The sequence below is a fragment of the Corvus cornix genome, chromosome 17 (genome assembly GCF_000738735.6).
Source record: "Corvus cornix cornix isolate S_Up_H32 chromosome 17, ASM73873v5, whole genome shotgun sequence".
In the NCBI taxonomy this organism is placed as follows: domain Eukaryota; kingdom Metazoa; phylum Chordata; class Aves; order Passeriformes; family Corvidae; genus Corvus; species Corvus cornix.
Genome location: NC_046346.1, coordinates 2,963,913 through 3,029,415, shown reverse-complemented (window position 1 = coordinate 3,029,415; position 65,503 = coordinate 2,963,913). Strand labels below are relative to the sequence as shown.

Genomic DNA, 65,503 nt, shown 5'->3' with positions numbered 1-65,503 from the left:
TCCAGGAACTGTTTAACATCAGTGCCTACGGATGAGCAGTGGGGGCTGGTCCTAGGGCAGGAGATTCCTGGGTGGATGTTGTACCCTGCTCTGGTTGGGACATCTGCCTCCTCCCCAGCTGTTCAATAACCTGGGGGGTGGCCCAGAACCAGCCCACCCCGATGCCCACGAGGGAAAGGGACTTATCCAGGGATGGAATGGCAAAGCCAGGAATTCTTCAGTGCAGGGCTGTGAAATGGAGAGGCCGTTGCCTCTCGGGACAGATGGAGAGGAAAGGGAGACAGCAGGAAAAACCCACAGTTCCAGCCAAGCCATATGTCCAGTTACCCAGGCTCTTTCCCTTCAATATTAACGCAATAACAGCCGAGCTTGGAGCATTCTGTGGAGCTGAGAAACCCCTCTGGGCTGGGATTTCATCCTGTGCAGTCTGAAGGGTGAGTGACACACCAAGATACGTCCCTGTGCGTTTGGGAGCCGGTGACAGACGGCAGAGCCCGTCCCCATCATCCCAGAGCTGCGGGGAACACTCACAGCAACCTGTCTCTCTCTACCTTCTTCTTGCCTCTTCTTCTTTTTTTAATAACTAAAAATATCCCCATTAGCCTTCTGTGAGTGCCTCCAAAGGCGGGCTGAGGCCGGGCTTCACAAATTTCCACGGGAATCTCTCGGGAGCAGCGAGACCTCTGAAGAAGCGATATTTGGATGGGAAATTTGTCCTCCAAGCTGGCGAGTCACAGCACTGACACACATTTCCTTGTAGCTGCAAAGCTCTCTGGAGAAAGGGTGGAAAGTCCCTCCTGCCTTCTCCTCCTTCTGCCCCCGTTGTTATTTAACAACTGGCTATGATTTACATGGTTCATTAATGCAATGGCAACACTGCCACAGCCATTCCCAAACAAGCCAGGAGGTTTGTATTTGACCTGGGCCCTCTGCTCGCTGCAGACGCCCCAGAGGATTTGAAAAACAGTGATTTGAAGTGATTGCATTGGATAAGGACATTACTCAGTGCAAATACAACTGGATGCAAGCATTTAAATTTTAAAAAACACGGCTATTGCAGTGCCTCTGAGCCAGTGAAAACAACAGTTTAGCTCCCTTCATGGCCTTGGCTCTTTATTCTCCCTGAGGACAGGGAAGGGAACCAGGCCCAGCGTCAGACTGGAGAGGTTTTGGCAGGTGGCTTGGCTGGGATTGCTCTGAAATGACCTTCAGAGCTTTTCAGGTCCCACCTGGGGGTCCTGGCACCCCGGGCAGGGTGGCAGCAGAGGTTTGGGGCGTCCCTGGGCTGCTCCCCCTCCTCAGGCAGTGCAGAAAAGCTGTGATGCTCCCATGCAGCTTTCCACCAGCAGGAGACCAGGCCCAGGGATAAACTTTAAAGGGAATTATTTGTCCCCCTCAGGCTGGATTTTTATGGCTCCATTTGGGTTATAAGGGAGCGAGGGGAAGAGGAAAAGGAGAGGGTTTGAAGCGATCATTGCACAATAAACAGCAGCACCCTCGTTACTGTGCTCAGTGCCCACAAACTGCTCCCAGCCAAACGCCCGAAAGCTTGGCTTTGATGAGGGACATAACCTTCCCCTTCCTGCCTTAACTCCATCCCTGCCCCTTTCCAGGCAGGCAAGGAAAATTCAGGGAGCTGGAGCACCGAAACCACAAACCTTGGGACAGCAGGTGGGGAGGGAGGGATGCCCAGGGAGCGATGCGATTCCCTGAGCTCCCTCCCTGCCGTGGAGCCCAGCAGGCTCAGGGATGGGGATGGAGTGAAAGAAATCCTGTACAAACAGCAGGAACAGGAGACAGGATTGCTGAACACACAAGGGAACAGTGGGAACATTCCCAAATTCTCCTGGGCCAAAGATTCCCCAGCGCACCTTGGGTGGCTCTGAGGAAACGTTTCCCTCTGCAAAGTTTATTAAAGAGGCTCCCAAAAGCACCAGGAGAGGGACAGATCCTTTAGTGACATAAACAGGTCTGGTTCCACCTATTATCTTTGCCTTTTTCACCCCAAATGAGAGCTGGACCCCAACAATTTGAATCCCCCAAAAGCCAGAACAGGTTTCTCTGCATCCTACAGCCATTCCCACAGCAATCTTTCCTACACCCACTAAATCCTTTAGTGATCCACACAGCTCTTCCCATCTGGGCATCTCCCGATTATTTCCACACAAAAATCATCATTGTGGTTTGTCTTTGTGGCTCCCCAGGCTGCAGGAACCATCGCTGGCTGCTTTGGCAGGCAGGAGTTTCCTGGGGAAGCAAGGACAAGCAGCCGCCTCGCCTCTGTGCCAGCTCCACCCCCAGGAACCCTGGCACCATCCAAACTGGAGAGAAGGAGAGGGATTTTAAGGTTATTTCCTTAAAAAAAAAACCCTAGGGGTTGGGTTGAAAGACCCAAGTGAAAGGCTCCAGCCTTTGAGCACCTATAGGTTGTGCACCAAGGGATTTTCAGTCGGGGCTTGGGATGGCAAAAGGCTTCTCTGAGTTGGTGTCTCCACGAGGAAATGAGATGGGAAGAGTGGAGCCAGCTGTCCCTGCTTCCCCTTGCAACCCCTCAAGCAGTCAGCAGTCCTGGGAGGACGTTAACAGGAGGAGAAAGGCAGATCCTGGTGGGCCTCCACGGGGAGCGAGCTTGGGAAGCGCAGGGGTTATCCCCAGCAGCTCTTGGCTGGGTCTGAAAGGCGGCACTGAACCCATTACACAGGGCTGGAGACACTGGAACACTCCTCAAAACACCCCAGTGGACCTATTAATTGCAATATTGGATCTTCCTCCTTTTCCAGCAGGTTCCCAGCAGCGGGCACGCAGCCAGCTTGGCTGTGGGTTTGTTTATTTTCCAGCTAATGGAGCAGCAGGAGCAGTTCCAGAGAACGAAACTGGGAACGTCTGGAAAGTGCTGTCCAGTTTCCACAGATAATTTGTGACAGGCACCTGGTAGACACTCGTTAGCACTGTAATTAATCCGGCACTGTGGCACAGGAGCAGCAGATCGTGCAAAACCTCGTCACCAGGAAAGCCCTAAAAGAACATTTGCCCCCTTGACTATCCCTGGCCACTGGCTGGATGGGAAAATTGCACTTGGAAAGAGGGCAGAACACACAAAACCTCAGCTGCAAAGCGAGGGCTGGAGGTGGCATCCGAGCAGTGCCCGTCTGGTGTCCCTGAGTTCAGAGTGTGACAATCCAAACGGAGCCACCAGCGTTTGCCACCAGCCCCATCAAGCTGTGACCAGCTCTGGAGCCTTGCTCCCTGCTCATCCCTGGCTGTTCCACATGTGGGCTCGGGCACACAGGGTGCAGATAAAGCAGGAGCTGCCAAAATCCCACCGCTCACACCTGCAGCCCCAGCCCTGCTGCGCGCTCCTGGAGGAAAAACCACAGAAATCGTGAGGGGAAAAAAAGAAAAAAGGGGCAGGAGTAGGCCAAGAATGAACAAAAATGGATTAAAAGTTCACAGATTTTGTTTTTTCCTGTAGTTTGGATGTGATTTCAGCAGGTGCTCCCTTTCTGGGGTCTGCAGGGCAGCCCTTGCCTTGCACCAGCTCCTCCCTTTCAGCTCCTCGCCTCCCTCTTATTTTTAAATATGCAAATACATCAGAGGAGCGTTTCAAACTCCTGCCTGCAAAGAGATCTGAAGGGCTTCTGAGAGACTCCTGACTTACCCTAACCAAACAAACAGCCAGAAATTCATGGATGTTGTGCATTCCCTGTGCCGCACCTCCACTCGGATCTGCTGTGAGTCCAGCCCCGGCTCCCAGCAGCTCCTGCCTTTGTCCTACCAGTCCCAGCATCACCTGCTCACTTTGTGGGGAATTTTCTGGGGTGCAGAGGAACAGAGTTCCACTTTTTATCCCTGTCCAGGGTGGGATCAGCTCTGTTTCAGGCAGAGGTTTTGAGGAAGAAAGCGCTGGGATGCTGAGCAGAGGGAATGCGAGGCTTTAAGTCAACAACACTGTGCGTGAGTCATAATTCTCCCAAAAAAATGGAACAAATAACAACTCCACGCCAGCTGGGAAGCACAGGGGCTCTGAAAATCTCTGATTGGCTCTGATTGAAGCATTCAACAGCACTGGGGCTGCTGGAAAATCCTGAATGAAGGCGCTGAGACCTGGATTTGGCTGAGCACACCCGGCTGTGTTTTATGGGACAAACCCACAGCAGCAGAACTGGCTGGAGGAAACCCCAAAACCAAGTGATTCCTGTTATCACTGATACTTCATTTTTCTCTGCATTTACCACCTTTTGTTCATTTCTCCTGTTGCTGTTTTTCACTCTGCTTTAGATGCTGCAAAATCGAGGCTCACGGGGAATTTGTGCCTTGGGAGTCCCAGCCCTGTGCTCAGCCTTGCGCCCCCCTCCTTTCCCTGCCTGAAGTCCCTATTTATGGCACTCTGTTTACCACTAGAAACCTTAAAAGTGCTAAATGCTTCCAGGGTTTCAGCTCGGATTTGATCCCTAGGCAACCTGTGGTGTAGAGTTAAATAAGGCTGGTTTATGTATGCTGCACCCTAAATCTAAAGGTCAAGGGTTTGGTGGCCATAAATATTCAAACCTCACAGGCTGGGTCTTTTCAACCTCCTTTTAAATATTTATGATGGTGCTTCCATGGATGCAGGAGAATGTTATAATAGTATTAAGAGGAAAAAAAACCACTTCTCCATCTAAAAGCTCAGCATGAGCCATTTTCATATATTATGCATCACTAAGTGCTGTTCATGGCCATTTTTGGCACTGGATCCCAGCAGAGTTTGTGAATCTGGGACTGTCCAGGGCTCGGGGATGTTGGCATCATCCTGGGCATGGGCTCTGCTGGGGTGGGCACAGCTGAGCTCCTGCAGGGTCCTTCTTGTCCTGCCACAGACCCACTCGTGGTATTGGCCCACAAAAATATTCCCTAAACTTTGCCTTAAGCTCTGGAGATCCGTGGAGTGAAGATGCCACCATGGCTGGTCCCTTAAAAAAGGGCCAAGCTCCAGTTTGTGCCAGCTGGAGGGTGGGTGATGCTTTTTCTTTTGAGATGTTTGGCTGTGAAGCACCAGGGGAGTGCAGAGCCCCAGCATCAGCATCAGCTGCAGGAATTCTGCTCCCGGTGCTCCCAGCGTTTGTCGCAGACACAGCTGTGCCCTGCTGGCTCCTGGCAGAGCTCTGCTGATTCCCTGGAAATCAGCTGCAAACGGGAGCGGGTGCAATCAGCAGGGGGGGTTAAATAACAAATCCCAGGATTTAGGTTTGCCTGGGAGCAGCATCCTCACTGCTGGAAGGGGAACTGGTGTCTGTGGAATGAACTGGGAAGCAGAGGATGAGCCAGCAGGGAGGTCAGCAAAGCTGAAATCCCTTCCAGACTTTAATCAGCTCCTAACTAAAACTGAGCTGGGCTTTTGGCCTTGGGTTGAGCAGAATTCAGCCTGACTGATGCATCTTGGGTGCTTCCTACCCTTATCTCGTTCATTTCCAGGGGTGGTTTAGGGGAAAGTGCTGGGTCAGCTCAGTTTCCCCGGACTCACGAACCTCTACTGTAAACCTAATCTCCCACATGAAGTCATTTTGGGAGAGAAGCAAACTGGATTTTCCCCTATTCCATTGAAACAGGCCCTGGAGCACTGAAAAAAACCAGGAGAATGATGGCCAAGCAAATGGACCCAAGGCATCCACGGGCGTGCATCCAGAGTGGGATGCCACAGGCTTCATTTCCTCAGGAAATCAGGTTTCAAATTAAGGCTAATCAGAGTTAGAAAACACTGCAGTTCCCCCGGCCCAAACGATGCTATAATGCACTCAGTACATCACAGCCTCAACAGCAAAGCAGCATCTGCTCCATAAAATGAAATGTGTGTGTCACCATATGCAGGCAGCATAATGTGGGCTCAAATTAAATAAAAACATTTTGGGGTATATGCAATCTGGGCCCTGGGAAAGGATGAGGTTTACTCCAAAGTTCTCGGCAGTTGGCTGAAAAGCTGATCCCAAACCAGGGTGAACTTGGGGTTTTAGCAACAGAAGCTGCTCTCTGCACTTTCCTCCCTTTGAGCTTTGAACTTCTGGAAATTCGGGAATTATTGGTCATATTTTTAATTTTTTAATTTTCTTTTCTTTGTAATCTGTGGCTTTTTGCACCTTTCCACTACTCAGGAAACCTCTGAGAAGGCAGAACCTCGAGTGGCACCAAATCCTGCTCTCCACCCAAGAGCTGCCCTCCAGAAATACCATGGAAACTCAGAGAGCACAGCGAGCACTCAGCCTCTCATCTGTGCACCACAAATAAAGAGGTAAACTCTGCTAAATCACTCGAGCCTCACCTTTCCCACAGAAATCTCTCCCAAGCAAGGGGTTCCCCTTTAATGCTGTCTTAGAAGAGATCACCCTGGGTGACTCGAGCTCTCTGAGGCTCTGCTGTCAGTTCTGATCCTCCTTGACCCCATTTGTTGATACAAAAATGTGTGGATTCCCTCCAGGTGCCAAAAAAATCTGGGAATTCGCTGGTGGTGCTGCTTGAGCAGCAGAGTTTGTTATGGTGATGATGATCCTTGTGTGCGTTCAGGGCTGCTGGGAGGCTGCAAACCCTTTAAAAGCTGCTAGTGTGGAATTCATTTGCTTTCCAAGGTGCAAAAACAACTTTAAAGTGCCAGGCAGGGAGGGGATGTTTGCAGAGGAACTGCCTCAGACCGCTCAGGTCTGCCTGATGTGGGGTTTCATCTCCTTTGCTTAGGTCCTTGAATTATTTGGATAATGAAAAGCCCAGGAAAAGCAGCATTCTGCTCTTCAGAAGCAGCAAAAACAAAATTTCCAGCTGTGAGGCTCGGACTGAAGCACTTGATGAGGAGAGAAAAGTACAAGAGTAGCAGAGAGCAAAGGAAAGCACAGCGGTGCTAATGGAATTGGCTGTGAAACCATCTGGAAAGCCGGGATACACCTGGGAAGGGCTGGGAAGTCACTGGGACAAAAGGAAGGATCTGTTTGCATCGGGAAAAGGGGGAATTCCAGGTGAATGACAGGGAGAGGAGTGTGACAGATCTGTCCCTGCCCGGGGCAGGGGTGCTGAGAGCAGGGGGTTGCTGAGGCTTCCTGTGGCAAAGGGAAAGGATTCAGCAGCTCCCAGAAATCAGAGCCTGGATGTCACCAAGGCTGGATGTCACCAAGGCTGCCTCCCACATCCCCCCATCCTCCCCACCAGCCACGCTCTGATTCAGTGCAGCAAACAGAGACAACTCCTCAAAAAAACCCAGCCTGGACGAGGTTTGGTTTTTCTCTCGCCTTTAGTTCTGCCTTTTCCAGTTCCCTTCCTGCCCTTTGCCTCCTGCTCCTCCCCGTTTCCTGTGTTATTCCTTTTGCCATTCCTTGTGCACACTCCTGCATCCTGACCTGTTCTCCCTCGCTCTCCCTGAAGCTTTGGTGGATAAATTGAAGTCTGGCAGTGTCTGCTCCTCAGCCCACTCCTGAGCAGGGAGGTGAAGAGCTGCACAGAATGAGAGATGTTGGCTTTAAAAATAAACCCCCATGCCATGATTTCAGAGCTGGGTATGCTCCTTGCTTTTCATTCCCATCCCCACTGCCCCTTTTGGGGGCAGTTTGAATCCCCAGTGCTGAGGGACCAAGTGAAAATGCATGGAAGTGGCTTTGTCTAACCCCAAACCAAGAGATCAGGTCCAAGAGAAGGTGATAAATCTGTGGAATTTGCCTGAAATCAGCTGAAATTGCTGAGCTCCAGGGTATGGGTGGATCCTGAGCTTTACCTCAGCTCCTTCCCTCCTAACAACTCTCTTCAGGACCTGGAGGTGTTGTCACCTTCCTGCCTTGGCTAATCCATGACTTTTCCATGCCATCCTCATGCTCTGTGCATGTCCAGAGGCTCTCCTGTGGTGGTGAAGGTGAGGAGGGACAACCCCAGGCACCGGAGGCTCTGGCAGGAGGATCCTGTGGGTGAAAACAGCCCCCAGGAGCAGAGAGAGAGCTCAGCACAGGGAGCTCTGCCAGGAGCCACGGCCTGTGCCCATCCCTGAGCCCACCTGCATGGAATGGGCTGTTGGGGGGATCACACAGCTCTGAATTCCTCAGGGATGCATTTCCCAGTCCCCCAGGGTCAGATTGTGCCAAACCATCCCCATGTGTGGAATGAGAGCTCCCAGAGGGCTCCTTGCAGCGAGTCCTCCTGTCACATACCCTGAGGCCCCATGACATTGATGCTCCTGCCTGGCAGCCCTGACATGTTTCTGACAAAGGGATCGATGCTTTGGGTCTGTTTGGAAAATCAATTCAGCACTGGGCAGCCCTTGAAGGAGCTCCATCAGAATATCAGGAGAGCCAGCAGACCTGGGAGGGGACAAACTCCATCCAGGAGTGATGAGCAGGGGAAGGCTCTGCAGGTTCCCAGCACAGAGGAAGGGGCTGCCTGCTGTCCCCTGCCATCTCCCGATGTCCCCTGCTGTCCCCTGCCCTCCCCTGCTATCCCCTGATGTCCCCTGCTGTCCCATTCTGTGTCCTGGCAGCTGCTCCAGAGGACAGCAGGATCCGGAGAGCAAAGCTCCTCATCCTATCCATCAAGAAGAGAAAGCAGCTGTGCTTTTCTCTCCTCTCCTCCATCACACAGCGAGAGTTTCATGGGAGGAACCTCTCCCTTCATTTCTGGAGGAGCAGGGATGCAGCTCCTGGCTCTGGTTTAACTGGTGCAGAGGGCACTGTGCCTTCAGCTGAGTTATTTCACAGCCTGATTTTCCTCCCCTGAGGGAAAGAAAAAAAACCCAGGCCCTATTTCTACTCCAAACTGTGGACTCTCGCTTTGCCTTTTTCTTTCTTTTTTTTTTTTTTTTAAGGAGATAAAAGAGCCTTCATGTACAGAAAGCTTCCCCCAGGCAGCCTCCTCCCAGCCCTCCCTTTTCCCGGGGAAAAAGCCGGAGCCTCTTTAGTCGCACTCCATGGGCAGAGGTTCTCCAGACCTTGAACTCCTTCCAAATTTCGAGGAGGTACTTTTCAAAGTCTGGGGAAGACACTGTGGGAATCAAAAGATCTGAGCTGTGCTCCCACTGGGCAATTTTTTTTTTGCCGTTTATTTCTCTTGGTTTCTCTGATTTCTGTCCTGGGAGCGGAGCTCCCTGGGGCAGGGCTCTTCCCTGGAGGAAGGACCAGGCAGGGCCTCACCCTCTGGAGCTCCAGTTCGATCATGAGGCTGTTGACACAAATTCAGAAATACTTCAAAAGATGAATAAATTAAACAAATTGCAGGGCTGATGCTTCTGCCCGAGTGCAAGCCATGAAGGTCAATAAAACTGGATATGTACAAAACCAAAGGAGGGGGGAAAAAAGGGATTCCCCTTTGGGAATATGCAGTTGGTGCCTTGGAAAAAGTTCATTTCAGAGCCTTGTCTGTGGAAAACAAGGTGGGGTTTCTTCTTTGAGGTCTAAACCACCCAAATTGAAAGCACCCTCCATGGGCACAACAATTTCAGGTGAAGTTGAGCTCGTTTGTTGAACATTTTTGTGTGAAGGGAGCTCTCATTGCTGCCTTCTGCCTCTCCCTGATCTATTTTCAGCCCTGGGAGCTCCAGCTGCACCTGGAGCCTCTGGAGCTGCATCAGCCCCGTGCTGCCTCTGCCTCGTGGGTTAATGAGAAGCTGCTCAGGTGGGTTTTGAAGGCACTTTAAACAGAGAAATCCCCACAGAGGCACGTGGAACTCGCTACTCCTCCTCCTTCCTCTGAATTTTGGGGATTTTTTTTGCCCTCCTGTGATCCCTGCCTGTGGTAATCAAACACCTCCCGAGGTGCCAGGGGAGGAGGTGTTCAAACCCTGTCGCTCCACTGATGCTTTTGGCCTCGTTGTGCTGCTCTTCATAAAGTCAAGAGGAGTTTAATGCTTTTTTTAAAAGCCCTCAGCTTTTATGGGCTCTAGAGGATCAACCTTAAAGGCAGGTGCTGAGGGGAGTGTCTCAGGGGGGATCTCTGTGGGATAGTCAGACATTCCAGCTCCCCATAGCTGCTCCCTGGGCTGCCTGTTCCAAGCTCACTGTAAAGGGATGGGATGATTTCCCATCTGGAGCTGCTAGGACCCTCCTAGGAGGGCTGGGACAACTTTCCCTTGGATATTTGCTCATGGGAACATGCAGAAAGCTTTTTCCAGTTTGTTTTCAGCCATTTGTCCCCACAGAGGCTCAGTCACAATGCTGCAAATTTCCTGGTCCCTGCTGAATTCTGTGATCCCAGGATTAGGAAAGGGCCCCGTGTCAGCTCATCCCTACAGAGATCCCATGTCCTGCTCCAGTCCCAAGGGCTCCAGGTGAAGAAACCCTGGAGTAATCAACGGGGGAAATCCTCTTGTGGGGCCTCTGCTAATTGTGGGCAAGGAATTTCTGTTGTGTTATTAAATAATCACTGAGAGACGATCTCTGGAGCAGGGGGGTGATGCTTTTCACCTGCAGCACTGCACACAAGAAGATTTCATAACATTTATGAGCTCCTGGAAGAAACTGGGGTTTGGAAAGCACGCAGAGGGGTGTGAGAGAGAGAGAAATGAGGGAGAAGCAGCCCCTTGGGGAGGGGAAGAACCCAGTGTGGGGTGGGCACTGCCCGCAGCCCCTGGGGCACCCACCTGCAGGTGAGGATGCTCTGTGACAAAGGATCCTCACATCCTCCCGCTGCCTGAAATTCCTCTGGAGCTGAGCCTGGCAGAGGATGGAGCTCGGAGCCTCCCCGGGGGGTTGGTTTGGGAGTTTGGGGTTGGTATTTTGGGGGGGATCAGATCCCTGGGCACCCTCCCGCTGCTCTGAGGGATCCCCGGAGATCGGGGGGAGGGCGGGGAGGGGGTTAGAGAGGGAATTAAAAACGGGGCTAAAGATGGAATTAAGGAGGGGGTTAAGGATGGGGTTAAGGATGGGTTTAACCCCCTGCTCCCCGCGGGGTCCCCGCAGCCTCACCGGTGCTCCCGCGGCTGCTTTTCCCCCTCTCCCTTTGCCGTGTTTAGTTAAATTTCCCCCGCCTTACTTGATGTCACATCCTGTTCCACAGCCATCCCCTGCTAGTAGCCAGCCCTACCAATTCCTTTCTTTTTTCCTTTTTTTTTTTTTTTTTTTTAAATCCCTGTCCTCTCCCCATCACCCCCCTTTTCCAGGCAAACTTTTGGCAATAGCAGAGATAATCATTGCGTGCTCCGCTGAATTTCTCTTCGCAAATGTCTTTGGAGCAGGGGAGCCATTAAAAAAAAAAAAATTAAATAAATTACCAGACAGTCAGCACCGAGAGCAGAGGAGAGAAACTGGGATCCCAATAAATATGCAAAGTGAAGGCTCTGCTGAGCAGATTTCTGGCATCGCTTCCCGAGGGTGCTGAGAGCCACCCGCAAAATCAGGCTGATTTTTTGGGTTTTAGGGCTTTTTTTTTTTTTAATCGCGTTTTGTTGTCTATATTTTTTTTTAAATTTTTTTTAAATTAAAATATTAATAAGAATAAAGGAGTGAGGAGGCAGCGAGGCTCGGGGACGGCGCAGGGGAGGCTCGCCCGGAGGTGATCTGTATGCGAGGTGCCTAGAACGGGGTGCGAGAGATGCAACCGGCAAGCAAGCTGCTGACCCTCTGCTTCCTCATCCTGATGGGCACAGAACTCACCCAAGTAGGTCCATCTCTTCCTTTCCCCACTCCCCCTCCTCCTCTCCCTTTCTCCCCAACGCCATTTTCTGCTAAACCTCGAGAGCACGGAAGAAAGCTGCCGGGAGAATGCTGCACCTGCCGTGCCGCCCCTTCCCCCGGGCATCACCTGTGCCCAGCCCGCCGCGCTCGGGGACCCTCGGCGCCGGGGTGGGGGCACAGGGCGAGGGGGGGGCTCGGGCTGTGGGACCCCCGAGATGGGCAGAGAAGGGGCTGCCCCATGGCGGGGTGGCGGGGACCGCCTTCCCCGGCCCCACTTGCGGGAACGTGGCGGGGCCGGAGGGGCTGCGGGACCCCTGCGCCGGGCTCGGGCTCGGCCAAGTTGGGAGCTGCTGTCCCGGGTGGCCACGGGGACGAGGTGGCGGTGCTGGGTGGCTGTCCCTGCTCGGCACCCCCACCCCTCACCCCGCCGGCTCCTCGTGTGGGGGTAGCTGTGCTGGTTTTAGGTGACATTTAAATGTCCCTTGATGTTTCCATCTGTGACAGCTTTGTGGGAGACGGGAGCAGCTTATTAGTCCCCCTCTCCCCGCTCCTCCTGCTTTTTTTTTTGCCTGGATTTTCGTGCTTTTCTTCCCTGTCCCGGCCCCTGGACTGAGTGAGGCGTGGGGTTGTGGGGGGAGGAAAGGAGGCACCCAAAAGCCATCCCTTGCAAGTGGAATTAAAACTCCATTTGACTTCTTGAGGCTGACTGGGGAGAGGCAGGCAGGGTGATTGTCTTTTGGGTTTGTGGTTTTTTTCACCAGTCGCTGAGGAAAGGAAGAAAAAAGTAATTGCAAGAGGATGCTCTAGATTGTGGGGTTAATCGTGGTGCTGCCTGGAAGCGAAGAAAAAAAAAAGAAAGAAAGAAAGAAAAAGCAGCTATAAATAGGAGGGGAATGGAGGCTTCTTAATGTAGGAGCAATTAGCAGCTGGGCTCTCATCCTGGATGCTTTATGGAGATTATTTTTCCCTTTCTCCCAGTGACAAAGCTCTCCCTGTCCCTGCCCTACTGCTGAAGTTTGAGCCGCCGAAGCCTTTTGGCTTCGCACCCTCCGAGGATTTCTGCTGCCCCCAGCAAGGAGAGCACAGAGCTGCCTTAATTGCACGGAGCCCTCCGGAGAAAGGCTGAGCAGCCCGGAATGTGGGGCGGGCAAGTGGGGGGGAAGCCGAGAAAGCCAGGGGCTGTGTGGATGAGGAGGGTGGGGAGGAAGCAGAGCTCTGAGGGAGAAGCCCATTGTGTGTGAGGAAGCCGGGGCCGTGCGCATGCGCCGCGCTGGACAAAGAGCCAGGACCACCAGCACAGCGGCTCCTGGCCACCAGGGCATGGCCAGTGGTGGCCACAGTGCCAAGGGGGTGACAGGGCTGTCACTTGCCTCGCTGCCCCTCCAGCTTCCCCAGGGCTCACCCGCACGGCCTGGGCAGCCGGGTGGTGTCACCCCCTTATCGGCCTTGTCAGCGTGGCTGTGCTCTTGCGGGGGGGGGGGGTGTTTTTCCAAAGAAAATCCAAGGATGCCGCCCTGCCCGGCTGCTTTCTCCTTTCCCTGCTTCCTCTGTGACTGCAGCACCGCAACTTTGGCAGCAACTTTCAGCCGGGGTGGGCACGGGGAACCCAACCCAACCCAGCCCAGCCCGCCCTGGGCTGGGGCTGAGCGCCCTGCCCTGATGGAGGCAGGAGGTTTGAGCCCCTGCTAAAGCCTGGCTTTGCTGAGCCGTCCTGCTGGGGCCGGGTTCAGCTCTGCAGTGCCCACCTGGGCAGGTGACCGTGTCCTGCCAGGCCGTGCGGAGCTCCCCCGCCCCGCTGCCTGCTGGCTCGCCTGGCACTGCAGAGCCCTGCCGGAGTTTCAGCGGCTCCTTGCTGTGGCACAGCTGCCAGATGCAATCCCCAAAAACGCCTTTCAGCCCGGGCACCGCCCAGCTCTGTGTCCTCCGGGGTTAATTCCGTGCCAGGCTCAGTCTCCATCACGCGTGGGGTTCCCTCCCGTGCCCTACAGAGATTCCACGGCCGGGGAGGAAGGGTGGAGGGTCGGGGCAGAGAGGTTGCTGATGGAGGCAGCTTTCCCTGCTGATACAGAAAGTGCTGCTGTCCCCTCCTGTCCCTCCCTGCAGTGACAGTGACAGGCCAGCTCGCAAGGGAGAAGAAATGGCTCTTAAACGGGGCTGGAGGGGTGAGCACGGGCCTGTCCTTCCAGTGGGGTGCTGGGGAAGCTCTCCTGGAGGGAAGGGAGTTGTCTGCAAGGTGTGAGTGCTGCCATCGCCTCGGGTGGTCCCCCAGATGGGAGGAAGGATGCTGAGGGCTGCACCCCCACTTTGGTGGGGGCTTGGAGGCCTTGCTGAGGTGGGTGTGTGAAACGAGGGGGGAGCTGCCCCTAAACCCCCCCAGTTCTTTGTCCTGTCCCTCAATCCCCTCCTGGGCAGGGCTGAGGGCATGCCAGGAACTCAGAGTGAGACCTGCACAAGGCTCTGGGATTTCAGAGGTCTCCTGAGTTGCTTTGTGCCTTGCCTCACCTCTCCACGGGTCAGAATCAAATCCTGAAATGACCCATTTTGGCTGGGCAGAGGGGCTGGATTCGGGGTGCTGTCATTCATGGGGCGCGGAGGTGCTTTGGGCACCCTGGGGTGCAGCCCCTGGCTCTGGCCATGCCCACAACCATGGGCAGGGCCTTCCTGGGCAAAGTGTGGGGTTTCCTCTCCTCGTCCTCTTCTTGGGGACACCCAGGGCTTCTTGGGGACACTCCTGGTGTCCATGAAGGAGCAGAGCCAACTTCTGCTCTCCAAGGATCTGCCTGTGGTGTGCTGCCAGGAGGGCAGAGCTTGGGGCTGCTGTGGATGATCAGCAGAGGGGGGCTGGGATGCCAGCAGCTGTCTGTCTGTCTGTCTGACCTGTCCTTCTGCCCTTTTGCTGGGATATTTCACTGAGAACCTCCTGGCATTCCTCAAAGTTTCCTCCGGTGCTCCCAGATCCCCCACCCCAGTAATTATGGGAGCCACACAGGAAGCAACACCTTCCTGGAGCAGGCAGGTATGAAACATTTAGGGCTTATGCAAGGGGAAAAAAAAATCCATAAAAATATTAATTATATTAATTTAGCCATTGATTTTCATAAAAGCACCTCAGGTCCCTCTCAGAGCTGTTTGCAGGGGAAGGGAGAGCCGTGCCAGGGCTCAGCAATGCCCAGCCCAGCTCCCTTCTGCCCATGGAGAACTTCCCAGTGCCCAGTTTGGTGCCCAGGCTCTCTGGTGCCAGTCTCTCAGGGAGACACGTGGAAAGGGGGTAGGATTAAGCTGCAAATCTGCAGCCTGGAACAGGAGGCAGCTGCCTCGTCTCATAAACCAATTTGTGTCTCGTCTCGCTAACTTCAGCTCAAACCAATAAAAACGAGAGGTAATTTCCAGCCCTGGGTTGTATTTATTGCTCGAGTTATCAGTCCTTGTAATCAGTATTAGCATCATACGTAATACAAAACTAATTACTATCAGAGGGAATTAAGCAGAGGAGGGCTGCACACGGTGCTGGCAGCGGGGAAAGCTCCTTCTGGAGTTGGGAGGGAGAAGCGTTGTCTTGGCTCTGCTCTGGTGGAGCTACCAACAAAAGGGAACAAGGCAGGGACAGCCCAGGAGTGCCCAGCTGGGATTTGTGGCCTGTCAGGCTTTTTGGGATACCTGTGAGGATGGCCCAGTTAGGCAGGGGACCAGTCAGGCACCAGCAAATCCCAAACGGGGGGGAAGAGCAGCTGCAAGTCCTGATTTTCCTGCTTTTGTAGGCTGTAGCTGTTGGTTGTTCCTGCTCTCCTGGAGCTGAGCCCTGCTCCCAGTCTCCAGACTGACTTTAGTCAGAGTCTTGACCCTTTTTCTGTTCTCAGGGCCCCTTTTTCTCTGCTCAGAACCCCTTTTCTCTGCTCAGAACCCAAGTCCTGATTCCCAGCCCGCCCTTATGCTGGAAGGATAACAGTGGGACAATACCAGGATTCAGCCCTGGGCCAGGAGCAGAGCTGTGCTTTCTAGAAAGCGAGACCCAGAGCAATTCTTCCCTGGGAAGTCACTCTGTGACTGGAGGCGCGTGCCTGACCCAGGGAAATGTGCCAGAAACATCCTCCTCCCCAACCACAGCATCCAAAACCAGGAACCTGGGAAAGCTGGGCTGGCTTTGATGGCTCTGCTCTGCCCCAGAGGCTCTGACAGGTCTTGGCACCTGCTGGGAGATCCTGGGCTTAAAGTCAACAGCAGCTTTAGCTAAACGCAGGTTTAGTGACATGAAGCCCTGTGAAGGGGATGTTTCCTTCCAGAGTTCTTTCTCCCAAAGGAAAGGAGATGTTTTGGAGTGTTTTTCATGCAGGGGTAGGGAGTGTCCAGAGCTGGGAGTTCACTTTGCTGCCTGATCCCAAAATGTGGCTGCTCCTGGAGTCAGCCACAGTTTTCACTTGGAGCTCTACCAGGAGTGATCCCCTTCATCGTAGTCACTCTCTGGCATCTTAAATTACCACTTTCTTTCCTTCTTCACTTTTATTTTCTGTCCATTTCTACCCTCCCATGATGAGAGGAAAAGCCCCCTCTGCGATGTGACAGCGTCCAGTGAGGTTTGTGCGAGTGGTGGTGGCACAAGAGTGACAAAAACCAGGCAAAAAAAACCCAGGATGTTTGGAAGTGCGACCCAAAAATGAGGGAAACCCGATGCCATTTATAGCTGTGGCAGCTGAGACCTGCTGGGGTACAGGTGCCCCATGGCAGACACAGCAGAGGTTGTGCTGTGCCCCAGAGGGGAGGGGTACAAAGGGTTTGTTCCCTCAGGAGGGTGTGGCTTCCCAGCTGCCCCCCAGGACAGGCTGGAGGCATTTTGGATACCTCCTCCAAAAGGGAATGAGGGATGAAAGGGTTATTAAGAGATGAGAAACATCCTCCTTCTGCCCAGAGCAGAGTCCAGGCCTGTCCCCATATGGGCAGAAAGCAGAGGGCACAGAGACCCCCAGGGCAGGGCCAGGCTTAGGGTTAGAGGTTTTTTTTCCCCCTTGCAGAAGCCCTAAATGTTCCATACCTGCCTGCTCCAGGAAGGTGTTGCTTCCTGTGTGGATCCCATAATTACCGGGGTGGTGGATGTGGCAGCACCACACTGCTCTTGAGGAAACTTTGAGGAATGCCAGGAGGTTCTCAGTGAAATATCCCAGCAAAAGGGCAGAAGGACAGGTCAGACAGACAGACAGCAGTTGGCCAGGCTGGCATCTCTGTCTCCTCAGCATTGAGCCCCTGCCCAGCATCCCTCAGCACCCCGCAGCCCTCAGCAGCTCTGTGGTGCCAGAGGGCACAGCCCCTCAGCCTAGTTTTTGGGGTTTTTTTGGGTTCTCTCCACCCCACAGCTCGCCTGCCCCCTGCACACCCCTTGGGGTGCAGAAGCTCCTGGCACAGGGGCAGGCTGGCATCGATCAGGAATCCAGGAGGGATGGAAAGGGTCAGTGGAGGCAGAAAATTCTCCAAAGGGATGGTTCAGAGCCGCTCCAGCAGCTGCAGGAGGGAGGAAAATCTCAATCCAAGCATTTAATGAGGATCCCAGAAGTTCCACAGCCAGGTCCTCCCAGAGAGGACAGACCCCAGAGTGCCCAGCCCACCCCACAGGTGTCCAGGATGGAGAGGAGGAGCTGGAAAGAGCAGGAGCTGGGCTGTACCACACACCACAGAGCGACCCTTACAGTGCCCGGCCAAACTCCCGAGTCCTGTGCTGCCAGGACAGGAGCTGCCAGCCCTGGGAAGGGCACTGCCCTCATGGGGCAGCCAGCTCAGCTGGCCTCATCCTCCTGGGGCGTCACCTGAGGTGTCCCCAAGGCTCCCCGAGCCAGCTGGGAGCACCAGCAAGGTTTGGGGTGCGTTTTAGAGCAGCTCCCTTCCTCCCACCGTGCAGGCAACAGGAATTCTCTGCTCGGGGTGCCTGGATACCATCCCCAGCAGAACTTGGGAGCAACAGGAGCTTCGGCACCTCTTCTCTGAACCAGCCAGGAGAGGGAGACAGCGACCGCCGTGTCCCGCACGCTGCCAGCCGGGGATTGTCCCCGCTCGCACACCTTGACCCTCGCAGGGCTGCTGTGGGCACAGAGCCGCGCTCTGCGTTATCCCTTCCCGGCAGCGGAATTTTCCACCAGGCAGCTGTTTTGGAAAACCCTGTTCCCCGCTTTTATCTCCCGTCGCTGTTCTTTCTCTGCTCGGAATATATGAATGCCAAAAGGATCTTTTGTTCCTCGAGCAGTTCTTTTCTTTCCCTGCTGTTTGCTCTCTGCTGGCAGCAGGAGAGGGGTGGAGGGGGCAGTCCTGGAGCCCCTCTTTTTTTGGGGGGCGCTCGTGGGAGGGGACGCAGAGCCAGTGCACGGGGACAACAAAAACAGTGACAGCAGAAGGGTTTTCTCGTGCAAAAACCCCGAAGTGCCCAGGAGAAAGGTGAGCTCCACCAGCTCAGCAGGAGTGGGGCTGGAGGGGTTCCTGCAGCTGTGGTGATGGGAAGTTGCTTTTTAAGGATCGATATCCAGCTGTGCTCTGCAAAGCCCCATCAGGTCAAACAGGGTCACCTGAGTTTCTTCCTTCTTGGTTTCGTCCTTGTTTCTGCTGTTGTGCTTCAGCATGAGGAGAGGCAGGTCTCCCACATCAAATTCATTGGATTTTTGGTCAGTTTATTAATTTTTTTGCCATGCTGGGCTTTTAAAACCAGGCCGATGATTGGGGTGAGGCAGAGTCTCTGTGCTTGCACATCACCTGTGTCAGGCACTGAGTGACAAAGGTCATTGTCATGCTTGATGCACCTCATCACACACCAGCAACCACCAATTCCTCCCTCTGCACAGCCCTTCATCCCTGAAAAAGGGAAACAGCAGCGTTCCTGGGAGCCTTTTTCCATCTTGGAGCAGCTGGAGTTGGCTCAGCTTCCATGGTCATGCCTTGGGGAAGGGTGGTGGCTCTCTGCCCCATGGGCTCAGGACCATCCTGCTCCTGGCAGGTTACTGATCCACTAAGAACTTCCTGAAAAGGTCTGGAAGAACATTTTGATGTCCCTTCCTTAACTCCCTTAATCTTGGCAGCAACAACAAAAAAAATTCCCCCCAAAGTGCTGCTTTTGATTCTTTCATTAACACTGAAAGCAGGAGAAAGAAAGAAAATCCCCTGGATTTCTCTCTCCCCCCATTATTACAGGTACAGCTCCTCTTTCAACTGACATGAAGGGCTTTTCTCCAGGGAAGCAGAGCAGCTCTGCCTCCCTCCACCTGCACGATCCATGGGAAAAGATTCCCAGTAATGGGCCCCCTCCTTAGCAGGGCCTTGTGGCTGCTGCTCCTCTCTCGGTGCTTTTCTGCCTGTTTGGGAGAGCTTTAATCATGGCAAAGCATTTGAAGGGAATGTGAATGAAATCACCTGCATGCACTGCTGGGAAATGAGGTTGCAGCCCAGGTGGGATCCAGGGCGAGGCACAGGAGTGATTCTTACCCCCACTGAATCCAGAACAGGGCACAGCAGTGCCTTTATTTAATATAATTTAATATAATGCCTTTATTTAATATAATTTAAATATTAAAGTGTCCATAGGACTAATTCCTTTGCATGTGTCTGGAGCAGACAAATACGAGGGATAAACTTCACTGACAAACTCTTTTCCTGAATGAACTCTGGGATGATTTAAGTGCAGCACTCGAGCGTTTGATATGATGGGAGATCAGAGAAGCAATCAGGGCCTGGGCTGCCACAGTGCTGAGCACAGCAGAAGCACCTGGGAGAGCAGCACAGGCTGAGCTGGAGCCAAGCTGGGATTCCTTCTAAAAGGTGCAATCCATCCAAGGGTTTTTTTGCCTAAGGAACTTGTTGCTGCACCCCTTGAAGCAGCTGCTGCGTGCTGACCCCACAGGTACCACACTGCACACCCAGCAGCAGTTTTGCTGTGCGATGCTGATGGTTGGGCTGCGAGAAGCTGATTCCATGGGGTGGAGGCAGTTTGTGTATTCCCAACACAGGACTGTGGGATTCGAAGGGCAGGAGGGTTTCCTTCGGGATTCCAGCAGCTTGCTGGCTCACCTGGATTGGAGCTGGGCAGGGTGAAAGGTAACAGGGATGGAGGGTGCTGGAAAGCGAGGGAAGGGATGGGATTTCAGCTGCTGCAGCCTGACACAAACCGGCTGCCAGTGCCCTGCTGTGCCACGGGCTTGTCACAGAGACAGGATCCGAGCTGGCATCAGCGCTCCTGCTCGAACTCATCTCGTGTTCTCCACCTGGTGGAATTGCTCAATGTGCTTTATTTCAGTGTGTTCCAGGAGCTCCCAGCTCTTCCTGCAGGAACAGCTCCACTGGGCTGTCCTGGTCCTGCTCCCTCTGCCCAGCCTGGCTGTGCTGGGATGATCCCACACCAAGGGCCACATCCCCAGTGAGGGATGAGGTCCTGGTGAGGTGGGACAGGCCAGCTCAGCAGGGATTGCATTTCGGGGCTTCCTGCTTCCCTGCTGGGGTGTGCTCTGTACATCACCTGGGTGCTGAGGAAGTACCAGTGGGTCAGGGCTTCGGGGTGCCCCTCAGATGTACCCCAGCCAGCTCCTGGGGAAGGGCTGTGAAGACACAGACCTCCAGGAATCCTTGCCCTTGGAAAAGCAGCTCTGGATGTGTCAGGTTTGGGGCTGGGCTGATCAGACTCCTGTGGGAATGTGGTGGCTCCTGGGACCAGCCAGGCTGGGGGTGCTGGGGTCATGGAACAGTTCAGGGTCTCCTGCACCCATGTCAAGGTTGGGGCTGTGCCAGCAAAGTGAGGGGTGTCACTCCTGCCCTCTGGAGAGAGACAGGGGATTCATTTCTGTGTTGCTTTGCCCAGGGAGTGTCAAGGTTCTCTCAGGGAAGGATGCACAGGAACTGCGGAGTTCTTGGTCAGAGATTTTGGTTCTGAAGTCACCAGGGCAGCTCTGGGACACCTGAGTGGTGACCAAGCCCAGGTGACATTCCAGGCTGGCCAGACAGGCTGTGTGCCCTTGGCATCCTTGGGTAGGGAATTCCTGTTCTGGGAATGAGGCGGGAGCAGGGACAGGGCAGGCAGGGCAGGCAGTGCGGTTTGGTTTCTCCTTCGTGCTGAGGACGTGCTGTCGTGGCAGGAGGTGACAATCGGGGGCGTGGGGGATGCTCTGACAGCCCACGGGGCTGGGGACAACAGGGGACCCGCAGGGGTCCCCCAGCCCGCGGGCCTGTGCGGGAGGGGTGCGGCCCTTGCGGGTGGCACCGCAGGGAACTGCTCCGGCTCCTCGTCCCCGCTGTGTCCCCGCTGTGTCCCCGCTGGGTCCCCGCTGTGTCCCCGCTGGGTCCCCGCGACCACCGAGGACCCCGGCCCGCAGCGCCGCCCGCAGCCGCCAGGGGGAGCCACAGCGCCGCCAGCGGGGGAGCCGCGCCCCCCCCAAACCCCTTCCACCTCCCCAAACCCCTTCCACCTCCCCAAACCCCCTTCCACCTCCCCAAAATCCCTTCCACCTCCCCAAACCCCTTCCACCTCCCCCAAACCCTTCCACCTCCCCAAAATCCCTTCCACCTCCCCCAAACCCCTTCCACCTCCCCAAAATCCCTTCCACCTCCCCAAACCCCTTCCACCTCCCCAAAATCCCTTCCACCTCCCCTAAATCCCTTCCACCTCCCCCAAATCCCTTCCACCTCCCCCAAATCCCTTCCACCTCCCCAAACCCCTTCCACCTCCCCAAAACCCCTTCCACCTCCTCCCCAAAACCCCTTCCACCTCCTCCCCAAAACCCTTCCACCTCCCCAAACCCCTTCCACCTCCCCAAATCCCTTCCACCTCCCCAAATCCCTTCCACCTCCCCCAAATCCCTTCCACCTCCTCCCCAAACCCCTTCCACCTCCTCCCCAAAATCCTTTCTGCCTCCTCTCCAATTCTTTCCCTCTCTCCTCATTCCTTTCCCCCCACCCCATTTATCCATCTCTTCAAATCTTCTTCTCTCTCCCCAGTTTTTCCCCCTTTCCCAAATCTTTTCCCCTCTCCCCAAACCTCTCTCCCTTCCCCAGGCCCGTTTGCCTCTGCTCAGTCCCCAATTCTTTCTCCTCAAACATTTTCTCTCCAAACCTTTCCTTCCCAATTCTTTTCCCTCTCTGCAAACCTTCTCTCCCAATTCTTCTCCCCAAATCTTTTCTCCCCATATCTTTTTTTTTCTCCTTCCCTCCACTCCCTGGTTCCCAAATCTTTTCTCCCAATTTTTCTTGTCTTCTTCCCTTCTCTCCCCTTTCCCCAGATCTCTTCTCCCCAAATTTTTTATCCCCAGATCTCTTATCTTCTCATCTTTTCTCCCCATATCCTTTCCTCCCTCCATCCTTCCACACCCCTTCCCCCAAACCTCTTCTCCCACTCTCTTCTCCCCAACCCTTTTCTCCCCTCCCTCCCTGCGCTCCCCCATCCCCAAACCTCCCTCCCTGTCCCCTCCCTCTCCCTCCCTCGCCCACCGCAGTGTCCTCGGCTGGTTGGGCGCTCCCTCCCGGTGCCGGCCCGCCCCGGTCCCGCCTCCTGCAGCCGCTCGCTCCGGCTGGGGCGCGCCCGGCGGCGGCGGGCGCAGGGAGCCAGCCCCGCTCGGTCCGGCTGCGGGCACAGCGGGCACAGCAGCGGCAGCAGCAGCAGCAGCAGCGCCGGGCAGGGCGGCGGGGCGGCGGAGGAGGACGATGGGCCGGCGGCGAGCGGCGGCGGCGGCCGGGGCGGCTGGCGCAGCCCGAACCCAGCGGCATGGAGCCCGGCGCCGGTGCAGAATGAAGGGTGCCTGCCGCCCCCCCCCGCAGACATGTCTGTGCCTTTACTCAAGATTGGAGTCGTCCTCAGCACCATGGCCATGATCACCAACTGGATGTCGCAGACGCTGCCCTCCCTCGTGGGGCTCAACACCACCAAACTCACGGCGGCCACGGGCGGCACCTTGGACCGCAGCACCGGAGTAAGTGCGGGGGGCGGCGGGGCACGGGAGGGCTGCCCCGGAGCGTCCCCGCATCCCGGAGCATCCCCGCATCCCGGAGCGTCCCCGCATCCCGGAGCGTCCCTGCGGCTGCTCCCCGCCGCCGCCCAGTCCCTCCCCGCCTGGGTGTCCCCCGGGCTGTCACATCTCTCCTTTCCCAGGTGTCCCAGTGGCCGTGGGGGTCCCTCCCTGCAGGAGCCGCAGCGCCCCGGGGAGGGGCAGGATCGCCGCCCCTCGGGGACATCGCCGCAAAGTGTCCCCCGCGGTGGTGCAGGAGCGGGGACGGGGCGGTGAGGGGCCGGGAGTGCTGGCAGGAGATGGAGTGGCGGTGCAGGGAGCATCTCTCCCCTCCTCTCCTCCGGTTCAGCCATCCCTCGTTCACGGCTGGGGGCGACCCGGCTGCCCCCTCCCGCATCGTCCCTGCAGCCAAAGAGATGCAAAGTTTCCCTCGTCGCCGCTGCGAAAGCCGCCGGGACAGCGGGTGCGAGTCCCGGGAGGCTCCTCCGCCTGCCTCCCTCCCCAGTCCGTCCTCGGTGCGACGGAGATGCAGCCGGGAAGTTGCCGTGTGTGGCGGTGGGGCTGGGCGTCCCCTGTCCCTGCTCTGCTGGAGGGCTGGGGCTGTGCCTGAGCTTCCCACTTTGGGAATGGCTGGGAAAACCATTCCCGTCTGTGTGTCTGTCTTCCCTGAGCAGGGAAAATCGGGCACCTTCCTCCTGCAGGCTGCACGCTCGTGCCTTCTGACGGAGCTCTGCTGTTGCAGCTCTGCTGTTCCCGGAGTATTTCGTGCCGTGGTTGTGCTGCTGAGTGAATGAAGCTGGGAATTTTTTTTCTTTTTCCATGTTACCAGGGTTTATGAGATCCATTTATTATTTCCACCCCCCCCGGTTGTTTGAAGCCAGGGAATCCAATTGTGCATCTGCCTGGGCATGTCTGTCACCGTGGGCATTTGCACGGTGATTTGTTCCGTAGTGAAACGGTGCAAAGAACATTCCCCCTCTGGCTGGGGACACTGTGACACCTTCAAAGTGCTCCGAGGCTGGGCTGGGATTAAATCATGGATCGTGCCGCGAGATCAAAGGAAAATTAAGATGGGAGAGGTTTGGGGAGCACGAGGGGCTGGGAATGCGCCGTGTTTGGGGCTGGGCTCCCTTCCCTGGCGTGTCCTGGAAGCTCAGGCACTGCTGGTTCCTCCAAACTGCATCCCATCCCTGCTGGAATTGTGCACGGGGCACGGCTCCGGGCTTTCCCTGCCTGGAATGGAGGGAAGTGTTGTCTGGTGAAGCTCCTCATCGCCGGGGGAGTCTGGCAGAGAAAAGGGGGGATCGGAACTCGCGGTGTCCGTGCGCTCGGGAGAGCTGCCGGATCCGGGAGGGCTCTGCAGCGGGGAGAGCAGTGCTCAGCCCTCAGCAGGACACTGTGCCCTCCCTGGTGCCTCGGGCACGTCCCTCTCCCGGTGTTAAGGACACGCCAAGTGCTCTGTCACCACAGCGGGGCCCGGGGTCCCCACCCCGATGAGCCCAGCGATGTCCAGCACCCGGAATTCTCGCTGCTGGCCGGCTTTCCGTGTGTCCACGCTTTCCCACTTGGTGTTTCAGCTCTTGCTCTCCTTTTCAGCCCCTTCTTTGATTTGTCCCCAATCCATATTTTTGCATTCCAAGTGAATGTTGCCAGCTGGGCCCTCGGAGGAGCCTCCAGCACAGCTCCGCTCTCTGCCACGGCCGTCCTGCTTCCTTCTCTCATTCCCCTTCACCTCCCACAGCCCTGCCAGGCCTCCCCTGCTTCATTAACCCACCTTTCCCTGTGTTAATTAGGTGTTGCCTACCAACCCAGAGGAAAGCTGGCAGGTGTACAGCTCTGCCCAGGACAGCGAGGGACGTTGTATATGCACAGTGGTGGCACCTCAGCAGACGATGTGCTCGCGTGACGCCAGGACAAAGCAGCTGAGACAACTCCTAGAAAAGGTAATGCTTGGCCTCTTCTGGCAAAAGTGGTTTGGTTTGGTGAGGTAAAAACCTGAGCTGAGCCTTGGTTTCCAGGGAAGGCCCCTTGGGATGGGTTTTCCGTGCTGTAGTTGTCCCTGTGCGTGTAGTGGGGAATAATCAGCTGCAGGCAGGAGGAGAAATCTCTCAAGTGTTTTCTGAGAGGAAAGCCTGGCCTAAGGTCGAGGTAAAACTGCTGAGATCAAAGCACCAATATTGAACTGTATCTCTAAAAAAAAAATAAAAAAATAAAAAAATTCCCCTTTTTTCATTCCGTTGGCACAAGCAGTGTCAAAGCAGCCTCAACAACAGGAGAGGAGAGAGAATTAAAAGCCCAAAGCCAAGCTTTGCTAGGCAAGGTGGAATTTAAAAGGTCAAGTAAAACCCTGCAAGCTGTTGCCATCAGGTAGCACAGAGATGACACTTAGTGCTTTTCTTCCTAATGCTGACATCCTCTTGATTAGTTTTTAATAGTCTGCTGTCCAAAGAGAGCAAAGAATCTCATTAGGGAAACATCTCCAATAACAAGAAATTTTCCAGATAACAGATTTCAGTGAGGAAATGCTGTTTCATGTGAAATTGTGCTCTTCTCTTGCAAAGCTGAGCTGGCTCCTGTGCTGGGTACAGAATTAAACCCCGTGCCCTAATGCTATATTGGCCTGTGCCGTGCATGACAAAAGAGTTTCCATCCTGCTGCTTTGGGGGAAGCTGCTGTTTTAATTCCCTATCACAATATTAAAGCTCCACTTAACTGATTGCCCCATGTGCTGAGGGCAATAAAGCCAGCCAGGAAACATTCAGCCCTAAAACAATTCTTTGGGTTGTCAGAGGCTGCTAAAAATAATCCCACTCAAGCTTTTCTTCCTCGCAGCAATAACGCCCTGGGTGCATCTGCCTGAGAGGCAGCAGGATTTATCAACAGCTCACAGGGGTGTCCAAGAGTCACTGTGTTCCCAGAACTCCTCTAAACGAGCAGGATTTGACCCAATGCCATCTGCTGATGGGCAGGAGTTGGGAATGGGAGACCTGGGATAACATCAGGAGAGGGTGGAAGTGCTCGGTGGGGCTTTTTTTTAATGCAGCTTTCTGGCTGCCAATGGATAAAAAGTGAGGGAGGAGCAGGATTTCTGGGCATGTGTTCTGGGGTATGTTACCTGCCTGCTAATCTGTCTGCATCTCACTCCCACGCTAACCTATATGAAAAACCCCAAAATAAGGAGTAGGCTCTTAGTGCCAGACAGCTGATCTTGATGGAGGCTGAACTGATAATCCCTGTAGGAAAAAACAGCTGCAGAGCAGGGCTTCCAGCTTCCCAGGAAGGATTTTAATCCTGGGAACTCCTTCCCTCAGCTGATATTCTAACCCTAGCTTTGTGAGGGGGGAAAATTGCAGCTCCTGGTTTCTCCCTGGCAGCAGAGGAAGCAGCACAAGGAGTTAATTCTGCTTGGATTTTCCAAGGAGCAGGCCTGAAGTCACCTGTGGAAATGATGAGGTGTTGCAAGGAATCAGCTGCATTTGTGTGTGTGCACAAAGCAATTACAGCATCTGCAGGCGAAATCTCCATGCAGAATCTTTTGGAATTTTGAAGTTCAGAGCTGCCATCTGTCCATGCTCAGTTCACAGGGATGAGGATCTGTGCAGGAACCGCAGTTCCTGTGGCTGGGAACGAGTCTTGGGCATCCTGACAGGTTAAAGAGGGGAGGGGAGGGCAGCCAGGGCTGCTCACACTGCACAGAGTGTTCAGCCCATGGTTTGACACTCGAGGTGTCTGAGCTCATCCTTGGCTGGAGTACACGGAGTCCTTCCAGCCTTACATGTGTCAGGTGCTGAGCCCAGGCCTTGGACTGCGCCCAAACCAAGACATCACCTCAGTCCTGCTCATCAACAGATTAAGTTTGAGCTCCAAGTGGATATTTATTTTTGTTTGTTTGTTTATTTATTTATTTATTTATTCTGGCCCTCTTAGCAGGCAGGACTTCCTCCTCTGATGGTGAAACCATTTCTGGTTCTGCTTCTTCCTCTTTGCCAGTGCTGATTCCCAGATTTAACAGTTCTTTTTGTTCCTCTGATAGTCGCTCCCAGGTGTGTACAGGGGGACAAGTGGCATCTGAGCCATCACTCTGCCTTCCACAGACCTTATAAGATGAACTTTTCATATCCTGGGCCATCAGCTGAGTCCATTTCTCTGCTGATTTTTTCCCTAGACCTTGAAAATCTCCCTCAAGATTCCTCTTGCTCTTGCTCCACCAGTTTATGCAGCTCCCCAAGGCTAAAGGTTCATCCCAGCTGAAACCCCAAAGCTGGGCTCAGAACAGCCCTTTTGGAGCTGGCCTGAAAGGCTGATCCACAGGGAAGCTTGAGCAGGGTTTAAACCATGGATTTGACCTTACAAACCTCACTGAGGTCACCAGGCCAATATTGACTCTCTGTTAACTCTGGTTTAACTGTGAAACAGCTCCTTGTCAAACAGGATGACAAGAGCAGCACTGGAAGCTTCATTTGTATTAATTTCCTATTTCAACTGCTAAAAATAACTCTTTTCCCCCAGACAGCCACAGGTATCTGTCTCACATTATCTTGGTGAAAATGAGCTTTCAGGCTGAGAGAGGAGGCAAAAAGCATTTCAGGCCATGTTTGAGGACTGCAACTGATGGATGGAGCTGAGGGAATTTAAGAGGCAGCATCCTTAGGCCTGAGTTCATTAGAGCACTTCTGTGCACGCCTCAGCCTGAGCTCCAACAGGCTCATTGAAACCTAATCATGTGCCAAAGCACTTTGCTGGATCAAGGGCATAATATGCTAATGAGGGAAAACAAGCAGCTCCTCAGCTGCTGGAGCACACGAGGCTGTCAGGGATCAGGAGTGAGGGAGACTCGTTCCCTACAAATCTGGGCCGGATCTTGCCTGATGGAAAACAACACGGGCAACAAATACCCACTCTGGGCTTGTAAAATCCACCCCAGAATAGCACAGCTGCTAATTTTAGGCATCTCTGTGTAGGGGCACGTGAGGACGTTATTTTCCTCTGCTTCAGGCTGGAGCAGGAACATTCCAGAGGTGTTTGAGGGCAGCAGCTTGAGCGAGATGCTCTAAGAGCAGAGTCTCTCTCCCTTCCCACCACCTGAGAAAAAGCATAAGGAGCCCCCCAAAATCTTGCTCAGCAGACTCAGATATTGGTCTGTCATTAGAGAAATGCTCTTTTCTGATTATTTCCAGCTGGGGTTAGGCACTGGTGGAATAAATGAGATTAATTTTGTATGAGCCCTACAAGTCATCCCTGCCTCTGGTCCTTGGAACAATCCTGCTGGGTAGATACAGCTCAACTCGAAGGATAGGCTGGATAACTGGGAATAAAAGTAGCTTGCCAGCCTAGCCACGCTTGTCTGAGGCTTCCCTTCTCCTGCCTCAGGGCACAGAGAGGTCTTCAAACTCCTCCACATCCAGCCCAGGTGAATTAACACCCACTGAGAGCTCACATTCCCTGGGGGAGGCACAGCTTAATGGGAGCTGACCAGCCTGGGGCTGAGCTCAGGTTTGCTCTTTTCTCCTCCAAACCTGCCTTGCTCTGCTCTTCCCTGCTCCTCACACCTCCCTGAGCAGGTCCTGGGGGGGTCAGGATGGTGCTGGTTCATCTCTGAGGCTCCGAGACTGAAAATAGCTTCACCTTTGCTGAGGAACACTCTGGTCCCCGGAGCAGTTGTACAGAACACTCCAAAGGCTGTTGGCCTTTGCCACACAGGTCATCCATACATTTTTAAAAGATCCCTGTAATAGTTTCGGTGTCATCCTGCATGAGCAGCGGGCATTTTGATGGTTTTTCCAAGCTGGAGGTACCACAGTTGGCATTTGTCCTGCCGTGCCCTCGCTCTGCCACTCGAGGTAAGTTCCAGCCCCCCCCAGCAGGATTTGCCAGCACTTGCACCACTCCTTCCTTCCCCATGCCAACCCAAACGCGCTTGGCTGTGGCACCGAGCAGGATGTGGCACCCGGGGAGCGGATCCGCGGGGACAGGGCTGGCTCCCACTCGGGTTTGGCTCAGCCACCCACAGCTGAGCAGATTGGAAGCAGGCTGGCTCTAAAGCCAGGCCCTGACGCAAGCAGCAGCAGCAGCAGCAGGCTGGGTGCCTGATTCACTTTCCCACGGGCGTCATCGCGGCGGTGGCACTGCTGGGGGTGACGTGGCGGGTGGCAGGAGCAGCGCCCGTGGGCTGAGCCCCCAGCACGTCCCCGCCGTGGGACAAACGCATCCGGCCCCGCCGCAGAGCCCTTAAATATGGCTCAGTGCTCGATGCTAAAGAGGCGCTGACGTCAGAGCTCTGTTCCCCCTCTCCCAGCCTGCAAAACAGGAGGGAATATCTTAATAAATCAGATGGCAGCCAACCTTCAAAATCAGGTCAGCCTCGCTGGCGTTTCCCTCCCCTCCTCACACCTCCAGCTCGTTTTCTCACAGTGAGCCCAGCCAAGCTCCTTGCATCATTCCCTTGGCGAGGCCAGATGGGCTCCAAGCGGGAGCCGCGGGAATGCGGCACCGCGCGGCTCCGGAAGCCGAAGCTCCCGAGCGGGAGGGCACCAGTGGGGTACCAAACGTGCCCCGGTGCTTCCCGCCTTCAGGATGCCCTCGCTGCCGCTGGGCTTGTTGTGGCAGATGCTGTGTGAGCAGGCTGCTTGGGTAATGAAGTTCTGCTGGCTGGCAGTGAGGTTTGCACTCACGAGGAGATGGAAATGAGCACCTGGGCAGGAGCTTTGCCTCGCAGCCAGGTGTGCTGCCGTCACCTCTGAGCTCTCCTCAGGTGCCTCTCAGAGAGGCCAGCCTGAGTAATGCATTTTAACCTCAACTACACCCCTCATTTCCATGTGGGATTGCTGAATTCTTCTCGGCAGGAAAAAAAATGTTTATGAAAAGGGTTTTGCTGTGTTTTGGAGCACGGGGTCGTAATCTGGAAGCTGCTGTTGATGAAGCAGTAAATAATGCATGGGCTGATTGCCCTTTAGCTGTGCTGAGAGTGTGGAAAAGGTCAGCGTTGGGATGCAAGGGGGGCTGCCTCGCTGCTGGCAGCACCTTCTTAATGAGTCCCTTCTCATCTGACAGGTGCAAAACATGTCCCAGTCGATAGAGGTGTTGGACAGGAGGACTCAGAGAGACCTACAGTACGTGGAGAAGATGGAAAACCAGATGAGGGGACTGGAATCCAAATTTAAGCAAGTGGAAGAAAGCCACAAGCAGCACCTGGCAAGGCAGTTTAAGGTAGGTCTGGTTTCCAAACTGCTACCGGAGCTGTGGCCAGGGAATTGTCGGGATGGGCACGGGACTGTGGCTCTGGCTCCCATGAGGGGACCAGCTGTGGGGTCCTTCCTGTCCAGAGCACAGCCAGATCCAGGTTGTGGCATCACATCCTCAGCCCTGCACATTCCTATAGGGTAAAAGGACAAACTCCATGTTCCCACACCCACTTGGGTGCCCCGAATAGGGCAGTGCAGGGTGAATCCATCAGGGGGGTCTGCAGGGAGACACCCAAGCCCTGGGTGAGCTCTGGGTGAGGTGGGTTCCCCTCTGTGGCCACACCCAGCACCCATTTCTTGGGGAAGCCCTGGGGCTCCCTTTCCATCCCTGCAGCAGGTGGCAAACCACAGCGGGCTGTCCCCAAACCACAGCTCCCCTCGGGGTGGCTGGAGACAGGAGTTCCTCAATCAAACATCACCCCCACCTGAAAAAAACCCCAAAAATACAATTATTACAGCTGTCCTCAGGCTGGCAAGCTGCACATCTCCAGGAGTTTGTCCAGTTTTGAGCTAAAGGTGTTGGCAGCAGAGACAGCACCTCGTGATGGGTTCTGTGTGGTGTCCTGGTGCTGGGCAGAGGGGTAGCGGAGCTGCCAGCCTCTGGAATGCAGCTGGCACTGGGAGCAGTGGCCAAACCCTCAGGAAGTTGCTTGAGAACGAATGAAATTGCCAAAAAGATGTTCTGGGCAATATTGGAATCGTACATTTTAGCTGTGCTGTGGGTTAATAGATACGAAAAATCAAATGGAGAAGATTTCGGGTGGAATTTGGGGACTTTTCTGATCAGCCACCCAGCTGATTCCCACCCTCATTTGCAGGCAGCTGGCTGGTATTTTAAAGCAGATTTTTTTAATGCTAAATACTGAAATACCACAATTATCTCATAAAAAGCTGGGAAGATGGTTCTTAAAACTTTTCACCAACTCCACCTCCTCCGCTCCCCATCTCCAGTTACTGCAGGACCCTAAATTTAGCTCTGCAGTCTGGATGGAAAGACTTGAGCATGAGTTCCTTTTATTTAATTATTTCTTTGTTTCAGTTATTATTGTTTTTCCCCCCCCTCCCCGCCATCCTGATGAGTTTAACCCTCCCCATTGCCTGCCAGGGAAGTTAAAATGAAATAAAATTAAAGCATTCCCCACATGCAAAGTGCAGGAGGAAAAAACCTTGTGGCTTAAATAGGAGGGGATGGATGGGAAGGAAGGCAATGAGGCTGAGGAGCAGTTCCTGATCCTGTTCAGCCCCAAAAAGCTTCAGGACACAGGCAGATGTCACAGCCCTGGGTGCTGGGAGCATGGCCACTGTAATTTGAGCAGCACCAGGGATTTTGGGTGTTCTAACACGCTTCATTAACGGGTAGGTGCATGCATATTAATGTCTACTCATTAGCTGCTGGAGCAGAGCATCTGCAACAAAATGCTGCATTCTGAGCCTTTAAATGAGAAAAAAAAAAAAAAACAACCAAAAAAACCACCCAAAAAAAAGGAAAAAATTAATTTCTGCAAAATCCATCTGATAATGACTTTTGTTTTTCTGTTCCCCGCTCGAAACCAGCGAGGAATTTTTGTCTAATTTGCTGCCAAAGCAGCATTTGAAAGAACAGCCACAGCATTTTGTTCCTGCTAATGCCAGCATTAAACTGTGAGTGCTTTGGAGCTCTTGTGTTGGTTTTTTTTCTCTCTTTAGTGCCATAAGAGTATTTGTCTATGAATGGCTATCTATATAAAGGCAGGTTAGTGAGCTAGATCCTCAACAGTATTTCATTTTCTTGCTTACAGGGCTAACTAAAAAGCAAGTTTTTTCAATGCTGCAGTGACTGAAGAAGCAGTTCACTCCCATGTAACCATGAAAAGAGGGCCACAGAGCATTTTGCACCATGCATTGATTTTTTTGATTATTTTCCAAATTAGCACCATATCTCACTAAGGAACCTTGAACCACACAACCGAGATCTTCCTTTGCATGCAATTGTAGATGCATTTCATGAATAGTTTGAAACCCTTGTCAATGCATATATATCTTATTTTCTTTTATTTTTTGGAAAGAAAAAAAGAAAAAAAAACAACAACTCTTTGTGTATGTGATCTGAAGCATGTAACCCTAAGATGTTGCATTCTAAAAATGACAAATAAAGGCCTTTCCCAAATATTTTGGTGTTCTGCAGCCTGTTTAATATGTTCTTGCCAAGACATCATTCGGACCAAAAATAATAATTGAACTAATTTTAATGCTAATAATTGTGGGATATGTGAACATTTCGCTCCCATAGGAAGCACCCAGGTCAAGGCAGAGTGTTGCAGATTTTTGCACGCATAGCACTGAACCGAGCTTATTTTAACCTTGCAGGCAATAAAAGCGAAAATGGAGGAACTTAGGCCTTTGATACCAGTGTTGGAAGAGTACAAAGCCGATGCCAAATTGGTATTGCAGTTTAAAGAGGAGGTCCAGAATCTGACGTCAGTTCTAAACGAACTCCAGGAGGAGATTGGCGCCTATGACTACGAAGAGCTTCAGAACAGAGTGTCAAATCTTGAAGAAAGGCTTCGTGCATGCATGCAAAAATTAGGTAGGCTCAGAACCACCATGGTGGCCCTGGCTCCAACACCACCGGTGCCAACGCACGCATCCCGGCCGGAGGCAGAGATGCCCCGCTGGACATCTGGTGCCGTGCCCGGCCGCGAGGGATGAGCTCCACACAGCCAGGGGCGATCCTGCCAAGAGTTACGCCACCAGGAGCATTCCTCCTGGGAGTAGTCCTGCCCAGGATTACTGGCAGGAGCAATGCTGCTCGTGGTGTGAGCGCTTCAGGATCCTGCCCCGGGAGCGGGCGTGTGGGCGGCACTTGCATAAGTGGCAGCTCACACTTATGCAAAGCCAACACTTGCACCCCTTTTGCTTCTGCATCCCTGGACCTGGCCCGCCAGCAAAGGGCTCTGCTCGTGGTGGGGGGTGTGGGGCTGTGCAGGCTGTGCCTCGGTTTCCCTCGTTTCCCTTTCTTTTTTTTGCATCTTGACAGTCCCCCCGGAGCAGAGCATGACGGAGCTGGCGCGGGGGCGCGGTGCGGTCCTGCCCCTGTGCGGGATGCGAATCCTCCCTCTCCCGTTCCCTGAGGGAGCAGGGAGCCATTTCCATCAGGCTGCTGCTAAACCACCAGGGATTCATCTCCAACCTCATTCAGAGGGTTTTAATTGACTGAAAGCCGTGGGTCAGTTGTGGGGAGACTCAAACCAAAGCACGTGTTGCCAAACCCAGTGTGTGACCCCAAACACAGGGGCAAGGAGGAGGGCACCGCCTTCCACAGCTGCAAGGACTCTCTGCACCATTTGTTGGGCCAGCTCTGACTTGATTTAATTTCTCCTTCCATTATTGACTTTCTTGCTACGCCATTTAGATAATCCAAACACATTAACTGCTCTGCAGTCTATTTTGGTAGCACATACGAAATTACACTCTCAGGTAACTTCGTGGAAGATCAGATCTCTTCTGAGCACTTTATATCCTTGGCAAGGTAACGCTTTGTTTCTCTCTCGGCTCTGCTGCTGGGGTTGCTTTTGCTTGTTTCTAGGTGCCTCCACACCTCTGTGAGCAGCCACCTCCCCTCTATTCCCCCTGCATTTCCATCCTGTGATTCCACGTAGGGATCCATCCCTTGTAGGCTCCATCTCACTCAGAGAGTAAAATTCCCACTTAAATCTGGATTTGAACTACAAATCAGGCACCAAGATACCCCTGGGACAGGTAAAACCCCCTGCCAAGAGAGAGATCAGCGTTTGATTTCTCATTAATTAACAAGCACAGGTGCCCCAGGTTTGGGATGAGAGCAGGACAGGCTGGGCTTTTCTGCCTCGTTCTGTTGTCCCTCCCCTCACCCCACAATGGTCCCAGGGAGGGCAGCAGGGTTGGGGATGGAGGGAAATTCTGACCTTGCCCTCACCCACTTGAATTTCCCCATGAAGGCTCAGGGGGGACAGGAATGAGCAGGGCTGCCATGACTTGGTCCCTAATTCCTGGAGCTTTATCAGGTGGGCACCGTGCAGGAATGAGAGAACTGCAGTGAGAAAGATAAGGAAGGATGAACAGATAAGGGAGAAAGATAAGAAAGGAGAACAGGCCCAGGAGGGTGGGGTGGGACTAAGGGCACACAGAGACCTCCTGGCAGCCCCACAGCCCCAGCAAGGGCAGCTCTGCCCTGCAAATGGATCCTCTCATCCTGCCCCTGCTGAAGGCAGAGGTGAAGGAGGAGAAGCTGCCCAAAGAGGGATCCCCTTGCTGTACCCAGAGCCTTCAGCCCATCCCTTGAAGATGAGGAGGAGCTGTGGGTCATAGAGAGAAGGAGCAGCAGCAGGAACAGGGATTTGAGACTTTAAACTCAGGGACAGCTCTTTAAACAAAGCCACCCTGGCCCCCACAGCCCCTGTGCAGCCAGGGAAGCTGGGACAATCCCCCCACAGACCCTGGGCAGGCTTTAAGGAGTAGCTCCCAAACCATTCAGGGCTCTGAAAAAATAGAATTTGCTCTTGGACCATTAACCCTTTCTACTCATCCCATCCTCTCATGCTCAGGTCCAGCTGGGACCAGTAGCCCAGATGAGGATGAGGCAGGTAGGGATGCTGAGCTCTTGCAGGCAGCCTTGTCTAGCAACTTTTGGGTGTTTTTTTTAATCTTTTTAAGTCTTTAGCTGGGCTTTTTGGCTTCTCCCTACCCTTGCTCTCTGTCTGTGACCGTGGGGTCAGGGCAGCTGTCTCGCAGCAGCCCTGGATGCTCACAGAGGTGGGTTCTGTGCCTCACAAAGGTTCATCCCAGAGGATTTGCTGCTCACTAAGGAGGCTGATTTATTTGGTCACTTAAAAGCAACAGCACGGATTGAATTTCCAATGCTGTTTATCTCTGTGGCATGTAAACCACTGGAAATGGTTGTTAATTGAGTTAAATTCAGATAACAGCCTTACAAATGCTTTGCTGCCACACAGTGAAGCCCTGATTGCTGAGGATTTTACTTTGCTGCAGGTTTTCTGCTCAGCTGGGCTCACTGATGTCTCAAGGAGCACATTTTAGCTGGGATTTGCTGCTGCCCTGGAGTGTGTGTGCCTCAAACAGGGTGAGGGAGCTGCTGCAACAAGCACAGGCCAAGGACAGGGGAGGGATGTGCCACATTCCCATCCAGTTCACCTCTCCCAGGAAGCTCTGACAGAGCAGCAGCCTTTTCCTTAGCCAAGGTCCTGTTCTGCATTTTGGGTTTCCTAAGCATTATTGATGGATCAATAGTGAAAACACTTTCCTGACCCTGGCATGTGTGTGGAGGGAAAAAAGAAAATCAATAATGGCAGCTTCAATCTGTGTTTCTGTTTACACTCCTGAAGATCCCTATTGATACAGGGATTTTAGCCTTTCCATTAATGTTCCTAAGAGGAAGTGTAGGGGTTGTCACTCCTTGGATCAAGGGGGAATTTCACTCAGGCAGCACAAGCTTTCCTTGAGTCTTGGGAAAAATCCTGGTGTGGGAATGGGGATGGAGCCCCATCCCTGATGGTTTTGGGCTGGAGTGCTCCTGGCCAGGCAACAGAGAGGCAAGATCCAGGCACAGCTCAGCTGCCACAGCCCCATCCCTGCTGTGGAGGGATTGGATTGGGATGGGGGGATCAGTCCTTGGCTTCCTGGGAAGCCAGAGCAGGGAAAGATCCCAGCTGTAGCAGCAGAGCCACGGAGCCCAGAAGGAGCTGGTGCTGGTGTCTGTGCGTTGGTGGAGGAGTTGCTGTGAGCTGCCAAGCAGGATTTGTGGGCAGGATTCGAGATCTGGAGCGGAGGTGTTGGCATCCTGGGAGGAGGGGAGCGCCCGCTTCACTGCGGGAGGGAGCAGCACCCGATCCTGCTGGAAAATTCCTGAAGGAACTCTGGGACATTTTGGCAGGCCCAGCGGGGCAGGACAGAGGCAGAGGGACACTAGAAAGGTGATTGTCCTGGAAAAAGGACCTGAATAGTGCTGGGCAAAGAGGACTGAAAGCAGCTCCTCTGTGAGGCCCTAAAAGTGGCTCCTCAACAGGTTTCCCGTGTCCTGGACTCCTGGGTGAGCACCAGGACATGCTTTTCTGTGGCACATTTGTCCCTGAGTGACCTGGAATACCCATAGCATCCCATCCTCCTGGATCCCACCAGGAGGCTGGGTTTGCAAGAGGCTCAGCTGCTGATATTCCGAGTGTGGTGTGGATCTCCTCAGGTGGGTGAGGATCCCAGGGGCTGGAACTGGCCACACCTGGGTGGCAAACCCAGGAAAGCTAAGCAGGGATCTTGAATCCATGTTAAATTCCCTCCCAGCAGCTTGGGATAGGTTTACACCAGGAGAGAGAACACGCTGCCCTGTGTAAGAACAACCCCCTTGCGCTGCTGAGGAGCTGGGGTGTGTGTGCCTCTAGCTAAACGTGTAGGAGATGTTGCAAACAACACTGCTTTACCCTTATCAGCTGCTGCTGCTTTTTTTCTTTTTAAACTATTTTTTTTTTAAATCAATGGGCTTTTATACAACGCTCCTCTCCAGGGAAATGGGAGGAAGAGATAAAAGTGACAGCAATGTAGGGCTGCGATAATGGAAGGCAGCGCTGAGCAGATCTGGGATTAGGGGAAGGCTGGACCCCTGTGAGACATTAAAATCTGTTATTTTAACCCATTGCATCCTTTCTCCAGTACTTTGCTCTCCCTCTGAGCTGAGAGGTTTGGAGTGCAGCAGGAGGGCAAATTCCTGTGCCTCGTGTGTTAGGAAATCTCTGCTTTTTGGTGGCGTCTCTCGTTATCTGCCTGGGTCTGGAGGCTGTGGGAACACTGATGGTCCCCTTGGTCATGACCTGCTGGTGCACATCAGGAGTATCTTCATCTGTTTTCTGCCCTGGGCTAAGGGGATCCCTTTGGCCACAGCTCAGAGCTGGAGCAGGTGGATGTGTCTGATCAGCAATTAAAATGCAGGTGAGAACAGGTTAAGGAGAGAGGCAGCTGAGAGAGATTGCAGAGTTCTGGAAACACTCAAGGTCTCAAATCCATGATTCTATGAAGGTCAGGTTGGACAGAGCTCTGAGCAACCTGATCTGCTTGAAGACATCCCTGCTCATTGCAGGGGGTTGGACTAAACGACCTTTAGTGGTCCCTCATAACAAACCATCCTATGATTTTAATTGGTAATTTGGAGCAGGCTGACCTTGTCCTGAGCTGGCAGAGCTCTCCCTGTGTTCCAGCAGCACCTGCAGGGGCTCCCACCTGCAGCCCAGCCCTGGGTACCGCTGAGCAAGTACCGCAGTGCCGCCCGCCACAGCACCCAGAGCAGCTTCTTCACCCCAGCACTGCCACCTTCCCCTTCCCCAGCCTGCCAGAGGCTCCCACATCAAAAAGGAGAAGTTAGGAAACACCTCCTGAACTTCAGGTGGTGGCTGTCCCCCGTTGCCTCTGCCCTGAGCTTGTCTTGCTCAGGACCAGCTCTGCCCTGGGTGTGTCTGGGTTTTAAATGAGCTCTCCCTGCCCAACAGGACATCCCCCACCAGCCCCAGTCCCTCCTGAGGTGTTTTCATCTCCTCACCTGTCCCTCCTCACTGCACACGCGTTCAAAAGTTGGTGAGGCAGGGAACCAGAGTGGCAGCTTTGCTGAAACTTGGGGATGGTGTTGGGAAAAGGAACTTGGATGTGGCTGCACCTTCCGAGCTGAGGCTGCAGCATTGCAGAGCAGGCTCCCATCCATGCTCAGCCCCAGAGGGGGGCTGGGGACAGAGCCAGGGGTGGGAAACAGCTGGAGGAGAGGTGCTGCTGTTTCCCCTCTTATTTAGGGCTTGAAAACGCAGCGAGGCGCTGAGCTGGCTCCCTGAATTCAGCAGACGTGGAGCACCTGAGCGTGCCTCAAACCTGGCTCGCAGCGCTCTGCCGGTGCCCATCCCTGTGGTGGTGAGGCTGAGTCTGGCAGGATTCCCGGGGCAGCTGCTGAGGGATCCTCGGGACGCTCCCACCTTCACCCTGCTGCGCTGGGGTTCCTGTCCCAGAGCTGGCTGCTGGATCCATCAGCGTTTGCTAAGTGTGCAACCCGAGAGGGAGCAGGGAAAGCGGCTGCTAAATGACCTTTGCAGGGAGGAGATTTTTATTGTGTGCCGTTTTCCACCTTTCTCTTTTCTCTCCTCTGCATAACCTGTAACAAACGCACGTTTCCAGCAGGGCTGGAATAGGCACGGCTGCCTTTTTCTCTTGGCGAGCAGCTCTTGAGCTCGTTCCTCCGCCGGGCTGCTCGGCCCTGGCTCGCTGCTCTCATTCTCAATTCTGTGACATTCGCAGCTCCGGCTGCTTCAGCAAAGCTCCTTTTCTTGGGGACAGCGATAAGGACAATTGTCACCAAGAGGCGTGAAACAAACAAAAACATCCCACACTTGTTCCTGACCTAATTCCCTGTAATTAAACCAACCCTCAGCAGGGCAGAGCCGTGGGCAGAGCGGGGTGGGTGGGACTGGCTCCCGTGCCCCTCACGGGGCTGATGTGCTCACCAGCCTTCCCCTCTTTTCCAGCCTGTGGGAAGCTGACGGGAATAAGTGACCCGATCACAATTAAAACCTCGGGCTCCCGGTTTGGATCGTGGATGACGGATCCTCTGGCTCCCGAGGGAGAGAACAAGGTAAGGGTGTGACAGCGTCATGCCTGTGTCCCAGCAGTGTGGCTGAGGACAGTGAACACTCCTCACAGCCCAGATCGTGCCCTGGGAAACCTGGGGAATGTCCTCATTCATCCCACAGGGCTCTGCTGGCAGCGGGAGGGGGCTGAGCATCCCCAGGGAGGGAGGATGAGGAGAAGTTGAGCAGCCCCTGCAGTGGTCCGGTTCCTGGGCAGGTGAAACTCATTGCAGTGATGAGAGTTCACGGGCTCAGAATTGTCACCACAAGGTCTGCATGGGAAAAAAATCAAGTATTGGGTTTCTAATCCGTGTTTAGCAGCCAGAAGGGAGCTGGGGCCGAGCAGAGGGACCCGTGGTCCTGGTCCCTGCTGCTCTTCTGCTGGCAGCGCCTCTGATAATGTCATCTGCCTGCATTTGCCCTCCATCCTCCACCCTCATTGTTCTGAGGAATTAACTGACTGCAGCCAGAGAGAGAGATTTGTTTTGCTTTGTTTTGGTCTCTTTTTTTTTCCATTCAGACCATTCAATTTTGATCCCAAGGAGGTAGGAGGCCAATAACTGGCTGAAAATCAATCCTGGCTCCCCATGACTGATGGAATGGAAAATATCTCGAGTGTTTGCCGAGGATTTGCAGGCAGCAAAACAAAACAAAAAGCACAAAGCTTGGCTGCCTGTAATTCCCTCCTGCATGCAGCATCCCTCAAAGGATAAAGGCACCGGCAAGGGCTGGATCAGGGCACCTATTCTGGGAGCTGTGCCCTGGCATCAGCTCTGTAGCTAAGAGAGGACGAGGGATGCTCTGGAGAAGTCACCCCTGGGTGGTTTCTTTGAAGGTGACTTGAGTTGTCCCCTCCAGCAGCCAACTGGCTGGCACTGGTTCCCCAATTCAACACCTCCATATTTTACGGTTATTAAGCAAAATTTCACTTCCAGCCCAAATAAAACCCTGCTTAGAGGTGAGGCGGGGAGGTTTTACCCACATCACGTCTCATTTTGCTCGAGAGAGGGGACAGAATTGTCCCCTTCAGGCTGTGTTTGCTGCTTCCCCTGGCACTAAGATAATTTTCAGCTGAAGCTGGTGGTTCACATCCTCCCGAGTCTTCAGAGGTTTTTGTCTCAAACCACTGTTTTTTGATATGTTTTTAGCCATGCCTTTTTCTGCCGTGCATTTTTGTTGTACGAGTAGGCTGCGAGCTGGAGCTGAAGCTTCCCAAGCCTCTCTGTGTATTTAATATACAAAACCTGCTGGGAATTTCATTAGGAACACACCATTAAGGGAACTTCATTGGCTGCTCAGCAGAGTGGCAAAGTGGGGATGGGCAGAGGTGGGCAGTTTATCATCCCCAGCTTCTGGCCCCGAGCCCCAGGAGGTGTTTGGTGCTCGTGTGATCATTTGTTCATGTCACGGAACCACGGAATACAACTGGGGGAGGTTTGTGAGCCCCGGGGGAGCAGCAGGTGGATGCTGAGAGCTGGGATTGCTGTGTGTGGACAGGAGGAGGCTGCTCAGAGCCAGCTGCTGTGATGGGACATGGCTCATCCATCAATCGCTGCTTTTCCAGACCTCGGAATGCTGTTGGGTCCTGCAGCCCCTGCGTGGTGACACAGGGCTCTGCTGGGCTTTAAAAACAGAGCACAACATGTTTGCTTGTCAAATTCTTCATACCAGATCATGAAGTGGGAACAGCAAAGAGACAGCCTGGTTTTGGATATTTTTCCCCTTCTAATTTCCCAAGCTGGTTCAGTTGAAGGCAGGAGTTTCATTTCCAGCTCTGGGTGTTCTCTGGTGCTTTGCAGCCACCCCCAAACCCACCAAGGTTTGGGGCTGGGGGTCAGAACCATTTGCCACACCCTCATTCCCCACCTCTGCAGGTTTTCCAGGGAGGTAATGCTGGAAGGCTGAAATTCCCTACAAAGTTTTTGGAGACCCCATTTGACTTCCCAAAGGCAGCAGCCAAATGTTGGGCTGTCCTTCTCAGAGACTGATGATCACACTCCAGACACGGAGCTGTCACATTTTGCAAGGGGTTTGCAGAAGAAATCTGCACTACATCACCCAAATCTGCAGCCTTAAAGGCTTCCCTCTTGCTAAATTTACCTTTTCTCCTTCCTAAATTTACCTTTTCTCCTTCCTAAATTTACTTTTTCTCCTTCCTAAATTTACCTTTTCTCCTTCCTAAATGGCTCTTACAGAAAGCAGCTCTCTCATTTTCAGGCAGCAACTGCATCCAGAATGTCAGTGGCTGGCTGGATATTTCTCGTGGATATTAACTGCACAGCTTGGTCATTTGCCTCGGAATTGGTTTCATATAACAAAAGCTTTTTTTTTTTTTAAGGAGTCTAGACAGTGTCCCCAGTGAACTGGCACTTAAATGATAATCTAAAATCTCCCCCCAATCTACCCAGAGCAAGATTTAGATGTCTTTGTCTCTTATATTTCAGCAGCCTCGCTTTAAGCTTTTTGATGCAGCAGTGTATGATTTTTAAACCAATATGGACTTTTTGCCTGAATTTGCCTGACAATGAGTGATTGCATCCCTCGCTCCCGCATTCCAAATTAATGGAGTTGTGCACAGCAGCTGCTGGAATTTACTGAGTGCCACCTCGGGAAACAAAAGCAGCAGTGACAGAAAATGTGGGTTTAGCCAGGGAAATGTTGCTAATTGCCCTCAGGAAGGAAGGATGGTGGCAGTGGTTCAGCATTCCCAGGGGAGCACTTAAGCCAAGGAGATACCAGGTTATCCCCCAGGGAAAGCTTTGCTGTTCGGTTGATTTCTTAGCTGATTTCGGGGGTCCAGAAATTGGGGTTATTTCTGGGTGTAGGTGACAGATGTTGGCTGGATTCAAGGCCAGATTGGACGGGATTTGGAGCAGCCTGGGCTGGTGGAAGGAGTCCCTGGCAAGGGTGGGACTGGATGAGTTTTAAGCTCCCTTCCAAACCATTTTATGACAATTCCATGATTCCTGGCTGTGGATTTCTCTCCCAGCCCAGTTTTTGGGGTGATTCCTAACCCCCCCGTGTTTGTGTTGTCCAGGTGTGGTACATGGACAGCTACCACAACAACCGCTTCGTCCGGGAGTACAAATCCATGGCGGATTTCATGAACACCGACAACTTCACCTCCCACCGCCTCCCCCACCCGTGGTCAGGCACGGGCCAGGTGGTCTACAACGGCTCCATTTACTTCAACAAATACCAAAGCCACATCATCATCAGGTTCGACTTGAAAACGGAGACCATCCTCAAGACGCGCAGCCTGGACTACGCCGGCTACAACAACATGTACCACTACGCCTGGGGCGGCCACTCGGACATCGACCTCATGGTGGACGAGAACGGGCTCTGGGCCGTCTACGCCACCAACCAGAACGCCGGGAACATCGTCATCAGCAAGTTGGACCCCAACACCCTGCAGAGCCTGCAGACCTGGAACACCAGCTACCCGAAGCGCAGCGCCGGCGAGGCCTTCATCATCTGCGGCACCCTCTACGTCACCAACGGCTACTCGGGTGGCACCAAGGTGCACTACGCCTACCAGACCAACGCCTCCACCTACGAGTACATCGACATCCCCTTCCAGAACAAGTATTCCCACATCTCCATGTTGGACTACAACCCCAAGGATCGGGCTCTCTACGCCTGGAACAACGGGCACCAAATCCTGTACAACGTCACCCTCTTCCACGTCATCCGCTCCGACGAGTTGTAGCCCGGCCTTGGTTAGAAACTGGGTTTAGGGAAAAAAATAAATAAATAGAATAAGAGTGAAAATTTAAAAGGGAAAAAATAAATAAAAAGGGAAAAAAAGGGAGAAACTAATTTAAGAAAAAAAAAAAGCTCATAAGGAAACATACTTCAGATAAGTAAATATATAAACAGCTGCCAAAATTAAGACCAACGTCATGGAGGATTACCCAGCATAAACCTGACAGATCAGCATTACCTCTACATTTCTAGAAGTCTGGCCCTGTGTTATAGACTCACGAGTAACCATGTACTTGCAGCTGGAACTGCACTCAGAGAACCACTTCAGTTTGGGGTTTTGTTTTGTTTCTGTTCCGATAGCAAACCTAGAGTACATCCTCAAGCAGTAAGGCAATGACTGTTGGAAGTTCACCCTCGGGAGCCTCGCTCTCCTCCGTGTGTGGGTTGCATGGACATTCCCCCGGCGTCACGGGCAGCTGTGATGGATGTGTGGAAAGGAAAAGCAGGAAAAGCTGACCCGTGAGGAGCTCTGGCTGTCTCAACAAGACCTATCACAGGTTAGTTTTCTTCGCCTTCCATTGCAGCTACTGTCTCTCTCAACTGTGTTCTTGTCACTTAGATTAACTGTGCTGAGACCCGAAGTAGCTCATGGATCTGTGTCTTAGTAACTTATTAAACACGATGGTTTAAGTATGTATTATGAACAAGTTGTTGTACCCATATTGTTTGAACTTATGTATTCAGCAGCTATATTGTATAATGTATGTCTGTTATTTACCAGAGGTGGCAAAACTTTGTATGTCCAGTTTATGCAATGAATGTTGTAAATGCAATGATGTAGTTTGGATTTAATAAATGATGGTTCTTTCGTTTCTAAAAAGGCAAAAAAAAATAAAAATAAAAAAAAAAGATATCAGTGTTCACCCTTATACACAGGTAACCAATTTCATGTTGATAATTACAAGAATATTCTCTTACTGTTATACTATCTGCATAGCATTATGGTGGTTGGAAATCGCTTCCGTGGAGATTCTGTGGCAGCAGATTCCCATGGGAAGCTTTGTTTATGGAAGTGTGAAGGTAATTAATTTTTTTTAAGAGGAAAACTTTGTACTATCCACAGTTATCTAAGGAACAATAAAACTATTAGGAGACTTCCCTGCTTTGTTTGTTGTCTTCTCTGTGTGAGTGAGCGAGGGAGGGAGAACAGGAATTTTTTGGGGTAAATGCTGAGCAGCCATCCTGAGTTTCCTTCCAGGGAATATTTCCTGATGTGTAGCTGGGGCTGGGGGTTGGGAAGATGGAGGGTTGGCTTTCTGCTCTGTAGGGATTCCCTTCCCATTTTCATCTGGAGCAGGCCCTGCTTCAAGGAGATAAAATCCTGTGGCTGCTCCTGCTGTGGGCAGGGTCCGGCCACCCCCTCAGGGACTGACAGTGTCTGGTGTTGCTGCCACAACAGGAGGAAATCTCATCATCTGTCACCTTCATCGGAGCTGGAGACACCACTTTGGACTGCTGAGTGCAGCTGGATCCCATTCCTTCTTGGATTCTTGGAGTGCTCCCCACCCTGAGTTTGCTACAGGCTTGTGCAGGTACAAATCTCCTTCATTTAACTTATTCTAAAGAGTGACTGTCACTGCTGGGGGCTGGGTGCCCAGCACGATCAGCCCTCCTGCTTCTGCCAAAGCAGGGCCCTCGCAGGGCTGCAGGATGCTCATCTCCCTCTGGTGTGAGATGTGGGCTCTTCTCTCTCTCTGCTGCGAGATGTGGGGTCCCATCTCTCCCCTGCACCCTCAGGAGAACAATATTTAGCAATTCCCACTCCAACCAGCTCCAGGTGAAGGAACAGCACCTTTCCTGCCCTCCCAGGGAGCCCCCTGAGCTGGATCTCGAGGGCAGCAGGGGCATGGTCCCTGTGCCAGCTGCAAAGGCCTCGCTGGGCTGGTGTGAGATCCCTGTTGCCTCTTCCCCCACAGAAGTGACCATGTTTAGCACCACCAGGAATGACAATTTTTCAGCCAAGTGGCCCAATGAGGCTCAGCCTTTGGACTCAGCAGATGGATGGTTTAGGGCCCTGGGAAGGAGCAGGGATCACCAAGGTCAGGAAATTGAATATCAGCAATCGGTGTTTGCTGCAAGCTGCACATATGGATTTCAACCTCTTGGCCTTTGCAGCAGTTCCCTGCTGGGCTCTTCAACAGGAGGAGGGAAAGGGGAAAGAAAACCAGTCTAATGTGGTTTCTCAGAGCTGGATTAAACCACAAGCACTGAGCAATCCTCGTGGTGAAGGTGTTCCAGGCAGTTCCACAGGGCTGAGAGGCTGCCCTGTGTCAGCACTGCTGCTCTCACTGAAGCCGTGGCTGGATGCAGAATGGGGACAGCTCTCTGAGGACTCATTCCTCTGCTACACTGTGTAATTCCAGCACTTTGGACTGCCAGGTTTGGGGAGAACTTCACTATTTAGCAGTGGTTTTCCCCCCAAGAAGCTCAAAAAGAGGGGCTGGAGACCCATTGTGCAATTGGCAGCAGTATTGATCCTCGACAGGCAGGAGAAATCTGTTAAGCCAAAAAGCAGGAAGGCACCTGCAGTCATTTCTATTTAATTAATGTATTTCTTCAGTGCAAACTCACTGAAGGGCAGCACACTGGTTTTGTAAGGGTTAGAGCTGGATCCAGGGATGCTGCAATCGATGGGACAGAGGCTGATGATGGCATGAGGGCTGGGCTTTGCATTGGAGCTGCTCCTGCCCAGCTCCTCGAGGGCTTCAGGGTGGAAAAGCAGCTGGGAATCCTGGCTGTACCACGTGCTGGATTGCTTTTTGGTGTGGTTTATTGTCCCACAGCCAGGCTTGGCGTCCTCCATTCTAGGAGGTGTTCTAACGAGGAGATGGTTCCTCTCCAAGACCTCTGCAGGTATTCACAGAGTTTGCCCCAGCCAATGTGTCCAGTTTTGGGGAGAGGTTTCAGGCAGAAGCACAGCACATGGCAGGGCACCACCGAAACCTGCACAGCCCACCCAGGCACCCTGCCACAGCAACAGCACCCCGTGCCAAATTCCCCACAGCCGGCGTGGTCATTAGACAGGAGTCGAGGACAAAAGAAGACGCCTGCTTCACAACATCGATCTGCAGAAATAAATCGAGTTACAGAAAGGCAAAATAATGCTGTTTGCTTTAGGGCACAGCTACATTTAGATTCTAATTTTCCCTGTGCAATTCATTTAAGACAAAGGCTCCGCAGCACAAAATGTCCTTGAACGCAGCAGAGCCGGAGCAGCTCCTGTGTAACATGGACCCAAAGTTAATGAGATGAGAGGAGTGCTTTGAGGGGTGTACCTTTGTCCTATTTGCCTGCAGTGCGATATTCTATAAATGGATGCCATATGGCCGTACACTTAATGGTATGGATTAGACTGGGAGTGGATGAGCCACTCAAAGGCAAGAACGTCCCAGAGGATTGCTTTCTATAGCCTGTGACTTAATGATTTGATGCACGAGGCTTGTTGGTCCAAATTTAGTCCTGGGAGTCAGTGAGCTGCTTCAGAGGAACATCTGACCATAGTTCTGTGTGTTTATGTGTCGTTCATGTTTGCCAAGGTATTCCTTGGGAAGCCCTGCTCCAGGGGTTTGGGAGGCCTTGCTGCAGAACCCAAGCTGCTCCCAGCCCCACCAGCCGAGTCCCAGCTCCATAGCTGGGATGGATTGGATGGAGAAGGGATTTTTATGAATGACAAGGCAAGGGGGAATGGCTTAAAACGGAAATAGGGGAGATGTACATGAGATACTAGGGAGAAATTTCCCCCTGTGAGGGTGGGGAGACCCTGGCACAGGGTGCCCAGAGAAGCTTTGGCTGCCCCTGGATCCCTGGAAGTGTCCAAGGCCAGGTTGGATGGGGCTTGGAGCAACCTGGGGCAGTGGAAAGTGTCATCCTGGCACAGGATGATCTTTGTGGTCCCTTCCAACCCAAACCATTCCATTATTTAATTTTGCCTTCGTCCTGAGTCAGAGGGACCAGTGCCCTCCAGCTGGGTGACACCTGCCTTGGGATGAAGGGGGCACCTGATGGGATCTGCTCTCGTTCCTACACTTCACCAAGCCATGGTCCTTCCCTACCCTTGGCTCTGATCCATCCCCCTTCCCTGGAGCCCTCAGCCCATCCCAGGGGATCTTGCCTGGCTCAGGGCTGTGAAGTGCAGGTTTGGGCCTTGAAATGCAGCTCTGGGCCATGAAAAGCAGCTCTGGGCTGTGAAGTGCAGCCCAGAGCTGCTGGAACACTTCCCCAGCCTGTCCCAGGAGTTAAATGAAGCTCACTCAGCACCTGGCCTAGAAGCCAGGCACAAACCCTGGCCGTTGCTTAGCATCATCACAACTCTGAGAGCTAAACATTTCCCTTTCTTCCTTTGCTGTTACTTCCCTGACCTTCATTAGTTCTGCAAGCACTGAGTGCTGAGCCCATATGGAGACAGTTATCATAAAATACTGAATCCTGGCCCCTTAATTAGCTCCTCATTATCTGAGAGCTCCATATTGAAGCATTAAGAACTTGCGAAGCAATTTGTTGAGTTTCCAATTAAAACTTTTTCAAATGTTGAGCCCCTTTAATACTTCGTGTTTACAAATTGCCTTGGACCCACACCAACGCACACATTTCCTTCACTGGGGAAATACAGCCCAGGAGCTGAGGGTTATTAGCATAAAACCCTGGGTTTCAATAAAGTCATAAACCGTGTCAGGGAGGCTGCTCTTTTTATACCTGATACAATAGAGATGCTTCTGAATGAGTGCAGAGGAGTTAGAATCATTAAGAGGGCAATTAGAGGCTGATTTCCTAATGACTCCACTCTCACAGCACTGTAACAACAAATGTACCCATCCCTCGTTATATTAATTGACCTTGGATGTGCTTCTGCCTGTTGACAGCTCCTGAGACCCTCTGTTCCAGCACATTGCAGGCTCAGGACCATCCGGAAGAAGTAAAAGCCAGATGGGCATGGATTATATTCCGTGGATCACACAAGCTGGGAGCTGGAGGAGTGCAGCTGCAAACACAGGAGGGAAATTGGGTCTTCTGTGAAGCACAGATGGGTCCATGGCCGGATTTACCGTGGTGGCCAAAAATCTGAGGAGGTGAGTGACCACTTGACAAGCCCAGGGTCTTCCTAAAATCTGCAGAGAAGGGGAGCAGCTGTGGTTCTGCCGACCTGAAGAGGGATTAAGGGATGTGCTGAAAACCTCTCAAACGTGGTTCCTCAGACTTTCGGAAGGGATGGTGGCACTCCCATCACATCCATGAGGATAAAGGAGGGATGCAGCAGAACAGGCACCAGCCCTCACCCCAAACTGCATCTTCCTCCTGAAAAACAGTGCTGGGAAGAAGAAATTCATGGCTGGTAGGAGTCTGCTGTGTAACCACCACGGGAGGACAGAGAGAAGTGGCTTTGGGGTGTGGCAGAGCTGTGCCAATACCCCACGAGCTACAACCTGAGCTGGGCTTTTGTTCTCAGCCCAAGCGGAGCACTTGTGATAATACAGCGCTGATCTTCTCTGGGACGCTGTAAAGCCGGGAGCTGATCTGGATTGAACGTGTCATTTGTATTCCCACGCTGGTTTTGAACAAATCTGTCAAATCAAAGCAAAAAAAGGAACAAAAAGAGGAGCAATTGCATAAGGAACTGCCTGGGCCGGCAGCCGCGGTCACCGATGGCTCCGTGAGTTTGGTGTCCTCAGGGACAGGTCTGGGACAGGGAGCAGCATCCCAGACCAGCAGCTGGGACCTCTCCATAGGTTTGTCCAGAGTCTGCTGCTTCCTGCTGGTCCTCAGCATCCTGCCAGCTTCGAGAGTGAATCAGCTCCATCTCTCCAGGCAAGGGCTGAGCTTTTTCTCACCCTCCTCCTGCCTTTTTGATCTGGCTTTTAGAGAACCTCCTCACTCTGAGGAGAATCTTTCCATTTATCCCATTTTGGCGCTTTCTGAGCTACCAGAAAAGGCGTCTGCAGGCAGAGCAGCACCGTGGGCCCTTCCTCAAACGCTCACAGAGGCGAGGGGCCTTGGGGAGAGGAAACACAGATCTGCCATCTGTGGCAACTCAGCGCTTACCAGTCATTCTGCACCGGGGCACTGTCACTCGGAATTGAATGTTGCTTCCTCTCCGTGGCCTGAGCAGCCTCCAATTCCCATCAAATTGGCCCTGGCATTCCCTAATAAAACAGACACCCTGTGGCTGCACGAGTCACTCAGAGGGGCCAGGGAGGTCCCCTCTGGAGGGAGGTGTTCAGTTAATTCAAGTTTTATTGCGGTTCTGCAGCGCGGAGCCACGCGGAGGAGGCTCGGTGGCTGTGCTGGGGTTTTAAAGGAGCAGCTGGGCAGGAATTTGCCAGGGATCCTGGCCGGGAGGAGCTGTGCTCTGCTGAGGGAGCAAAGTCCAGGGAAATACAGGGATGAGCAAGGAATAGCGTGGGATCACCTGGCAGCAAACGCTGGAGGAGGAAAGGACAGATCTGCCGTGGTGAGAGGGACACGGGGTGGCTCTGGGCGCTTTGGGAAGTGAGATTTGGGTGAGTCCTGCAATCCAAGAGGAGTGTTCCTGGAGAAAAGGTGTTAGGTGAGGCCCACTGTCTTCAAGCACAAATATTTGTGCTCTCAAATAAAATTTTCTCTTGCAAACCCCACCTGAGGGCTGGCAGCAGCAGAGAAACTCTTCCAGACACCCACATTCCTTCTTTCCTGGCATTTCTGGCATTTCCCCTGAAACACCCGGAGCAGTGGATGCAGCAGTGGCCAAAGGTATTTGGGATTTGCAGGGGATGGAGCCAAACAGGGCTGGGATCCTCTGGGACAGCTGTGGTGGCAGCAGTGATGATGATGATGATGATGATGATGATGATGATGATGATGGTGACACCAGGCCAGGTGTACACCTCTGTCTCCTCACTGGCTCTCCTCTGGGGATTTTAGGATCTCTTATCCCTGGGAAGAAAACCAGCCCTTGCAAACAGAGGATGTTGTGCAGGAGGAGATCCCAAATTCCTGCTGAGCATTCCCCAGTCTGCGACAGAGGCCAGGTGCCGGTGTTTGCAGGTGTTTCAGGGGTCTGGGGTGTGTTTGCAGGTGTTTGGGCTGTGTTTGCAGGTGTTTGGTGTGTTTGGGGTGGTTTTGGAGGTGTTTGGGGTGTGTTTGAAGGTGTTTCCAAGTGTTTGGGGTGTGTTTGGGGTGTGTTTGGGGTGTGTTTGCAGGTGTTGGGTGTGTTTGCAGGTGTTTGGTGTGTTTGGGGTGTTTTTGGAGGTGTTTGGGGTGTGTTTGAAGGTGTTTGCAGGTGTGTCTGGGGTGTGTTTAGAGGTGTTTGGGGTGTGTTTGCAGCTGTTTGCAGCTGTTTGCAGCTGTTTGCTGCGTTCCCAGAGCAGCCCTTGCTGCAGCAGCAGCAGCAGCAGAGGAAGCTGAAGCGCTGTAAACCACCAGGGCTCCGTGCCCAGATTCCAGCCACAACACTTGCTTTGGGAAACTCGATAAACCGGGGGTTTTTTGCACAGGAAAAAGCCGCCAGCCGTTTAATTACCAGCCCTCGTTACCGCGTTACCGTAACGGGAGCGAATCGCGCTGCTCTGCCGCTGCCAGATGTTCCCATCCCCGCTCCCTCCAGCAGCCACGGGCTCCCCGCTGCCCGGTCCAGCCCCGGGCACGCACAAAGCCGGGATAAAGAGCTGGAAAATGTTCCAGCCCTCGGCGTAAAAATAGCCCCGCGCAGCTCGAGCAGATGGGAGAAAACCTGCGGCAGGGCAATCAGCGAAGGGTCAGCAGGAAATTTGTCCTGGGGGTGATGGTGTCTAATGGACTGTGTGAGGAGCTGAAATGCTCTGCTGAAAGCTGGAAAGAGGCCACCAGAGCTGGCAGTGCTTGGCGATGCTCTAATGCGGTTTATTTAAATAATAAATAGAGTGTTAATGCCGGGATTGCCGGCTGTTAAGGCAGGATTTTTGGGGGTGCTGCGGGAGGTGTAGCAGGGAGGTGTGGTAGGTGCTCTACACCCACCTCGAGCCTCACAGGAGTGCTCGAGCACTGCAGGAAGTCCTGGTTTGAGCTGTTTTAGGGTTCATGGTCTCCCAGACCAGTTTGGGTTGGAAGGAATCTCAAATCTCATCTCCTTCCACCCCGGGGATTTTCCCCAGCCCAGGTTGCTCCAAGCCCTGTCCAGCCTGGGCCTCAGCCCAGCTGCAGCTGAAACTCTGTGAGGACATTGAACTCAGTGGGTCATTAATTCCCTGGAAGCATTAACGAGGGGAAGGAGGGACACCCCATGGGAACACCCCCAAAAATACCCTTCAGTGGGGACCTGAGTGTAAGTGGAAGGGAGAAGAAGAACAAGCCCAAGGAACTTGGAGCACTTCATCCCATAGCAACAAGCCCGTTCAACAGGAGGAGCATGTTCACAGCAGAGCCCTAAAAAAGGAGCTGTTAAAATAAACATTGGCATATCTCACACCTCCCTGTTCCCTGAAGGACGCTCCCTGGAAACACATGTGGACAAACAAGGGAAGGGAAGGGAAGGGAAGGGAAGGGAAGGGAAGGGAAGGGAAGGGAAGGGAAGGGAAGGGAAGGGAAGGGAAACAGGGATGAAGAGGGAGATGAGAGGGACTCTAATTAAGTGCTGAAATTAATCTCTGCTGTCTTTCAGTATCCGGCAAGTTGAACCATTCGGTGTCTCTGTTGTTCACTGACGAATCCAGAGAGCATCTGGTCATGTTCTCCCTTTGCTTTTTATATCCTAAAATACTCCATGAGTTTCTGTGGAGTTTTTGCCCTAAATATCCCACTTCAGGCAGGTGACAGAGGCCCCGTAACCTCTCTGCGAGCACCCTTCGAGCTTTCAAGTTCCAGGAGGTTTTCCCTGCTTTATGTGTGGTGCTGTGCTACATGGAGAGATAAAAAAAAATCCCATTTTTCTTTTATGAACCGGAATAAAACTCCTGGAGCCTTTACAGGACTGTTCTGGGCCTGCTTAGGATGTCCTGGGGTAGATGATTTGAGCAGCAAAGTTCTGTGCTCTGGGAAATCCATCTCTCTTCTGGGAACTCCATCTCCCCTCACTCTGGGCACACAGCCCCTTGCAGGCGCAGCTGGGAGGTCACAGATGCTTTTTGGAAATCCCCAAATTCCCTACCTGCCTGCAGATATCACACATGGTGCCCGGCGACACCCCAGACAAGCAGAGTCACGTTTGCACATGCTCATCTCCCAGGAAAAGCCGGGATAATGGGATTTTGGAGTGAACATCACACTTGCACTTCCATCCCATCCTCTTTCCCCTCTTTTTGTTTGTATCTTGGCATCAGGGCAGGCCCAAACACCAACATGTCACCATCACCACGGAGCAGCTGGAAGAGTGATGAGATCAGAGAGCAGGGCAGGAGTGAGGGAGTTCATCTTCCCTCCACACACAGCACTGGGGAAACCACTGGGAAATAAAAAACGCTCCAATAAATCAAATTGTGCCTGCTGTGGATGCAATAACAGCAGCAGGTGGAGGGGGAAGTTTGCTCTGATGCCCGTGCCTGGGATGCCATGGCTGGGAGCTGGGCAAATTCCATGCACGATTCCAACAGCAGGGCTTGGGAATGTGGGAGACACCCAGAGCTGTGCAAAGGCCTGGGAGGCCTCACTCCTGCTGAATTCCCTCCTGTGCTGAAGTTATCCACACTTTCAGGGTATTTCCCTCTCACCCTGGGAATGGGTTTAACTCCGAAATGGGGTTGTTGAGGAAAGCTCGTTAAGGGGGATTCAGCAGGCAGCAAGAACAGCCAGCTTCTCCTTGCTAATCCACCATTTCCCATGGAAAACACAGGTGCAAGGAGACTTTCTGCAAGCCCTCAATCCAACTGCTTTTGGAGGAGCAACAAGCAAGGCTTGAACGAGGAGGTGGGAGCAGGGTGGGTTGTCACCTCCTCCCTGTGCTAGGGAGAAGTCTCCGGGGGTGGAAGGAGATGAGATTTAAGATTCCTTCCAACTCACACCAGTCTGGGATTCCACGAACCCAAAACCAACCCAAACCAGGACTTTCTGCAAGGCTGCGGGTTGGACACCCCACCTCCTGTTGCATAATCGCTGGGCTGAGGAGAAAGCGCCTGATAACGACTTCCCACTCACACGTCCAAAGCCCACAAATGGCTCCTCGCCCCGGTGGAACAGAAGATTGTGAGACTGCCAGGAATAGGTGGCAATGAAATAATGAATGCTGCAGCCCACTCCCATCTGCCAGAGAAAAATCCTGCCCGAGTGAAAGCCGGGAGGAATCGCCTCATTCTACATCCTCCCCTGGGCATCAGCACCTGCTCCATTCTCCCCATTCCAGTATTCCAGCAGGGTGGGCAGCGCTTTTCCCGAGGCAGGAGGAATTGCTGGTTGCAAATGGAAGTGCTGGAATGCAGACATCTGGCTGACACAGCCACGCGTTCGCCTCACAATACAATGTTGGCAATGTTGCATGAAAACATTGATGAAAAATGAAGCCAGACACTGAGAGGGGGGAAAAAAAAGTGTAAAACTTTGGCATTCAGTCTTGCGTTGCTTTGAACGTGGCCGAGTGGGTTTGGAGGATAAAACAGCAAGGGACCGGGTCTGCTGGCGGAAAAAAATCAGCAAAAATCAATGTATAAATCAGGGCCCCTTTGCAGCAGCTGCGCTGACACGGCTGTGGCTGCTCCAGTGGGTGTGGAACCACCCTCGAATCCTGTTTTGGGGCAGATCAACACCTCTCAGGACTCAAATGTCCCCAGGCTGCCTCATGCCCAGGTCCTTTGGGTGGCTTTGCTGTGAGCTGGGCGGGTTTGGGGCTCAGCAAGGCGGTGATGTCCCCACCACACCCCCGGGTTCGCAGGTGCTTGTGTGCGTTTGTTAATTGGATAAATTACTTCAGCTCTGCAGCTTTTCCACAGCCTTCTCAGAGGACACCTGGCTTGGGCTGGAAGGCGAGAGCGCTCCCGTGGGGTTTGGGATGGTGTGCAGGTCTGGGGGGGCACTGCTCTCTCCTGGGATAACCCCCAAAGGTAGGAAAAGAAATAGTTAATGGTAAAAATCCTTTTCATCAGCTTGTGTTTGTCTCCTGTGCCTGAGGAGTTGGAGCAACACAAGCTGCAGGTGATTCACGGTGGCAGGGAGAGGCAGGAGCAGCTCCCCTCGTGCTGCCACTCTCTGCCCTGAGTGAGCCCCTCATTCCTGGGAATCTGGTGATTCCTGGGGATTTCTTTCCCCCTTAAAGTGCTGCCTTTGCTTTTAACCTCTGTGGTTGCGTTATCAAAGCCGCGTTGGAGAAACGCAGCGCTGGGAGCTTTGGGTCAGGGCAAACACAGCCCCCTTCCCCCTGCCAGGGTTTTTTGGAAGGCTGGGAATGTGAGTTTCCGAGGAGCTGGTCCTGAGCAGAGACCTTGCCATGTGTACAGAGAGTGCTGATTCACCTCGCTGCCACTGGAGACAAAAGAACATCTAATTAAGTCGGCCGTGTATAAATAAATGTACCAAGTACAACCTCGGGAGCACGGAACAGCACTGGAAAACCTCAGAAATGCACAATACGCTTTTCCTCTCCCTGGCAGGGCTGGAGCTCACCTCTGGGACCACCCTTTTGTTTAGAAATATCAAAGAATGGGATTTTTTGATTCATTTTTCTGTTGCAGTATTAGTTTTTTGCACCAAAATTCAGTAATTTCCTCTGTCCCTGCAGTTCAGCTGAGCCTCGGGTACACCAAGGCTTTGATAACCCTCCAAATCTAACTCAGAGCAGAGTCCACTTCCCAGCTCTATCCAAGGGTGCATGGGGTCTGCATCCCTTTTTTGGAAGAGAGGGAAAAACAACAGCAAAACCAAGAAAAACAGAGCAATTAATTACTGGTGCTTCTCTAATTGCCGGCACCCGCTGCACTGATGGCCAGGCTGATGTGCCGACAGCTGGGGGACGGCACCGGCTCTGTGTGTTAATTAACCTCATTAAAGGGCTTTGCGTTTGACTCAGGAGTAGGTGAGACCCTGCGTAGTCCCGAGTGGGAGCTGGGAATGATTTGGCTTTTTTGGTCCAATCCCCAGCTGTGTGGGGCCGCTGCGGGGGTTCCCCCTGCACGTCCCTCTGTTCCCAGGGTTTTCGACCTGCTGGTGGTTGCCTGACATTTTCCCACCCTGAGCTGAGCGTTCCTGGCCTCTGGACGTGCACAGCCATCAACTCTTCCCCGTGGAAGTCTTTCCCATAAAACCCTTCCTCGTTATTTTTACGGCCCTTTTTCCCTCCTCGAGCCCTTGCTGTTAAAACGCGCCGGGAGAGGCCTTGGTTGTGTTTTGAGGCGATTGGTTTTGATGGCATAACGAGGCTGATAAATCACCACCTTGGCCAGGAGCTTTGGGTGTTTGTGAGGAAAGAAAGCCCTCAGTGTCTTCCTTCTGCCACGCTCGTGGGGGTTTTTATGGTGCCTTCAGGGTGACAGCAGGAAAAATCATGGGAGGTGTCCCTGCCCAGGGCAGGGGGATGGAATGGGATGGTCCTTAAGGTCTTTTCCACCCCAAACCAGTTTGGGATAATGGGAAGAATCCTTGGCTGCCCTGGTGCCATCCTGCTGCCCTTGGTGGCCATGCCCAGGAGGAGGTGGCTGTCCCTTGCTGAAGGCAGTGAATTAAAGCAGGATGACTTTTGCCAAGGACCTTTTTTTTTGAGGCAGCACAGCACAAATCATCTCCAGGAGTCTGACTGATTAAAAGTGAGCAGATCTGAAAGTTCTTGCAAGTGAGTAATAATATTAATAATAACAACAACAACCTCTCCCTCTGGCTGCTCCAAAAGGTGGGCTGGGAGATGATAATTAAATCCACAATCTATGCACACCCCCACTGCTTCCCAGAGCCTGCTGCTTTCCGGGGGTGATGCTGCTCCAGCCCACATCCCACGCTGGCTGTGCAGGAATTGTCACTGTCCCAGGCTCACAGGCAGCTGCTTAATTACACCAGCAAGGTTTTTTTTAATTTTTCCTACATTGCCTCCATCTGATAAGGTCAAGCCCACCTTGAGCACAGCTGCTCCGCTGTCTGTTCCTCTTTGGGATCCACGGAGGACGCAGCTGCTCTGACCTTTCACATAAACCTCGTTAAAGGTGACCAAGGAATGCACAAAATACAACTCCCAGAGCCGTTTGAATGAAGTGGTTTGGGTGTGATTCCCAAAGAATCACTCAGAGGGGAAGGGCTCCCAATGGCTTCCATGGAAAATCAAGATAAGTAGGGATAGGCAACCTGCAGGAAGAACATCCCTGGCTACAACTGGAATTGTATGGCTAGAAAAGGAAACACAGAATCAGCAGCCAGCCTGCTCTGGGCTCTTCAGCAAGGCTGGGGTTTTAATTCTATTTATCTTTTTTGAAGTTGGGACTGGCTCTGTTGAAGGAATGAAAAATTAAGGCGGATTTTCCAACGTGTCCTTGCAAGGCCATTGCTGTGACCCGGTGGAGACTTCCAAGGGCTTGGCCGTGGCTCAGGTGTGAAGGTGAGAGCTACAAAATGCCCCTGGGAGGTCCTGGCTCAGCATCACCCAGCTGCTGGTGCAAACCTTGGCCACCTCCACCAACACCACAAGCTCAGAGCCTCTTCTGCAAGGGAAGAACCAGATTTGGGACCTGGTGCCTGCAGAGAGCTACACTGACCCATTTTCCTCTGGCTGATGGAGACAGGCACTGGGAAAAGCTCCATAGCAACTGGATGTGCACAGTTTAATTATGAAATCCCCACGGTGCTCCCTTGCAAAGATAAATGGATCCAGGATATTTTTCCCCCCTCGCAGCCATTAGGAAAGCTCTATATTTAGAAGGTCCTGTCCCACTTTGCCGTGTGCCAAACAGCAGCACAGCCTGGGGAAGGGCAATGGGTGGGATGAGCATGTCCAGGTCAACACATGGAACATCCTTCCAGGAAGCTCTGGGAGCCTGAGGAATCTGGTTGTTATCCCATGGCATTTTGGGTGGCAAAACCAGTGCCAGGCACTCCCGATGGTGGTGGTGGCATTTCACACCCTTTTGAGCAGTGCAAACAATGCCAGCTGTAACAGGGAACCCAACAACCCCATCCCAGGCGTTAGTCCCAGAAGGAGGGACAGATCCAGCAGCGCTGTTGGGTCAGTATCACCCCTGGAAGATCTCAGAAAAACGAGGCAGCAGCAGCAGAACTGTGTTAGTGAGACTGTTCTGGGTTCTTTCCTAGTTGTCTTTTGTTTGAGCTCTCCACAACAGCTCAGGTCAGCTCTTATTACCTTCAGCTGTCCCTCCTGTCCCCTGGCACGGAGCACCGAGACGCAGCCAGTGAGAACTTTGAGATGGCATGATAAATAAAAGAGATGCTATTATTACAGCCCTCTCCTGTTTTCTGCTGCCATGGTATCTCTTCTCTCGTCTGACTTATTGCTGATGTCTTCTGTCAGCTCAGCTTGCCTCTCTCGGTGATGTGATTTATGGGCCGGGGAGGCAGAGCAGAAACACGGCAAAATTGCAAATGAGGGTGCTGGGAGGAGCAGGAGGAAAGACAAGGAGCGATTGTGATGAGGATGTGCAAACGGGTCCCTGCCCCGCCGCTCCGTGACAGGGGACCACGGGGTGGGGTTGGGCACAGCGTGCTCAGACAACCGAGCAGCCTCGCTCCAGGGCTCCAGCTCAGCACCTCCGAGCTGAGAGAAGCAAAACCTGGAGCAGGGACACAATTCCTTCTCACTTCCCGAGGTGAGCTCCCCATTCTACGTGTGAATGGGCTGGCACCTGGTCCTAAAGGTCCAGGCAGCAGCCGGCACTGCCCGGATCCAGCAGATCCAGCAGGAGCCTCAACTGCTGCAAATTCATCCTGTTCCTTTTGCTTCCAGGAGTTTGTCCTCTCTCATCCCTGTTTCTCTGCAGCCAAGGTGGTTTGGATGCGAGCAGGACACGCAGGAGAGAGAAACCACGGCTTTGGGAAGATGTCCTTGCTGGCAGCCCCTGCAGCACGGCAGGATGGTGCTATTTTCATTCCCAGGGCTGAGGCTCGTGAGAACTGAAAGCTGTTCCGCTCGGCCCTGCAGCCTCCTCGGGCTCCAGGTGCCTCTCACGCATCCCTCCTGCTGCCAGCCCAAAACCTGGGAGGAATGTGGAAGGGCCGAGCAAACAGCCCCTGATTTTTGCTGGATTTCACTGCACCCTCCAGGAGAGCAGGGCAGGGGAGGGGGACTCGTGCCCACAGGGTGTGTGAGACCCTCTGTGTCACCCAGCAGAGCAAGCCCAGGAGTGTGAGCGAGTAACTGTGTGCTGGGGAGGGGAGAGCAAGCCCAAAACATTCCCTGTAATCCTCCCCAAAACTCAGGGAGAAGATGAGAAATGAGGATTTGCGCTAGAAATGAAAATTAAAGCAGGGCAGGGTTTCATTTCCTTGTGCTGAGCAGCGCAGGAATTCCAAAGGCTGCTCCCAGGCAGATGCTGCTGCTTTAATCTGGTCTTTTGGCCAGTTATGCACACATGTACCAGTCCTGCTTGGATTACACTTTTCAAGGATTACAGCTCAAATCCAGCAGGGCTTTTAATGCCTGGAATGGGGCAGAGCAGCTGACATTAATATATTCCAGGAGGGCAAACCCAGCCGGCGCTGGGATCGTCATTAGAAAGTCTGATGGAGGATTATAATGCAACCTGCAGAAATCAGCCACGCTGCTGCATCTCCAGCTGGGGAGGTTGTTTTTTTTTCTTGGGCCATGTCACCCAGTTCTAGATTCTGGATAATTATTCCAGAGAAAATCTGATGAGTGGAGCCGCCCTGGAATGCTAACGGAGGCTGCTGAGCCTGCCCAGGGACTCAGGTTGCTCTGCCATGAAGGGAATCCCAATTTGTGCCCTTGGGAGCCACCTGAGTGGGAGCCAGTGGAAAATTCAGCACGGGAGACTCCGCAAATACCCAAACAAACATCAATACCCAGGAGCTGGCAAGAGGAGCCAGGGAATTCTGCTGCTTTGTGTTGTGTTTGTGGATCTGGTCAGGCTGGTTTAACATCCAGCTGGAGAGACAAAGGTGCTCTATGGGTACATAAATATAAATTACATCCAAAGATTAGGTGATTTGTGGTGCCCTAGGAATCCTAGGATCCCTAGGGGGTCGATCCTTAGGAATCCAAGCATCCCTAGGAATTACTGTATTTTCCCAGTCAATCTTTTTCATGTTCCCCAAGATATGGGATGATGGTTGCAGGAGATTGAGTTGTGAGGGGTGACTGAATTACCATTTATCAGCAGCCACTAGGCAGAACCTCAAACCTTTAGGTTCAAAATAAATGAAGAAAAAAAAAAAAAAACCACCACAAAAAACCCAACTCCTTTCTTTTCCAGTCATCTCAGGAAAGTCTGGATGGTGCAGCAATTCCCCAGTGCCTGGATCAAAACGTCTGCTTGCCGTAATACAAATGTGACAAAGCAAAGCAGGTAATTGCTGCTGTCAGCTGAGCAGAGCAGTAAATCTGTAGGAAAACCAGCGTTTCCTCGAGCAGGGAATGCCCGTTGGAAGTGAAGCTGCTCTGCAGCCATGCCGTAAGCAAGGAGGTGCCCCCAGCGCAGAGCCACTGTGCAGCAGGACCTGGGGAGAGGACATTTCCTTGCCTGGGGTCTCATTCTGTCTTTTCTGGCTTTGGAAGGATTAAATCTCTGCTGCCAAGGCTTGTTCCTCATCTCACGTGGGGAGGGTGCTAATTGAACTGAAGGGCCCGGGGTTGGCAGGAGGAACAGGTGAAAATGAATGGGGAAATGAGGAAAGGGATAATTGGCTTCCATGTGCCCAAAGCCAAGAATTCCCTCTGGGTCAGGAGCACCTTCCTCGTGGTGGGGTTTGACCAGGAAGCTGTGCCTGGGACCAAATCTGGGGCAGTGTCTTCAGTTTGTGAACTGGACAGAGGAATTGGGTGAGTACATCCTTCCCCAGTTTCCTTGGAGCAGCTCCAGTGTTGTGGAAACACAAGAAGTCCTGCCTGGAGGGATCCTCAGCATTCCCTCTCCAGAGCCTGGGTTTGGAAGCTGTTGCAGGGAATAAACTGGACATCCTTGAAGTTCATCCATCCTTCTGTCTGTTTTGGTCACTGGCAGTGTTGTGCCAAGGCAGAGGGGACTGTCACCTCCTCGGGAGTGACATTCCAGTTTGGGTGTGCTGTGGTTAGAGGAGGGAGCCACCAGGTGCTGACAGCACCAGCGAGGAAGGGTCAGACTCATGGAAAAATCGGGCTGGGGAGGATTTTGAGAGGAATCAAGGCAAGTTCAGCGATGCTGTGTAATTCCTGTATTTGCTTGAGCATCTCCTCTGAAGCAACAATTGTTACTCCATTCACTTGGGTTTGGAACAGGCTGCCCAGGGAAGTGCTGGAACCCCATCCTTGGAAGGGTTCAAAAGTCCCATGGATGTGGCCCTTGGGGACAGGGTTTAGAGGTTGGATCCAATGATCTAAGAGGTCTTTTCCAGCCTAAATAATGCTGTGATTTTGTCTGCAGTGCCAGGAGTGCAGCCCACAAGTGACACCCCAGCGCTAAACCGAGCCTGGTCATCAGAGCTGCTTTTAATTTCAATGTGGTTAATTATAAATATCTTAACTCTTGCTCAGGACAGAGGATCAGGCAGTAGCTGCAGTGATTTGCTTTCTCTGAGGCTGCTGTTTTTCCAGGAGTTCTCTAGGACACTGGAAAGCCCTTTGGAGTGAGGCTGCCAGCATGGTCACAGATCCTCCCCGGACCACTCCTCGCCTTGCTGGGCTGTGGGATGCCACAAGGATTTGTGGCATGAGGATATTTGGCAGAGCTTCAGCAGCTCCATGGCTGTGGCCAGGCACTGGCAGGGGTGAGCTGAGCTCAGCTGAGCCTTCTGAGAGCAGAATCCTTTCATCCCACCTCTATTTGAAGGTAGAGAGAACTCAGGACGGCTCTGGTGCTGCAGAGGGAGGTGAGTTCAGTTGAGGACTCTGGCTTGAGTCATCTTGGCTGAAAATCACTCTGGGTAAACTTTCCATTCCAGTAGATTTAGGAAAGCAGAAATGAAGCTGCTTTGGGGATTTTTGGTGGTGGCAGAGGCTGATAAAATATTGAAGGGCCAGGCCATCTGTAACTGCTGCACGGGCTGGGGAGCACAAACACCAACTGGCCTGATGGACACCCATCCTCCAGGACAAGTGGCCAGGGTGACAGATGGCACAGCTTGCTAGGAATCTGCATCCTTTTTCCCCCATTTTTTGGGACTACCGCAGTCAATAAAGAGCAGAGGAGAACGCCCAGCGCTGGCTGAGGGCTCGGAGCAGAGCTCGGCTGTCTCGCTGTAACTTTATTTAAATAGATTGTTGTTACACACACACTTAATTAAAGCAAAGAACCGAAGGAAATTGTTTCCCTGGGGATGCAGTGTTGATGTGGGACAAAGGAAGACGTTGTCATGAGATTTTCCATCTTGGGATCCCGCAATCCTGTCTTGGAGGACTGTGTTGAGTAATTGGTGTCCCCTTGCTCAGACCTTTCCTGGGGGGCACAGGACACTGGGAACGCTCTTGGGTCCATCTAGCGGAATAATTAACTCCCAAGCAGTGTGAGAAGCCCTCTACAGATTAAGTCCTTAACTGCCATTTCAGGCTGGTGATGAGATGCTTCTTCCCATTTTTGCCAAAGAACAAACGAAAAGTTGAGTGTAATGAAAGCAAAACGCGAGGAAATTTCAATTTTCACTTGTGAAATGGAGAATCCTTGGGAGATTTGGGCTCCGTGTTCCCGCTCGGCTTCAGCTGCAGGCGGAGTTGAAAGAGCAGCACAATTTGCAGCACAATTTGCAGCACAAAGAGATCTCTCAGGCTGTGTTTGCTTGAGGTGGCCCGTGGCTACGAGCTCCTGCTCCAGCCCAGGGAGCCACTGGAACCTCCCGGAGAAGGCGACTGTAAATAGGCTGCTCTGATGTGTAAAGATGTTAAATGGGTAACAGACGAAGGAAAACCAACAAACACTGACAGAGTTTACAGCTCGGAGCTCCCAAAAGCAGGGCTGAGGGGCAGAAGTGATGCCCCAGTGAGGCGGAGTGGTCGGAGAGAGTTCCTCGGGTCCTCAGCTGGCTTTGCTGGGATGTGGGACAGAGGGAAGGTCAGCAGGGACACAGGAATTAGGCAAGGAAACTTCCTCGTGGATTGAAATCTCTGCATGACCAATAGAGCGAGGCTCTAGCAAAATATTTTGGGTTCAAGTGTGCTTTAAAAGAAACGTAGAGTTTTCAGACCATTCCTTTTTATGTAGAAAGCAAAATGCTTCTCCCAGAGTCCTACTTGGTTGTGCACATGGAGATTTTGGAATCAAATCCAGGAGGGACTGGGGTTTGGGAGAGCCCAGATATCCCAGGAAGGAGGAGAGATTGTCCTGGTCTTTCTTGGCAGCATCCCTTCCTTCGGGTGCAAGGGCAGAGGGGAAGGAGCTCAGGAGAAATTCTCATCCCAGATTGCCAAATCAGATTTTCATCTTCCTCTGCTGTTGTCACCCCATTTGCACCTTGCCAAATAAGAGCTTTGCCTTCTGCTTTGCTGGGACTCCCACATAGTCTTGCTCAGCCTAAAGTTAGTCTGGGTCTAGAAAAAAGTCCTGAAGTGATCTTGGACTCTCCCTGAGAAACTGGGTTCAGTACCACAGCGTGTGCAGGCAGCCTGCAGAATGTGGGAGCTCCCAGGTGAGACTTTGCCTCGGAGACCTGCTGAGCTGCTCTTGGCATCTGGGACCTTCCATCCTGCCAAAATCTGGGACACTGAAGGGTTCCAAAGCTCCAAACCTCAGTGTTCCGAGGCCTTTCCTGTGTCTCCCTCACAGGCAGCTGTGGGAATGCATCAAAGAGCTTTTTCCATTCTTCTCCCTGAATGTTTTGTTCTCCTGCTGAGCCCGCCACAGGTGAAGCATCTCCTCCAAAACAAGCCTGGCAGGGGGGCAAATTCCGGGTGCTCCGGCTTCACCTCTGGAATGACGCATTTTCTTTTCCCTGCGTTTCCCAAACAGCTTTTAGACTTTCTTTAACCTTTTCAAACTCCTTGCTAGCAGGGCTCGCTCTGCTATTTCCAGATTGAGCTGGCATTTTCTCAGGAAAATAGCCTTCCCGTAAAAATTGGTGATTTTCAGCAGCAACCATGGATTTATTGAAGGAAAGAATGGATTTTTCCATTGGGGGAATGGGAATGACGGCTCCCCAAGCAGGAGGAACCAGCCAGAGGGGCACCTTGCAGCTGCAAACCAGATCCCTCCAAAGAGATTTAGTTATTCTGAAATGATTTTTTGGTCAGTTTTTTTTTTTCCCCCTATAAAATATTCCACCTTTTTAATTTTCCATCCCAATTTCAAGCGAACGAAATTCAAAATAAATCAACTCGCAATTATTTCCCCCCAACTGCTTCCCCCAGGGCTGTGCTGCAATTATGTGGAGATAAATAAATTTGGTTAAACAATGGTAAATTGTCCTGAGCTGCCTTTTATTATCAGGAAGTCGCGTTGGCAACTGGATAATTTGCTGATGTTGTTTTGCGTGATCTCAGTCCCTGCATCTATTCATGAGATTATTCCAAGTGTTATATCGGTGCATTTAAATTAAGCATGAAAGTGTTTTAGGGCTTTTTGCAATGATTGCTTATTTATTTTATTATCAATAATAAATTTCAACCCAAAGCTTGAAGCTTCCACTTTCAAGGACAGTAAAAAGGCAGAAGAGAAGCAGCTGGTGGCACATAAAGAGCGGCTCTGACGAAACAGGGCCGGGGTTGTGGGGAGGCTGAAACTGAGCTGAGACTTCTGGGTTCTTCTCCCAAATTCCTTCTCTTTTGTAGTGGGTTCTGTCTTCTCTTGGCTCCAGAGCTGTTCCAAAGGAAAGGAATGAAGTGTCTTGATGTTGGGATGATGTTGCTGCACTGGGAGGGGAAGTGCTTAAAGGCTTTTGGTTGGAAATTTGGCTCTGTTGTTATTTTTAATGACAAAATTTTGATTTTCACAGAATCACAGGAGGGTTTGGGTGGAAGGAACCTCAAAGCTCATCCAGCCCCACCCCCTGCCATGGGCAGGGACACCTCCCACTATCCCAGGTTGCTCCGAGTCCCATCCAACCTGGCTTTGGACACTTCCAGGGATGGGACAGCCACAGCTGCTCTGGGCACCCTGGGCCAGTGTTTTCTGTAGAGAGCAAATTTCAGCCATTGCTCTCTTTGCTCTGATACTTTTATAGTTTTAAATTAATTACATTTGTGTCAGAGTATTGTTTTTATGTAATTAATTGGATTCATTTTCCATCCAGGCTTCCTGGAAGGGGGGAAAGGCAAATCACTCTTTCCACTTCAGCCCTGCCTGTTTTAGGATTGTGAAATATTCCCTTCCCCAGATAAATCAACATCCCCACAGAATCAAACATCCCTGAGAATCAAACACTGCAAGTGGAGCAGGCCTTGAGCTCATCCTCCACCTCCCTGGGCTGCCCAGCTCCCTCCACCCTCATCAGTGGGCTGCCTAATTGGGAAATTGATTAATTGACCGGCGAGATAACAGCCTCTCTTCCTGCATGGCTTAATTAGACTCTGGTCCTGCAATGGGGATTCCAGCACAGGAACCTTGGAGCTGCACTGGCTCCAAGGACAAGGACCTCTGTAGGATTTCTTTGGGGTTTATAGGATTGCTTGGAGAGAATTTGCAGGCCCATCCCTGGAAGTGCCCAAGGCTGGGTTGGATGGGGCTTGGAGCAACGGGGGACAGTGGAAGGTGTCCCTGTCCATGGCAGAGGGTGGCACTGGACGATTTTTAAGCTCCCTTCCAACCCAAAGCAGCCTGTGATCCCAGGATTTTCCTCCACAAGATGGAATGAATGAAATGAGGGAAAAAATCAATGCACAGAATGCACTCGGATGTGGCTGCTGCTGATGTGGGTGTGGGGTTCCCCCCCGTGAGCACTCGGCTTCCCACACAGGAGCTGAGGCCAACCCTTCTGCCAGATTCAGCAGAACAATATCGACACAAACCTTATTTCCCTGGAATATTCTGCCCCTTTAGGTCTTCCCTTCCCGTGTCTGGCTCATCCTGCATTCCCAGCTCCGGCAGGATGTGTAATGAAACCCCAAATGGATTATGACAAGCAAAGGGCTCTGCAGCCTGGTACTTCATGCTCTCTTTCTTTGGGGTGTGTGTGGCTGATGGATCCTCTGCTGCTTTGTTGCTCAATTACCAGGTGCAGTTTTAGTGACAGGGACGCTGTTTGCAGCACTTGGTAATAGAATCTTTATTATAATAATTATTTCAAATTAGAGAGTGAATGGAAATGCTGCTGACGGTGAGGGATTATTAGTGCTGATTAAAGCCACTGGCAGTACAGGCAGGTATTAATAGACTGTTCCCTGCTCATTTTTTTCCTCTCCCAGTCTCTCCCCTGGCTTTCATACTTTGTTTTTAGTAGTGCTGCTGTCTGGGGCATTTAACAGCAGTGACAGGACCCAGCTGTGGGATTATTCTGAAGGAGAAGGCATCAAACTGGGCAATAATTTTCCTGCAAGCTACTGGGCTGTACTGGTGCTCTGAGGAGCAGGGGATGGATAGTTTGTGCTCTTGTGGGGCCAAACTGGTCTGTACTGGAGCACTGCAGTGCTCAGTTTGGACTTCTGTGGGGTTTTTTGTGAGGTTTTTGCTGAGATCCCACAGATCTGCCACATGTGCTTGCCCCGTGCAGTCACTTCCCCCTCGCTCTTGCACGGTTTGAAAACACAATCCCGGACCTGGCAGGTCTGAACACACGTTTGTAAATGTAATTTGCTGCTTTGGTGGTGTTTTTAAGGGAACTCCTGGCTTTGTTTAGAATCAGGGAATATTCTGAGCTGGAAGGCAACCACACAGATCCAATCCAACTCCTGGCCCTGCACAAGACCCTCTAAAAATCATCCCATGTGCCTGAGAGCCTTGTCCAAGAGATTCTTGAGTTCTGGCAGCTTTTCCCTGCCTTGAAGTCCATTTTAAGTTCTGTGGATTATGGCTTGATCTGATCTACTGCCACCTTTTCCTGGTGCCATCAGTGTTATTTTCCCAGGGCAGGAAAATTCCTTTATTTCACAGAGGAAAAGGCTTAACCCTGTCAGAGGAGACAGCAGAGGGACAATTCTCTGGGGACAGGGGTAAATAAATAACACAGCCACTGCCAAAACTGGCTCTGAATAAAGACCAGGGGGCTGAATCAACTTGGGGAGGTGTAGAAGGAAGAGACAAACCTGAAAAGGTGCCTGGTGCCCTGCAGGGCTGAAGGATGGATGGGGTGAGCAGAGAGGGAAGGCTGAGGGAAAGCTGGATATGGGGTGAGCAGAGAGGGAGGGCTCAGGGAAAGCTGGATATGGG

At 52.6% G+C, this 65,503-nt stretch overlaps 1 protein-coding gene across 2 annotated transcripts; it reads left to right on the top strand.

Annotated features, from left to right (window-relative positions):
• The first annotated feature begins 10,972 nt into the window (after positions 1-10,972).
• On the top strand, positions 10,973-43,295 carry OLFM1 (olfactomedin 1). Of its 2 annotated transcripts, none has more exons than XM_010397803.3 (6): positions 10,973-11,589; positions 24,355-24,504; positions 29,612-29,767; positions 32,149-32,368; positions 38,328-38,434; positions 41,467-43,295. In XM_010397803.3, exons 1-6 carry the CDS (start codon positions 11,524-11,526, stop codon positions 42,139-42,141), a joined length of 1,374 nt encoding a protein of 457 aa, XP_010396105.1. In that variant the 5' UTR covers positions 10,973-11,523; the 3' UTR covers positions 42,142-43,295. The 2 variants fall into 2 exon arrangements, with proteins under 2 accessions (XP_010396105.1, XP_039417430.1); XM_039561496.1 differs by lacking the exon at positions 10,973-11,589 and adding an exon at positions 22,055-22,525.
• The last annotated feature ends 22,208 nt before the right edge of the window (positions 43,296-65,503 follow it).

Bases quoted from the DNA above. Each gene is read 5' to 3' on its own strand.
- OLFM1 (XM_039561496.1), top strand. From the start codon at position 22,376: ATGTCTGTGCCTTTACTCAAGATTGGAGTCGTCCTCAGCACCATGGCC. The intron at 22,526-24,354 runs GTAAGTGCGGGG...TGTGTTAATTAG, and splicing joins CCTTGGACCGCAGCACCGGA to GTGTTGCCTACCAACCCAGA. The intron at 38,435-41,466 runs GTAAGGGTGTGA...TGTGTTGTCCAG, and splicing joins CTCCCGAGGGAGAGAACAAG to GTGTGGTACATGGACAGCTA.